Here is a 70981-nt window from a genome sequence, read left to right as displayed (position 1 = left end):
CCTGTAGGTAGGGAGGGGCGAGCTGTGGGGACAGTGGCACCTCTGCCATAATAAGGACAGACTGGCCTCATACCTCCTCCTCTCTTTTCTGCCTCTGGGCTTCTGCCGATGCTTCCTGGACTGCCCTTCTCTTTGCCCTTCCTGGCAAGCAATGACTCTTCTGGATTTTCCTTAATATATAATTCGCTATGTTATTGACTGTGTCAACTGCAAAAGCAGATCACAAAGCCATCTGTGTAAGAATACATGCTGTCCAGTGAGACTCAGGAAACCCACATTGCTAACACACTCCTGCTCAATGTAATGGTGTTTTACCATTTAAAACTAACAAAATGATATTTTCAGGATGGCAGACTATGGGCATTTCTACTCCTTTTCTCTTATTAAAAAATCTCTGCAAAACAAAAAACAGAAACACAAACTCTGTCTTGAGAAAACTTTGGAGACATTGTAACCATGACCTGTAATATACAAGGAAGAGAACTGAGTAGAGAAATGGCCAGTGACTTAGCAGAAGGGAATAAAGTCAAACCGAAATGCCTGGAGTGAGTGGTCTCTGGTGGGTGTATTGCTACAAGGAGAGAAACACACTGATTTTCCATAAAGGCACAAACATTGGAGAGGCCAGGTATCACAGACAGTGCTAGAGAGGCATGCATGAAAGCCAAGAGATGATTTGTAAGTCTGGTACAAGGAATATTGAACCCCTGGGTCTCTGACCCACACCCTTCTCAGCCAGCTGATAGCCCCTCTCCTACTCAGACCAACAAAGGGTGGTTATTACCTAGAGAGAGGGAACTGACTGGTGTGGCTCAGTGGGTTGGGCATCATCCCACAAACCAAAAGGTCACCAGTTTGATTCCCACTGAGGACACATGCCTGGGTTGTGGGCCAGGTCCCCAGTTGGGGGCCTGTGAGAGGCAACTGATCGATGTTTCTCTCCCTCTTTTTCTTCTTCCATTCCCCCCTCTCTAAAAATAAATAAGTAAAATCTTTTTTTTTAAGGAGAGAGAAAGGGAACCAAAGAGCTCTACAAGTGGGGTTACCTGGCCCAGAGAAGACGAGATCCTCAGTTCATTCACCTGTCCAGTTTCAGAATGTCTTTGGGTAGGCTGATGCCCTCCCCTCACCCCAAGGCAGAAAATTGTCTAGGGAACCACTTCTAAGACAAAGACCTAGAGATAGGACAATTTAGGGGACAGGAAGAATGCTCCACAGAACGAGCAGCCACTTGATCACCCAACCTACACAGAAGCCCACCAGTCCACCATCCCCACCCAAAGCTTCCAATCAGATTGTTAGTATGGATGGACAGCCAAGGATCACTATACATGTAAAGGAATTTCCAACATGAAAGAGAGACCAAAGCAACTGAGGGGGAGGGGGTGTAGAAAAAAGACTTAGAGAAAGAGAGAATGCAGAGAACAGGAGAAAACTTCAAAAAAAAATCCTAAAATTAATATCCTTTGAGAGATGGAGATATTGCATCCATACAATATGAACTGGAAGCTTGAACTGGAAGCTACTAGAAAGGCATGGAGAATAAGAAAGTAGAATCAGAAATGTATGTGGTGGATTGACCAAATGGCCAAAGTTCCCCCCGTCCCAGAGCACCTGCTCCTTTTCCCCTTAGGAGTCGGAGTCTGGTTATCTGTTGCTGTGTTGCAAACTATCCCCAAAGTTGGTGGGCTAATTTTGTGGGTTAGAAACGCAGGGAGAGCTGGGCTGGGTGATTATTCTGCTGTTGATGGAGGTCACTCAGTGGTTTTCAGCTGGTGGATGGGCGGGATGGTGGCACTCACATCTGGTACCTTTGGCAGGGGTGGCTGCAGGGCTGAGTTCAGCTGATACTGCTGGCTGGTTCCATGCGGCCTTTACAGCAAGGCAGTCAGGCCTCCTGTGATGGCTGGCCTCCCCAGAGTGAGCATCCTGAGAGAACCAGTGGAGACTGCATGCCCCTTTCTGACCTACGTCAGGGGTTGTATGGCATCACTTTGGTGGCATTAACAAGGCTCGTTCAGACTCAAGTGGGGGAAGAGGTTTATGTCACAAACTTCATATCCTGATTGGACAAATGTCAGAGAATTTGTAGATATATTTCAAAACTGCCATGTTACTAGCGGATATGCTCCATCAAAAGAAAAAAAAAAAGGCACTAAACCAAGGAAGAGGAAAACATGCATCAGTTAGCTCTTCCTGCGTAACAAACTGCCTCAAAATTTAGTGGCTTAAAACAGCCGCCATTGATTTGCTTGTGAACCTATGGTTCAGCAGTACTGGCTGGGTCCCCTCATGTGTCTGCACACATGTGTCTGCTGGGTGATATCAGCTGCCATCACCCGGGGTAATGGAGGTGATTTGGCCACAAGTCTCTTACCTCCAGCAAACCAGCCTGAGTGCCTTAGAGCTGCAGAGGGTAAAGCCCCAAACGCACAAGGACTTTGCAATCCTCTGCTTGTGCCACGTTTACTACTATCCTATTGGTCAGAGCAAGTCACATGACTATGCCCAGCATCAGCGTAGGAGGGGCTTGGACAAAGGCTCAGAACAGAAGGAAACTGTGGGCTTTAGCATTTGGTAAATCTCTTAGACAGCATGAGATATAGAGGATCGTGAGAGAGGGAAAGGAATTCCTTGTGGGTAGCTGCACCTCAGGCCCAGAACAAAACACATCTCAGTGGACACCGAAGGTCAGAGAGAACAGAAAAAAAGATGGCAGCATTACACTGTCCAAGAGATTTGCCTGTGCAGAAATCACATCGAGAGGTGTTTTACAGAGCTATTTTCAGGGCATGGAAAGACTTGGGTCAAATGTTCAAAGAAAAGTCAACAGTTAAAAATGGGCAATTATTAATTCAAGACGAAGGTGCCGAGTTTAAGAGGAAGTCAATGGCATTACAATGCAGTATTTATTCAGCAAGAAACAATTGCCACAATAATGAAAACATTGATATGAGATTAACAAAAATGGATATTATATTGGGAGGAGGAAAGAGGAGAGATGGTTTTTATTTATTTTTATTTTTTAAATTAATTAATTTATTTTTATTCAGCTACAATGAGAAATGGGTTTAATTGAGCTAAAATCCCTCCTCTTTTATAATAAGCAGTTAACATATAATGTCCAAAATGGATACAGCACGAGACAGCTGTAAGATTTAGAAATATGGAAGTCAATACCAGAATACACAGCTAAATGATATTAAAATACATTTTGGATCAGGTGCGGTAATGGTTACGTCCCCCCTAAAAAGGGAGGTAAACTTGGAATCTCACATCCCTGAAGGGCGCTGAAGATGTCAGACTCCTGGTTGTGTGACCTTGTGCAGAAGGGCATGTGTTGACAGGAACTTCTCTGACCACCCCCACCCGCAGGGTCAGGGACATCCTCTGGCTTCCCAATGGCTGCCGCATGGGTTTTCTGAAGGACAATTACATCTTCATCACTGTATTTTGGGGCCCACTTAAACTGAGTTGAATAGAGTCTACCCTTCAATTTTACACAAGGACTGAAGCTTTGAGAAGGGGTTTGATCAAGGGGACAGTGAGGCCTTTGGGGGTAACAGTTGACAGACAGGGCTGCTGGGCCCACCAGCCTTGAGTTCTAGTCCCTGCTTTGCTGCTTCCTTGGCCGTGTGGCCTTGAACGCCTAGGCTATCTGAGACTCAGTTTCGAGATCTGTAACAGGGGGTAACGTATCTGTGCTTTGGGTGATTGTGAGGTTTGAATGATCGTGTGATCAAGTGACTCAGTCGATCTTCAAAGGTTTCGGTCTCTTAATCGTATCAGTGAACGTTCACCTGCAATACATTTTATAGGTTAATAAAGTAAAAACGTAGATCACTATGCCAACATATCATTACCTTATATCATATACATGGAAGTAGAAATTTTAAAAAGCTGAGATTAAAAAAATTACTGATTATTTCTAGGGCTCTTGTTCAAGGTTTGCCCCAGTTTTTAAAATTGGGGTTTTTCATCTATCATTGACATGTTTTATGTGAGTCTTTTGTCAGAGGCTATTTCAAATATCTTCTCCCAGCACGTGGGTTGCATTTTGTTCTCTTAATGGTGTCCTTTGACAAACAGAATTCTTCATTTTAATGTAATCTAATTTATTGATTTTTCTTTCATAATTGTGCTTTTTATGTTCTGTGTAGGATATATCCAATTGCCAAGATTATTAAAATATTTTCTTCTACAAAAGATTCATTAGGCCCAAGAAGATATATTGTTATCACACATCATAAGAAATCTGTGGTCCCAGGGTTAATTCAGAGGGCAATATTATCACTGAAGTCTCAGACTCCTTTGATCCTTCACGTTATCACCCTCAGTGTGTGGTGAGGATGTTCCCTCATGGTCACAATATGGCTGCTGCAGCTCCAAGCATCACATACTCATATGACAATATCCAAATGTAGGAACAAGGGGAGTGAAGGAGATAAGAGCAGATACAGGAAAGAAACCTTCTCAGCTTCACTCCTCCTTTTGTCTCACTGGCCCAAACTGGGTCACATGACCACCCCTAACCACAAGGAGGCTGGAAAGTATGTGCCTCTATCATAAAAGATAAGCTCTACCAACAAGGAAAATGGGGAAGAAGGAGAAGGATGATGTCTGATTAATGAGCAATTACAATATCTGACACAGAGAATCAGTGGCAAACAGAATCAAGATTTTTCACTCAAAGTAGGGTTTGCCCTGGAAATGGGACTTCTAGAGCTAAAACCAACAAAGTCCTGGGCAAATGGGGATACGCTGGTCACCCTATCTCAAGCAGCTTTCCCTTGACCTGAAGTCAGGGGTAGACTGGACCTTTTCTCAAACTGGGTTGGAGAGAGTCATTCCGACAAGGTGCTAGGAAGGGTATGAAGCTTGCCTGCTTTAAATTTCCCCCAACCTCAGGCTCTAGCCCCTGACATTCCACCATCATCTACACTCTAGCCAATCACTCTGGCCAAAAACATTTATGAGTGCCTGTGATACGCCAGGCTCTGTGCTAAGTGCTGGCGATTTTGAGATGAATCAGACATAGTTCCTGCCCAGAGTAACTGCCAGGCCAGCGGGAGAGACTCTCCAATGAAGTCATAAACTAGGGCTGTGTTGGTGGAGGCATGCGGGGAGGACAGTGAAGTCTGGCAGGGTTTTGTGAGGGAGGCACTGTTCCTCCAGGGGGTACAGGAGCCTGCCAGGTAGAGGAGGAACGGAGAGGTCATCCCAGGCATGGGTGCTGTCCTCTCTCTGGTCCTCTTCTAATGATGCTAGGCAGTTCCTTCTTGTGAATTTTATTTTTCCCTTAACAAAAATGTATTTCCCCCTTAAAAAGAATGGCCACGCCACATGCAGAGCTTCCTGCAAAGCCTTTTCACACCCACTCTTATTTGACCTTCGCGATGGCATTATGTGGGAGCAGGGTGGCAAGGGCGACTGCTTTATTGAGGAGGAAACTGGAACCCACCCAGAGAGGAGGAGTCACCTGCCCAAGGCTACTAAGCACCAGTGGAGCATTTCAGCTCAGCTCCACTCCCCTCCAGTTGCTCGCCTCCAGCCAGGGCCAAGCTTGCCCTAGGGCTTGGGAGGAGAAGTCAGGTCTCCTCAGGGCAAATGCCTCCCAGAGCTCTGCAGTGTCCCCCAGTAGGAGCACATTAGAGGACATAGGGGCCGATGTCCAGACATGGACCCAGGACCTTCCCATTAAACACTGGCAGGCCACAGAGAAGGCCTACCCCATCCCCACCCCAGAGCCCAGTTTAACCCTTTTGGAAACAGGAAGTCCTCCTCCCCCTCTCAGAGACATGGCAGGTTTGGAGGTTCAGGAGAGAGAGAGAAAGCGAGAGAGCGCAGTGAAGTCCCTTGGGGCCCAGCAGAGGAGTTGAAGTAATCAGTTATTTTGCTAGACAGCATCAAAATAATCACCCCCCAGGGATGAGGTGGCTTCAGGTGGCCCCACAGTCTCGTGGAAGTGTCTCCAACAACTAGCAGGGTCTGTGGAGTAGGGACAGAGCCAGTTCCCTCTTCCCCACAAATCTAAACGCTAAAAACCCTCTGCGATCCCCAGGCAAATGTGGTGTCACCACCCCAGACCTCACAGGGAACTCGCACGGATTCACCTTTCGTTTACTCATTCCTTCCTTCCTTCTCCTATCCAACAGCATCCCAAGGAGCCTCTTAATTTTAATGTCGGCCCCTGCGTCAATCTTGCATGATAGCGCCCTACCCCCAGAGCTGGGAGACAGGGGAGACCAGGCCGCCCCACAGAGCAGACGGTCAAGGGGGAGAGACCTGAAATAATTAACCCCATCGAGAACATGCAATTGATTGTGGTGCCACTAAAGCGGACAGTGTAGAGGCAGACAAAGCCAGGTGACCCCGATGTGTTTGGGGAGGTGGGGGAGGGTGGCTGGCTGACTGTGGGCCCCTGGAAATCAAATTATATCACATCTTTTGAAATGTACCCACGTGAAATATATTTAACTATAAAATGGTTTGAGTTTAGAGTTTTTACCTTTTCTAAGTACTGGCTATGAGTAATTTATTTAAGGAACCATTGTCAAGACATCTAGACAATTGGCACCCCAGGAAGGCTTGCTAAGGAAAATTACAGGCCCCAAGAAGGGTTTTCAGCTCTCCCTTGAGATGCTGAATGGGCTGCAGTTCTGAGTGGGATTTTATTTGAGCCGAGATCTGTGGCTACAACACTCTGTAGGCTTCCCTCCCCCAGGGCCACCCCAGGCACTGAGATTGCAGGGTTGGGGCTGGGCGGGAATGGAATGGGACAGTCAGAGAGGTAGGGGTGGCACTGGGAGCCTGCGGCAGGCATGACTGGGGGGTGGTACCTGGTTCCGGAGCAAGCTGCCCAATGCAGCAGTTGCAATGGGCAGAGGAGGCTCCCCTAGGCAGCGGATGGGGGCGTAGTTAGGAGGGATAACTGTAGGGTTAGGGCTGGCTCTCTGGGCAGACTGCAATCTCAGCCTGGGCCACCTCCGCCCTGCAGCCTATGACATAGCGACAGTCCCCTAGGAGCAGCAGGAGCATTTCTCTGCCCGTCCCTGCCCTCCCCTGTAGCAAAGAAAGTGGGGGAGGCCTGGGGCTGCCTACAAGTAGGGCAGACCACGCCCCTGCCTGGGCTTGAGACCCAAATGAGCTTTGGAAAGCAATCCTACTTGGAGGCGCTAGAGAAATGAGAATTTTTTGATGTTTTTTATTTTTATGGAGAAATGAGGACTTTTTAAGAATCATTTTTATCACCATGGGTCAAGAGCTATCGGGCTAAGCTTAAATCATTCGGTTGTTTAAAAAAAATAAACGTCCATATTTAAGAAAAGAATATCAAAATTCAATAAAAAGGAAACACAGCGGCCAGTAGACACAGGAGTAAACGCTGCCTGTCGCTCCCAATTAAGAAATTTTAGATGTATAACGAGTTTGTCAAGGACAGACACTTACCAGATACACACAGTAAAGTATGTGTCCCTGAAAATTAATTACGACGGGAAGAGTGGCAGCTGTAGAGTGGAGAAACTGGACACCACTTTAACCAAATGGTGGAAGTGAACACTAGTGAAGGGGCAAGCTGACACCATGTGGCTCCCGAAGCGTTGCATTGGGTAGGCACAGCATCGCTTCAAGGCGTTCCTGCCAAAAAGGCGTAACCTGGGTCTAGTCCCGAGGGACCATTGCACAAACCCAAATCGAAGGATGTGACATTTTATAAAACAACATATTTATATTCTGAGACAAAGCCAGTGTCATGAAATAAAAGCCATGTCGTCGCCTTCAATCAGGAACTGCTCCAGATGAGAGGAGACTAAGGAGACCCAACACCCAGTGCCAGGTGATCCTGGACTGCATCCTGCACTGCAACGAAATTCCATAAAGGGCCTGATTGGAACCGTCGACAACTGGAATGCAGACTGCATTAGAGGAGAAGTAGCGGTGGCTGGCCCGCGGGGAGCAGGCGTTCTGTTGCAATGGCCAGAGACTCAGGCCAGTACCTTCCAGGTTACAGACGCACCCGCCCCCTGCCCGCTGATCCCACTTCCAGGAGTTTCCTCTGCACACACACACGTACTTGCAAAATGACGTCTGCGCAAGGACAGGCCCTGCTACCTTGCGGTGATAGCAGAAGGCAGGAAACAACCTAAACACCCATCGACAGGGCACCGATGCGATTTGACGGCACACCTAAAACGTGGAACTTCTGCAGCTGCACAAAAATAAAGAGGCAGCTCGCTCCCCAAGTGCTGGTGAAGAATGACCAAGTGGTGTTGCAAAAGTGAAGTGCAGAACACTCACTGTGTGCTGAGCTGTCGTTTGGTAAAGAAAACAGGGGGAGAGAGAAAGTCCATGCATATGCTTATAAATGCATGACCATTCTGAGCGAAAACACGGGCAGGAGGCCAGCCATGGGTGCTGCTTCCGGGAAGGGAGGTTGGGGGGCTGTGGGACGGGTGGGAGGGAGAATTGCTTTCCCCAGTGCACATGTTTGTACTGTTTGTGTTTGTACAACATATATTTATTACCTATTCTAATAAGAAGGAAGCAAGGAGAAAGAGAAGGAGGAAGTAAGAAGGGGAGGAAGAGGAGAAGGAAGGGAAGAGAGGAGAAGAAAGGGAAGAGAGGAGAAGAAAGGGAAGAGGGGAGAAGGAAGAGAGGAGAGAGAGGGAGGGAAGAAGAGAGGCAGAAAAAAAGAACTCTTTAAAAATATTTCGAAAATTATTGTCAGCTTATACCTGCTGTCCTGACACACAGTTGGAAATGCGAAAAAAGAATCAGAGACGACAGATGAAGGGGGCAGTTCATTCTGTCTTCCACTGACCAAAGGTGGAGACTGAACCTCTGAGCCCCCAGAGGACGGTGCAGAGAGGCCTGGAAGGTTTGAGAGGAGCACCCAGGCCTGTTGACCCCCCGCTGCCCACCAGAGCCACCCCCCACCGTCTTATTCTCTCCCACATCACACCCCCCCAGGCCTCCCGGGGTATGGATTGCTGTGTAGCCACATGTGTCTTGCTTAGCACGTGTTCCTCGTTTTCTTGGCTGCCCCACCAAACTGCAAAATACTGTTTCAGATGCTAAAGCCGGACAGACCTGAGTTCAGCCTCCCCACATCAAATCATGTCTCCTCTCTGGGTTATCCGAGCCTGAGCTGATGCCTGCAAACGCTTGGCAAGGGGGACTCACACCATGGAAGCTGTGTTATCATGGAAAATGAGCACCATCTGCCAAACCCCCAACTCCCATAAAAGAGTCAGCCAAAGAGCGAAGAAACCCCATAAAACAGGTCCCAGGACTCCAGCCTCCTGCTCGGGGATGAGGGGTGTGAAACAGCAGCCTGCAACCTGCTAGGCAATCCTCGTCCCTCCCCTTACCTTGGGAAACTCCCTGGTGTCCTCGCTGAAGGCAAAGGGTTGGTCTACGCACACTGTCCGTGTTCATTTATCTTAGTAAACTCTAATTATCCAAATCGCATATGTAGAATACAAGGGATACCTTCTCTTCGAAAACAGTTGAAATGTATAGACGTGTATCAATTAAAAAGTAAGAATAATGAAACATAAACAGAACATTGCACAAAAACCAGCCAAACATGAAATTTGTATCCATCTATGATCCCATTTATATAAAGTTTGAAAACTGGCAAAACGAATCTTAGGTTATAAAGGTTCGGTTGCTTAGAAGGAGAGCAATAATTACCCTTGACAGTATAATGAGCAGGACTGCTGGTGGGCTGTTATTAAGAACTTCCTCCATCTGAGTACCAGTTACAGGGGTGCACACAGTTTGTAAAAATGTATCAATTTTTACACTTATCTGTGTGCATTTTAAACGTATACTTTGCCCTGTGACTGGCTATGTTGTTTTATAACATGTTTTACAGATCGAACCACAGCAGTATCATGGATCTGTTCTTGTTCTTTTCAAGAAGTATACAGAGAGTTTTCCGTAGCAAGGATATACAATAACTTTCTCAGTGCAGTACCGTGGGGCTTTTAGGTTATTTGCAACCTCTCGCATTTAAACAATGCAGCAAGGAACATTCTTCTACCCACTTCTCTGAGAATTTGTTTCTATTGAGCAGAGAGCTAGAGGAGGAATTTCTGAATCAGTGGACGCGCATTTAAAATACGAATGGATATTGCCAAATCACCTACCAAAAAACGTCGCACCGTTTTAGGTGCTGTCCATTCATTCATTCATTCACTCACTCGTGCACTTGACGAATATTCACTGCGCGCCTGCTCCGTGCCGAGCGCACTGTTTTAGGTGCTGGGGATTCCACGGTGAGCAGGAGATTGTCCTTGTCCTCATGGAACGCACAGTCTGGCCATGGAAACAGCCCCAAACAAATAAAGACACGAATATACGCCACGTCGGCTGGTGAGAAGTGCTAAGAGAGAATAAAGCATGCTTAGTTCTCTATACCATCACCACCAGTGGCGTCTCCCTTTTTTTTGCTGATTTTTTAGCTCTTTCTTCTGTTGTGAATTCTCATGCGAATTGGGTCTTCATTCCCCATTGCCCATTTTCTCATGAAGTGTTTTTATTTCCTGATTGACATGTATGAGCTCTTGATTTATTATGGACTTTAATCCTCTGACTTCGCATGTTGTAACTATTTTCTCCAGCCCGTTAACTTGTCCGCTCTCTTTACTCACGGTATTTCACCAAGTCCTGTGATGGAGAACCACAGGAAATGTACTTCAGACTTCCATTCCAGGAAAAGTTGGGCTTCTTCTCAGAAACTGGTTTGGGGTTTTCCTCCTATGAATGCGTGTAACTTACTCTCTTTTCTTGCTTTGGCTGTAAGGAAGCTCAGAACAAACCCTTCTCTCCACCCCTTGCAATGGTCCAGAGCTCCCAGCAGGCATCCAGTAACTGATCCTCACTGCTGAGTTCACATTCTTTTCCCTTTTCACAATTTCACTGTCCATTTCTTTTCCTATTCTCTGGTTTTATAACATCTATAAGCTGCCTAATACCATTTTTGCAGCAATGTGGGCATACATGAGTGACTTTATTCCCTGCTCGTAGCAGCCCATTTCACAGATGAGGAAACTAGGCCCATAGAGGGGCAATAGCTTGAGCCAGGGCTGCGGTGAGTGAGTGAGTCAGCAGGGAAGACAGACTCACTCACACTCAGCCAGTTCATGCCTGCTGTGCTCCTTCCCTGCTCTGCCTGTTTCTAAACAGGAAGCCTGTCTCTAATTTGCTGACTGTATTAATCATAATTATTTCAGTTGCCTATGACAAAAATCCTGTTATACAAGCAAAGGGAATTTATTGGTTCACATAAAGGGCAAACCAATGGGCTGAAGTTATGGCCGGATCCAAACCTCCCTCCACATTTAGCTTTGCTTCTCCTCGTCTCTCTGCTTGGTAACATCATTCTTTCCTGCTTTAGACAACTTCACTCCATGTGGCATAAATATGGCACCAGCAGCCCCAAGACTGCATCCTGATAGCCTGAAGAGGGAGACCCTCCTCTATAGCCCCAAAAGAAAGGAACGAGGGGCCGCACCTGGAAAGCCTGTCTCTTGTAGCCAGAGTAACCGGCATCTTGATTGACAGCTCCATCGAGGTTCCTGGAATCGGGGTGGAGTTCTCCAGAGACAGAGGAAGGGGGAAAGAAAGTGAGGTAGGCCAACAAACTCTGTGCGGACCAACGCCAGTTGCCCCGGGGAAACAGAGATCTCCCCTTTGCGGGAGGAAAGAGATGCTCAGCCCAAGAAAAAATCATCCAATGAGTGACTTTGGTCTTCTTTCATGGAAACTCATCTCTTTTCCCCTCTTGCTCTTGAGCCCTTGTGGCTTTGAGGGCCAATCTGCCACCATCACCTCCAACCACAGCATCTTCCAGGACAGCCCTGACTGCCCACCCTGGCTTTTGCTGTCTACCTGCTGAGTGCCCCCTTTCTACTGCCTAACCAAATCCTACCGCTTCTTTTCTAGGTATCTGTCCTTGAAGACCCAAACCCAGGAGCTGTCTTTCTCTCTGAACTTCCCACCCCATCCAAAGACACTTTTCACAGCAACGACGATGTACTTAGCCCAATGAGGAGAGACGAAGACGTGCCAGGGCAAGAAGGTGCCTCAGATTTGACCCGAAATGCCATTTCAGAGAGGTGGCTGGTTTCTGGACAGCTAGAGTTCATGCTGGAGAGAGCAAACAACACTCCACCATGGCCCCTGACGTTGTTTAGGAGGCTAAGGGAGAAGAGAAATGGGTGGAGAAGGCAGCGAATACGTGATGTTTTTTACATGTATCGTCTAGTTTAGGCTCCCCAAATCTCTGCCAGGTGAATGCGAATTTATAGACAAGGAAACAGAGGTAAAGAGCTTCATCCAAGATCACGCGACCAGTGAATGACTTGAAGAACTCAGATTTGAAGTGTCCAACTGTCCTGTCCCCTTCCCTCTACTCGTTCCCTAATAAGTGCCCCCAATTATTAAATGATGACTCACACCACAAAAAGGTCTCCTAATTAAATCTGAAAATAAGAAAAGCATTGGGAATGAACTCTGAGGAGAATTACTTCCACACCAAGAATTTGTTCCCCAGCCATGTAGCAGCTGGGCATTTTCTTTTCTCATTGCTTGACGTTCCCAATGAGTGGAATGTAAGAAGCAAAGACAAGTCTCCACCCTTCCCTTCTCTCCTGGGCCGCCTCAAACCCTTCGTACAATAGGGACATAGAGATCAGTTGATCAATCAAGTAAGAAACCTACTGATGAATTAATAAATTTCCACTCTTACCAGATGTGCTTGTTTGGGGCAGTTACTGACCCAGAGTAGACACAGCGAAGTCCTAGGCTCCACCCCCCAAAACACAGTGGCAACCAGTGGAGACGGGCTTGTTTTACAGCCAGTGGTCCGAGAACACATCTGCTGTCGAGCTCCAAGTCAAGCCGCTTTGAGGGAAAACATGGGCTCTTTCCCTCTCCTACCACGTGGAGCTGGGGTGAAAGAAGCTGGGTTTGAATATCCCAGATGGATCCCCTCCAAGCTGTGTGACCTGAGGACAAACTTCTCAGAGCCTCTGTTTACCCACCAGCAGAATGGCAGGTTGTGCCAGGTGGTTTCAAAGGTCCCTCCAGGACTGGCCATGAATCTGTATGTGTCTCTCATGCTGACTCCAGCACCTAGTAGGAACACAAGCAATTTTTTGAAAGATTTAATTGAGTAGAGTGAAAAGATAGAATATGGGCAAAACTGGTGCCACCTCACGACCTCTCTGAGCCTCGACTCCTCTTCCGTCCAATGGAGCTGATGGAAGTGGCGAAGATGGAACGGGCTAAGGTATGTGAACAGTGCTGGGTAATGGTTGGCCCCTCCCCTTCTTTACCCAGCAAATGACAAACTCATCTCGCATGGAAACCCAGGTACAGATCTCAGACTCCTAAGCCCCTATCCCTGGCACCAGCTTCAGTTGCAGTTGTGAGAGCTGCTGGGCTGGGTGACTGAAAAAGGAGAGATCAGGGAGTTCTGATACTCAGAAATCCGTGGCTCCTTCCCTGGCAGGTGAGAAATCACTACTATTTGGGAGACTGTTGACCACCTGACTTGAAATAAAACCCAGTTACAGTAACTAATAAGGTTTGATCTCACCTAGCCCTAGTTGGCCCCTTTATCTTCTGTTGCTCCTGCCCTCATTCTGCTTTGTCTATACCAGCCTCCTTGCTGATCCTCTGAGCCTTTGTACAGCTGTTCCCTCTGCATGGAATGCTCTTTTCCCAACATTGTCACGGGTCTTGCTTCCTTCCTTTAGGGTTTTGCTCAAGTGTCACCTTGTCAAAGAGGACTTCCCTATTATCTTCCCTTAGCTACTCCTGGCATTGTTCCTCTGCTTTATTTCTCTTTGCAGCATTACGCCTCATGTACAGTGTGTATTTATTTGTCTGTTGTCTGCCTCCTACAAGCAGAATGTGAGTTCTATGAGGTCAGGACTTTGTCCAGCTCGAAGTCACATCTCAGTCCCTGGAAGAGTAATTGATAGGTGGTAGGTTTTCATAGCCATTTATTGAGTAAATGGATATGTCAGTGGCTGGGTGGATAAGTGGATGGGAGGATGGGTAGATGGATCAGAGGATGTATGGCTGGGAGTGTGGAAGGATGGGTGGTTATAGGTTGTGGCTGGGAGGATGGGTCAATGGGTTGATGGGTGGATGGTGGGTGGAAGGATGATGGACGGGAAGATGATGGGTAGGTGGGAGGATGGGTGGATGAGTCAATGGATAGAAGGGAAGATGGGTCCATGGGTCAATGTGTCAATGGGTTGATAGGTCAATGGGTAGAATAGAAAGAGCACTGGATTTGGAATCAGAGAGACCTAGGTTGGCCCTGAGGACAAGCCCTAGCTCTGTCCCTGACTTGGTCAGTTTGCTTCCTCTCTCTGAGCTCTGGTTTCCTCAGCTGAGGAATATAGGTAACAATCACTTCTGTCCCTTAAAGGTGTAGTAAGGATTACAAGAGGCTCTAGATAAAGTGATTAGCATGGTACTCTCACTGAGGAAACCAGCTGCCATTTTGTGAGGAGACTCAAGCAGCCCAGTGGAAAGGCCCATGTGGAAAGGAACTGAGATCCTCAGCCGTCAGCCAGCACCAGCTTGCTGGCCATGTGAGTGAGCTGCCCTGCAGGCATATCCTCCAGTCCCAGCCAAACCTTCGGGTGTGTACAGTCCTGGACAGCTGACACCTACACTGCAACGTCCTGAGAGCCCCCACGCCTCACTATAAGCCAGAACCACCCACCTTTGTCATCCCCAGATTCCTGGCCCTCAGACACTGCATGAAATAATACATAATTATGGGTGTTTTTAGCCTGAGGCCAGTGAACTTTTTCTGTAAAAGTTCTGGTAGTAAACATTGTAGTCTTGGCAGGTCTTGTGGTCTCTGTCACAGTTGCTCTGCCATTGTAGTGGGAATCAGCCAAAGACAATACACAAGTAAAGGTGACTGTGTTCCAGTAAGACTCTTATTTATAACAACAAATGACAGGCCGGATTTGGTCTCTGCTCATAGTTTGCCAACCCCTGTTTTAAGCCACTAAAATAAGTGATTTATGCATTTCTCATTGTGTATAAAAATGGCCCCTTTCTTCATGGAGTTGATGGCCTTACCTGGAATGCTAACTCCATCTCTTGTGCATCTTCCACTGCATGGCTCAGAGCTCAGGGAGGGTTTGAGTGGATGCACCCCCATGCCTCAGCTCTCCCAGCTCTCTCTCAGAGCCACGCATGGAGAAAATGCTAACCTAACTATGTGCCCAAGGAATAAACCAAGTAAAATTCAAGATATTATTTGTGCCCCAAGAGGGGATCAGGTTCTTAGGGCTGTGGGAACACTGAGGATTAATGTGGTCTGAAAGGCTTCCTGGAGGAAATGAACTTGAGCTGAATCTTGAAAGGTAACTGCAATTCAGATGAGCATCAAGCAAAAGTACAGTAATTTCGGACCAGAGGGAACAGCAATGAGCAAAGTGTGGAAGGGCAGATACATGGTGATGGCGTCAACGTGCCGAGGGCCTTGAATGCCAGGTAAGGGGCTTGGACATCACCTTGAGAAACAAGGGCTTCTCAGACAGAGGTAAAGGGGCTTCACAGATGAGCTCTTGGGAGAGAGGTTGTGACTTTCATAAAATTCTGTGACAGAGAAACAATGAAGACACTGGGGCCATTGGCGCCACTGCAGATTTGTGTTTTACTTTAAACAGGAGAGGGAGGGGCTTGTTTTGGGTTCCCCACCAAGTAGACACTGAAATGCAAGGAATCAAGCAAATGGTTGACTTGGAAGTGGATTCCAGGAAACACCGTAAAGACGAGGAAGTGAGGCCTGGAAGGACAGGCTGTCAAATGATGTGTAATCCAGCAAGGTGTTAATGTGGGATAGGAGAGCTCAGTCCCAGCTGGATCTCCACTGGTGACTTCTAGGAGACAGTGGAGGACACACCCCAGAGGTATCACAATTGAGGACAAGGAGCTGGAGATTCATCCACCAACTCCCATCAGTCATTGGCCAAGGAGTGCTTACTTTGTAATTCTCCAGCACCTCCGGCCTCAGGCAGAGGGTTGCAGGTGTTTGGATGGAAAGGTGCTTGAGTTCTGAGGGGACATGGGCAGGACAATGACAATGTGTGCTATCGGTGGGGGTAACACATACAAAGGAGTATGTTAGGGGAGTAATTGAGCAGCTGGGGGGGGGCGGGGATGCAGGATGGACATGGACAGGAGGAAAAGGTCACAGTCTAAGATCCAGGAAAGTGGCTGCTACAGACCTTGAGGCTGGACCCTGTCTGGGCCAGGGGATGGGGAAGCAGTACTGAGGGGCAGCCTGGCTCCACAGACCCAGGGAGTAGGTGGATTGGTCCTTCCCAAGGTCCTTCCCAAGGTTGGAAGCCAGGAGGGGAAGAGGCTGAGTTCGGTTCCAGACACCTGGGTTTGAGATGCCCGCTGTACCTCAGACAGAGCTGCCCAGCCAGGTAGGTGATGAGTCACGTCAGAGCTGGGTAATGATTTTGGAGAGCTGCAGAGACAGAGGAGAACTGAGCAGAAAGCTGACGCGGGAATGCAGCCAGGACTGCAGGAAGGAGAAGGAGGAGCAAGAAGAGCTAGCAAAGAAGGAGAAAATACTGCAAGTGGGGCAGTGGAAGGGGCAGCATTCCAAGCTGATGTGTGTGAACAGCTTAGCACACTCGGTGGCAGTAGTTTTGACTTGTTATCAGCCTTTCAAATGTTTACATGGGTTTATTTCAATGTCTGATATATTGTGACTACAAATAAAAATTTATTGAATGAGTTAGCGGATGTGTTTAAGCCCATTTTACAGATGAGGTCATTGAGGCTCAGAGAGGTGAAGCAACCTTGCTCCTCTCTAGCCTGACTGCAAAGCCCATGTTCTCCGTCTCCAGCGGGTGGTGAAGTGTCACAGAGAATATCAGGAAGCGTGTCCAGCAGGGCAGAGGGCCACAGGGAGGTTGCAGAGAAAAAGTGGGTCTCGTGACAGAGAGGGACTTGTCCCTGGTGAGTAAGCTACACTCAGAGCAGGGAGTGGAGAGGCCAGACCTCCGAGGAGGGGAGAAAGAGAAGGGAGTGAGAAAGCAGCCGTACGTGCAGGCAGAACTTCTCAGATGTTTCACAAGAGGGAGAAATGGACTGGAGACGGGAGCAAAGAAGAGATGAAGAAAATGAAGACTGTAGGCAGATGAAGAGAGGGGACAGGGAAGACCTGGCTGGACACCTGAGAGGGGACCGAGAGAATGAGGGCACTAACAATGGGTGTGGGATCCCAGAGGTGGGATTTAGTCTCATTCTGGGCTGTGAGCAGTCACCCCTCCACCTTACACAAAGAAGGACCAAAAAAATGGACATGCAGAAAACAGGGAAAGTGGGGCCCAGTGGTTTCCCGCTGATGCCTAAGGCGAGGACCACCACGAGCCCCCCATATCCAATCTCCCTTTCTCCTGGATAATATTTCCCTTGGCTTTTAGCTGAGCGGATGGCTGCCCTTTCAAATACTACATTTCCCAGCCTCCTTCACTGACCAATCCCACTGGCTGGAATGTGGATGTGGTGAGAACTGCCTGGGGCAGCCCCCTAGGAGCAGTGGAGCTACCAGATGGAAAGAGTCCTGAACCGTGAAGACATTCCACCAGGCTGCACTGCTCACATCTGGGCTGGCGTGGGAGAGAGCTACACCTGCACTGTATTTAAAGCATTCTTACACTGAACCGAGTCACCCCAGTGAGCAGGACTCCCACTGCCAGCTGGTCACTCTCTCCGAGTCAGTCACTCTCCCAGTTCTTTTCCTTTGTGGCACTTCTTACAACTGGTCCACTGCCTTCCTTCCTCTCCCAGCCCCTGTCCAACCAAATGATCAACTCCAGGAGGGCAGGACATCACCAAACTCACAGTTAAACAGAGGACAGCACAGGGTCTGAGGCAAGAGGCCCAGCATGTGCAGACAAAGTCCGTGCTTTGGGGCACAATCAGCAAGAAAACAAATTAATCAGGCCAGCTGAGATGGTGGGAAATGGTCTAAAGGGGGTGAAGCGGGGGAGGGGGTGGAGTGTAGAGGTGTGGAACAGGGAGGTTAGGGAAGACAAGAATGAGCTCACCGTGGGAGATCCAGAGAGCGCTCCAGGCAGAGGGAACAGCAAGTGCAAAGGCCCTGAGATGGTAATGAGTGGGTGCGTTTGAAGAACAGGAAGGTAACCACGTGGCCTGGTGCAGAGAGGAGGAGAAGAGATTGAGGGCTGTGGGCCTTTCAGGCAGTGATAAGGTAAGGAGAGGACAAGGGAAAGCCATGGGCAGGTTTTAAGCAAGGGAAGGGGATGACCTGGTTTTCTTTATAACAAGAGCCCTTAGGCTTCTGGGCCTGGGGCAAGGGTAGGAAGCAGGGCCAAAACCAAGAATCAACTTGGGAGACTTTTAAAGGCATACAGACAGGAGGTGCTTGGGGCTTGGACCAAGCGGACAGTCACAGGGGTCATGGAGACAAGGGGCTCAGTTTGAGAGCCATTTTGCAGGTGAAATTGACTGGGCATGGTAATTATCTTAGCAGATCTGGAAATAAGAATTCAAGGGCAAACTGGTTACCTGAGAGCTGATCCCAGGACACACCAGAAAGCAAGGAAGGAAAGGAAGACAGGGAAGGGGAAGAAGCAAATATAAGGAGTGGTGAGGATCAAGCTGGACAGCTGGGCTTCCATCCCCCTGGGAACTCTGGAGGCAGAGTCATCCCCCCCAAGGGACAAGATAGCTGGGCGGCTCATCCGCCAGCTCCCAGATTATTGGTTGAGGGCTACTCCTGGGAGGTGTTAACATGGGTTAACACCTCTCTTACATCAGCTGTCCAGGTGCCTGGGGACTGGTTCTGGCTAGCAGGTACCTGAATGGCAAATGCTGAGATGGGTATGGGCAGGGCACCCACTGATGGGGCTGGAGGCGGGGAGACTTGGCACTGAATAAATTTGCCAGCACCTCTTAGGGGCTGAACTGATCAGAAGTCACAATGGATTAAAGGAGGACAGTGACGGGTGGGGGGACGGCACACGCGGGTCCTGGGATTAAGGGGCTGAGAATATCAGAGCGTGGTGCCTGTCACTTTCTCTTCAGCCCAATTTTGGCTCAGCCAGCTGGGAGGAAATGGCTGAGCACTTGGTAGACTTGTAGAGGCTGTGAGTTTTGTGGGTCCTTAGGAGTGGGAGGCAGAGGCCAGAGAAGACAGAGGAGAGTGCAGGGATACCTCCAGAGCTGAAGGCATCCAGATCTGTCTGCATACTCTCTGGGACCTCCACTTCCACACCTGTGAAATGGGCTGTTGTGAGAATTAAGGATCGTGGAAGGACTCAGAACTTCAGTCTAATGCCATAGTCTGATCTTGTCCCTCCCCTGTCAGATGCCACTCAATGGCTTTCAGAGAAGGTTGGACACCTCCCACCTTCCCCCAAGTGAGCAGGAGTCCTGCCCATCTGTTCTGGCCCAGGTCTCTGGCATCAGCCCCGTATCCCTCTGGGGAATTGATTCATTAATTCATTGATGAATGAATCAATTCATTGCCCCTTCCAGCCTCCTGGGGTACTCATTCAGACAAAGCCATGTGTGCCCCAACCCCATGACCCTGTTACTGCTCTGCTCCTCTTCCCATAACCTCCTCTCTCCCTCCTCTCTACCCACTCTACCTCCCTTGCCATGACCCCAAGTTCATTACTACCTCCGGGCCTGTGCATTTGCTGTTCCCTCTGCCTGACATGCTCTTCCTAACTCTCCACATCACTCACTCCCGAGGGTCTCTGTTCAGGTCACCTTCCATAGAGGCCCTCGCTGGCCACCCTCATCATTCTCTGTCTCCTCCCCCAGCCCTAGTTCCCTTCATAGCACTTGCCTTGCTAACGGCATACCCTACGTGTATGGGTTTCTCTGTTGTTCCTTGTCTCCCCTGCTGGGCCGTAAGCCTCAGGAGGACCAGACCTGAACGTGCTGTGTTATTGGTTGAGTCCTCAGCCTGTGGACTGGTGCTCAGTAAATATTTATTGAATGAATGAATGTTCAACTCCTGTGCACCCTTCAGGACTCAGGTCAGACCTCAGCTCCTGTGGGCCTGCCTCTGGCACCAATTCCTCTGAGCCTGAATTTTGGAATTCACCCAACTTTGTTGTGATCTTCTGCTTTCCTCTATCTCCTCAACGGGCTACGAGGCCCTTGTTTCTTTAACTCTCACCGCCCCCCAGTGCACAGCTGGTGATTGGTAAAGAATGAATCAATGAATCAGTTAATCAACTGCTAGTGGCCAGAACTGGGATGGGGGACATGAGGCAAGAAAATCTGGGGGCCTAGGATTTCTTACTGCACCTCATGTGTAGTACTTTTCCTATCCCACAACCTGCACGTAGTAGGGATGCATAAAACATTTTTCAAACAAGTAATAATGCCTAACACTCATTAGGCGCTTACTACATGTAAGGCGCAGTTCTAAGTGCTTTGCATGTATTAATTCATCCAACTGTCACACTAACTCAATACCATCCCCATTTTATGGATAAGGAAACTGAGGCTCAGAGGAGTTAGCAACTTGCCCGAGGTCACAAAAATAGTGAGTGGTAGAACCAGGGCTGAACCCGAGCAGTCCGGCTCTGGCCTCCATATACCAGTAAGCTCTACTGCCTCTCAGCTGACAAACATGGATGCAAGTAGTAACAGTGGCAGCAGCTGCGATTGTGCGCACCTGCACGATGTCAGGCCTTGTGCTTTGTGCTTTGCAGCCCCCTTGTCTTTTTGATCGACAGAGTCCTCCTTTTGATATTGTCTCCATTTGATAGATGAGAAAAAGTAAAGCTGAGTTAAGGACACACAGCAGGTAAGAGGCTGCTGGTCTCAGCTCCTTCCAGAGTGGAAAGTTTCAGAGGCCTGAACCTTGGCTTCTCTCCTCCACCTTCCTGCACTCGATTCTCCTCCTTCTCCCCACCTCCACAGCCACCCTGGTGTAGACCCAGAGCCTGGGCTGGCCCCCACGCCCCTACCCCCAGCCCACCAGAGACCTGCCGTCCCCTCACTATGGAAACCTCTTTTGTCCTTCCCTCTCTCCCCCAGCCAATGACCAAGATCAATGTGTTTGTGAAAATATTTTGGAAATATTTTTACTGCTTAAAAAAATTTTTTTTCCTTTGTTTGAAAGAGTGTTACAACTTCAACCACAGAGGGAAGAAAAACCCTACCCCAGCTGACCAGGGCTGCGAATGTAAAACCAGAAATGGCTCTATTGAATAATCAGAACTGAAAACCATCCAAACAATAGAATTCCTCGGAGTTCTGGCATTGGAAGGACTTGGATCTCTGAGGCTGCCCCGGGGTGGGGTTGCGGACTGTGCAAGCACATGAGAGGAGATGGGGTCTCGCCCCCTGTAACGGGTTGTAAATACTACTCTGATGCCTGGGCCTCTTCGAGTGTGCTGAGAGGCATTTTCTTTTCCACCATTTTCTGGGTGATAAACTGAAGCCTGGGGAAGATGCACAATTGGGTTCGTACAGTAGGCCCAGGAGGGGCCTACAGGTGGAGTTCCAGGTTACAGGCCCCATTACAGGCTCCACCTGAGGCCAGAGCTAAGGCTCAGTATGAAACCAGGGTTGCGAGTCAGTGCGGGACAGGACTCTGACTCTGTAACAGGGGTCAGGGCTCGATCTGCCGCAGGGTCAGGGCTCAGTCTGAGGTTGGAGTCGGGGCCTGGTATGAAACAACATTCAGGGCTCTGACGGAAACCAAGATGGCGCCTTAGCCTGGGGCTCCGTCTACAACCAAGAATGGGCTCAGAGCCCCACCTGGGACCAGGAGTATGATTTGGTCTCAGATCAGGGTCAAGTTTCCGTGTGTGATGAAGGAGCAGGGCTCCGTCTATGATGAGTTCAATCTGTTCCATGGTCAGGATTCACCCTGGATCACCAAATGACCAAAAGGGAGGCTGCCACTTCCTGAGACCATGGGAGAGCGGGTTCAACTGCTAGGCCTCAGTTTCCTCTTCTGGAAACTGGGGATAACTCCTGTCCTGAATCCTTCCATGGTTAAATGTCAGGCCAAAGGCAAGAACAGATGTCAGCAAGCTTTCCAAACTGCAGGATGTTAGACAGATGTTTATATAAACGCTCCACGAAAACCCCAAAGAAGGCTCACTGTGGAAAAGTCCAAATGTCACTAAGCTCCTACTCCATCTTCCACCCTAGTTTCTCATCCACCGTAAAACTAATAATAGCTAACAGTTACACAGCATGGCCTTCTGCCAGGCACTGTTCTAAGAGCTTCATGTAAATTTAATTTAATCCCCAAACAACCTTATGAAGTAGGTACTAATATTATCCCTGTTTTCAAAGGGGGAACTGAGGCACAGATTGGTCCAGTAATTTGCTTAAAGTCACATTCTATAGGTAGGAAATCTCTGATTCAAATCCAGGCAGTTCGGCTCCTGAGTCTGTGTTGAGGGGGCAGGGGATGAGTCTGGGGGATTCTTCAGGGAGCAGGCGAACGGGGCGAGAGGTGCAAGTCAGCCATGGTCCCAGCAGCCTGCCTTTGCCCAGGACTCTGAGTCTCTCAGTGGACCCTGCTCCCGCCTGGGGACCGACATAAAAGGCTGGGGGAGGAGCTGGCGGGTGGCATTAAGGCATCTCTTTAAACTTGTTTGTTTATGGAAAGAAATTTCAGGCCAGCTGCTGAAAACCTGTATTTTATGGGTAATTTTTCAATTTATTTCACACTGGTATTAAAAACAATAACCCAACCCACCATGGAGGCTGTGATTCCACTGTGGTTGGCGAGGGAGGGGATGGCTGGCTTGAAGCAGCTTCTTTGTTTGCCTGTGCACCCCAGGGACAAGGCTGCTTGCCTTCCCTTGGGAAAAACCAGACAAAGCAAGGACTAGAGACAGGGCTGTGGAGGTTGTGATTTAAGAGGAGAATAAGATAAAGCCCAGCGGAGAAAGTGGGGGTGGGCAAGCTCCTTACCTCTCCCTTACAAATGATGAAAGTGCAGCACAGATGATGAAAATCACTCGAGAGAACTTACTCTGGATCAGGTATTGTTTTTTCCCTGCACAACCTCATAGGGGGTCATGAGAACTAATAAAATACTGTCTTGTTTTGGGGTTACCAAGAAGCAGACCCTGAGACAAAGATTCAAGTTCCAGAAGAGTATTTGAGAATTGATCCTGGGAAACATGGGGCTGAGAATATGGAGTGAAAGAGGATGGGAAGGCAGCCCATAAAGGGTGGGTCAGTTCCCTCTGGGGACACCTGGAGCTCAGCCCTGCTGGGAATTCTGGGAGACAGAGTAGACCGCTCCCCGGGCTCTGCCACTGGTTGCAGGAGGGAGTTGGGTTATCTCTGAATGTCTCCACTCTACCACCGAGTCCACCAGCAAGTTGTTCTCTTCATTATTGTATTACTCAGTTTTGTAATTCTATTTGGGTTTTGTGTAACATATATCTTTGCTGAGATTTTCTGCATTTCCACTTGTTTCAAGATAATTTATAATGCCTTGTCAAAGCATTTTTATGATGGCTGCTTTAAAAGCTCTGTCAGATAAGTTCAACACCTGAATCATCTTGATTTTGTATTAGCATTGGTTGATTTTCTTTTTACATTAAAATTATGATTTTCTGGTTCTTGATATGACAGGTAATTTTCTATATATCCTGTAAATTTGGGCTACCTTGTTAGGAAACTCCAGATCCTTTTTAAATCATCTGTTTAGCAGGTAGTTGCACTGTTCGGGTGCAGCGTGTAGGTTCTCACCTACTCTGGGTGGTTGTGGCTGCAATGCCAGTTTAGTTCCCAGAGCACTTGCAATGCTGTGTTGGTCTGCTCTGTTCTTCTGATGCTCCTGGGGCTGTTACTATCCTGCTACCAAAGCCAGACAAGGCAGTACAAAAAATAGAGAGAAACCAATATAATTCAGGAATGAAGATGCAAAATGTTTAACAAAATATTAGCAAGTAGAATTCACAATATATAAAAAGAATTATACACCATGGCCAACTGGGGCTTAATCCGTGGGGGAACTCTGTTTCAATATTTGAAAATCAATCAGTGAAACACATCATATCAACAGTCTAAAGAAGAAAAATCACGATTGTACCAATATTGAATTTTGTCATATGTGCAAAGAAAGCATGACAAAATTCAACACTAATTCATGATTTTAAAAAAACTTCAGAAATATGAATAGAGAGGAACTTCCTCCACTTGATAAAGAGCAAACACCCACAGCTAACATTCTATGTAATGATGAAAGACTGAATGCTTTCCCATTAAGATCAAGAGCAAGGTAGTGATATGTGTTCTCATCACTCTTACCCAGCATAGTGCTGGGAGTTCTAGCCAATGCAATAAGGCAAGAAAAGGAAATAAAACACACATAAATCAGAAAGAAAGAAGACTGTCCTTCTTTTCAGAAGTGATGTGATTTGCTATGTTTTAAAACACTGGAAACCTATAAAAATACTACTTGAACTAATAAGTGAATTCAGCAAGGTGACAGGATATAAGATCAATATATAAAAGTCAGTTATATTCTTATATACCAGGAATAAACATATGGACAGCAAAATTAAAAATACATTTACAATGGCTTAAGAAAAGAAAAGGAATACTTAGGTATAAATCTAATAAAACATATACATGGACTTGTATGCTGAAAATGACAAAACACTGATTTTAAAAAATTTTTAAAAGCTCTAAATAAGTGGAGAGCCATACCATGTTCATTAATTGGAAAGCTCAATATAATTAAGATGTAAATTTTCCCCAAACTGATATACACGTTTAATGTAATTCTGATCAAATTCCCAGTGTGATTTGCTTAGATATAGACAGAATTATTATAAAATTTATATTAAATGGCAAAGAAACTAGAATAGCTGAAACAATTTTGAAAAAAAATAAAATGGGCAGGATCAGTCTACCCAATTTCAAGATTGATTATAAAGCTACAGTAATCTAGATGATGTGGTATGGGCAGACAGAACAATAGCAAGACAGATAACCCAGAAATAGATACACATAAATATGCCCAATTAATATTTGACAAAGGAGCAAAAGCTCCTTTCCATAGAGGTAAGACAGCCTTTTCAACAAATCATACTGAAGCAACTGTCCATCCACAGGCAAAACAAAACAAAACAAAAAAACCCCAAAACAAACAAACAAAAAAATTGACTTGAACCTGAGCCTTTATACAAAAATTAATACCAAAAAAAATGGATCATGGACTTGAATGTAAAGCTATCTAACTTCTAGAGAGAAAAAGAAGAAAATCTTTGAGACTTGGGTCTAGGCAAATATTCTTAGACTTGACACCAAAAATATGATCCATAAAAGGAAAAATTATAGTGGACATCATCAAAATTAAAATCCTTTCCTCTGTGAAAGATGCTGGAAAGAAGCTGAAAGGGCAAATTACAGACTAGGAGAAAATGTTAGAAAATCACATATACAATAAAAGACTTCTGTGTAGAATAAAGAACTCTTAAAATTCAACAGTATGACCAAACAATCCAATTAAAAATGTGCAAAGAGCCCTGACTGGTGTGGCTGAGTGGATTGAGCACTGGCCTGTGAACCAAAGGGTCACTGGTTCAATTCCCAGTCAAGGCACATGTCTGATTGCAGGCCAGGTCCCCAGTATGGGGTGCACAAGAGGCAACCACACATTGATGTTTGTCTCCCTCTCTTTCTCCCTCCTTTCCCCTATGTCTAAAAATAAATAAATAAAAAAAGTCTTTTTAAAAATAGACATACACAGATGCTTTGCTGAACAGAATATACAGAAATTTGTACACAAGTGTCCATAGTAGCTTTATTCTTAACAGCCCAAAACTAGAAGTTATCCAAATGCTTTCAAGGATGAATAGCTAAACAAACTATTATACATCCATACCATGGACTACTTACTCAGGAATGGAAAGCAGCTATTAATACATGCAACAACTTGGATGAATCTCAAGGAAATTATGCTAAGTAAAGAAAGCCAAGACTTCTGGTCAAGATGGAGGCATAGGTAAACATGATTTGCCTCCTTGCACAACCACAAAAAGAATTACAACTAGACCTTAAAACAAATAACACCTAGAACCATCAGAAAATCAAAGTGTATGGAAGTCTGACAATCAAGGATTTAAAGAAGCCACATTCATCCAGATGAGTAGGAGGGGTGGAGATGCAGAGATAGATAGAAGGGACATAGGCGTGGTGTCCTGTGGAGAGGTGGCGGATGTGGAATGGGAAGTCCCACATTCCGATGAGGTAGATAAAAATCAGGAAGGATATCTTGGGAGTGTGCAATCCCAGCCCCAGGCCAGACCACACAGCCCAGGGTTCCAGCACCAGGAGGATAAAGCCCCATAACTTATGGCTATAAAAACCAGAGGGGGTTGGGGCAGCAGAAGAAACTTCTGGATTTTCAGGAAACTCTGCTTAAAGGGACCCATAGACTTAAAACACATGCAGACCCGCCATGTGGTTTGCATGGGATTCAGCACCAGGGCAACAGCCGGGGGAGCACCGGTTATACAGGGTAAGTGCCAGGCAAACTGCCAGAAGCCAAGTAGTGGCAGTGTCCCCTCTCTGAGGCCTCCCCCCACACAGCCACAAAGCAGTAAAGCCTGGCAATTACGTAAGGCTCCACCCCACACAATTTACAGGTACCTTTGTTATAATAGGCCATGCTACTAAGACAGGGAGACAATGCAGCTCTACCTAATATACAGAAACAAACATAGGGAGGCTGCCAAATTTTGGAGACAAAGAAATATGGCCCAAATGAAAGAACAGAACAAAGCCCCAGAAAAAGAACGAAATGAAACAGAGATAACCAACCTTTCAGATGCAGAGTTCAAAACACTGGCCATCAGGATGCCCAGAGAACTCATTGAGTATGGCAACATCATAAAGGAAGAAATGAAGGTTACACTAAGTGAAATAAAGAAAAATCTACAGGGAACCAACAGCGAAGGAGAGGAAGCCGGGATTCAAATAAATGATTTGGAACATAAGGAAGAAATAAGCATTCAACTGGAACACCAAGAAGAAACAAGAACTTAAAAAACAAAAAACAAGGATGGTATAAGGTGCCTCTAGGATATCTCCAAGCACACCAACATCCAAATCGTAGGAATGCCAGAAAGAGAAGAGGAAGAGCAAGAAATTTAAAACTTATTTGAAATAATAACGAAAGAAAACTTCCCTAATTTGGCCAATGAAATAGACATACAAGTCCAGGAAGCACAGAGAGTCCCAGTCCAGTTGGGCCCAAAGAGGACCACACCAAGACACGTCATAATTAAAATACCAGTTTAAAGATAAAGAGGGAATCTCAAAAGCAGCAAGAGAAAAGCAGAGAGTTACCTACAAAGGAGTTCCCATAAGACTGTCAGTTAATTTTTCAAAAGAAACTTTGCAGGCTAGAAGGGACTGGTAAGAAGAATCCAAAGTGATGTAAAACAAGGACCTACAACCTAGATTTCCTTATCTAGCAAAGCTATCATTTAGAAAGACAAATAAAGTGCTTCCCAGACAAGGTAAAGTTAAAAGAGTTCATCATCACCTCGCCATTATTACAAGAAATGTTAAAGGGACTTATTTTTAAAAAAGAAGATCAAAACTATGCACATTAAAATGGCAACAAATTCACAACTGTCGACAACTGAATCCAAAAAAACAAACTAAGCAAACAACTAGAACAGGAACAGAATCATAGGTATAGAGATCATTTGGAGGGTTATCAGCTGGGAGAAGGAAGAAGGAAAATGGGGGAAAAGGTGCAGGGATTAAGAAGCATACTTCATAGGTACAAAATAGACAGGGGGATGTTAAGAATAAGTATAGGAAATGGATCGGAGAACCAAGATGGCGGCGTAGGTAGACAACCTGCGCCTCCTCGCACAACCAGAACTGACAGAAAATCGAACGGCAAGAGGGTCTGACACCAAGGAAATACAAAATAAACATTCATCCAGACCGGTAGGAGGGGCGGAGACGGGCACCTGGGTGGAGAGGACTTGTGTGGCTGTGGTGGGACTGAGACTGGTGGAGTGTGGGACAAACGGCCCAGGCAGTCCGAGCACTAGCAGACCCTGCGACCCTGCGACCCCACATTCGCGCACAGATAAACCGAGAGGGCCGGACTCAGAGTGGCGGAGAGCGGGGCAGGCAGAGCAGTGGGTAGCACCCCGCGGCCCCACATTCGTGCATAGATAAACCAGGCGAAAGGCGGGGAGCGAAGCAGACTGCGCAACCCAGGGCTCCAGCTCGGGGAAATAAAGCCTCAAACCTCTGATTGAAAATGCCCATGGGGGTTGGGGCAGCAGCAAGAGAGACTCCCAGCCTCACAGGAGAGGTCGTTGGAGAGACCCACAGGGGCCTAGAGTGTGCACAAGCCCACCCACTCGGGAACCAGCACCAGAGTGGCCCAGTTTGATTGTGGGTAGCGGAGTGAAAGATTGAAATCCGGAGGAGAGTGAAGTGGGCGCCATTGCTCCCTCTCGGCCCCTCCCCCACATGCAGCGTCACAGCGCAGCCACCAGCGTTACCCCGCCCCGGGGAACACCTAAGGCTCCACCCCTTAAAGTAACAGACGCGCCAAGACAAACAAACAAAAAAAAATGGCCCAAATGACAGAACAGTTCAAAGCTCCAGAAAAAATACAACTAAGCGAGGAAGAGATAGCCAACCTATCGGATGCACAGTTCAAAACACTGGTTATCAAGATGCTCACAGAACTGGTTGAATCTGTTTGAAAACCAGATGAAAAAATGAAGCCTATGCTAAGAGAAACAAAGGAAAATGTACAGGGAACCAATAGTGATGCGAAGGAAACTGGGACTCAAATCAACGGTGTGGACCAGAAGGAAGAAAGAAACATCCAACCAGAAAAGAATGAAGAAACAAGAATTCAGAAAAATGAGGAGAGGCTTAGGAACCTCCAGGACATCTCAAAACGTTCCAACATCCGAATTATAGGGGTGCCAGAAGGAGAAGAGGAAGCACAAAAAATTGAAAACTTATTTGAACAAATAATGAAGGAGAACTTCCCTAATCTGGCAAAGGAAATAGACTTCTGGGACATCCAGGAAGCTCAGAGAGTCCCAAAGAAGCTGGACCCAAGGAACACACCAAGGCACATCATCATTATATTACCCAAGATTAAACGCAAGGACCTACATCCAAGATTACTGTATCCAGAAAAGCTATCATTTAGAATGGAAGGGAAGATAAAGTGCTTCTCAGATAAGGTCAAGTTAAAGAAGTTCATCATCACCAAGCCCTTATTCTGTGAAATGTTAAAGGGAGTTACCTAAGAAAAAGAAGATCAAAAATAGGAACAGTAAAAATGACAGCAAACTCACAGTTATTAACGACCATACCTAAAACAAAAACAAGAGCAAACTAGGCAAACAACTAGAACAGGAACAGAAGCATTGGGATGGAGATCACATGGAGGGGTGTCAATAGGGGAGTGGGAGGGGGAGAGGGGGGGAAAGGTACAGAGAATAAGTAGCATAGATGATAGGTGGAAAATAGACAGGGGGAGGGTAAGAATAGTGTAGGAAATGTAGAAGCCAAAGAACTTATAAGTATGACCAATGGACATGAACTATAGGGGGGAATGTGGGAGGGAGGGGGTGGGCAGGATGGAGTGGAGTGTGTGTGGGGGGAAATGGGACAACTGTAATAGCATAATCAATAAATATATCAAAAAAAAAGAATAAGTATAGGAAATGGAGAAGCCAGAGAACTTATATGCATGACCCAGGGCATGAACTAAGTGAAATTGCTAGAGGGGATGGGGGGTACCAGGTGGAGGGGGCAAAGGAGGAAAAACTGGGACAATTGTAATAGCATAATCAATAAAATATATTAAAAAAGAAAGCCAATCTCAAAACGATACATACTGCATTATTCCATTGTATAATGTCTGTGTAGCGACATAATTATAGAGCTGCAGAACAGATTAGTGCTTGCCAGGGGTAAAGGTGGACAGGAGGGTGTGGGTGGAATCACCAAGGGGCAGCATGAGGGAGTGTTGCGATGGTCCAGTTTTAGTGTGGCATTGGTTGCACAGTTACACATGAGGTACAAATTGCATTCCAGAAAACTCTTCAATCGCTGGCAAACCAGGACAGTTGGTCACTCTAGCAGGGGCCATCCTGCAACCCTTGCAACTCTGAGGAGTTAGGCTTCACCTAGAAAAAATTTAGGTCCTCTGGTTGCTTAGAGAGAAGAGCTTGTAGGAGCTACTACAGAGCCAGCAGAGGTAGGAGCTGCTGCATGATTGGGGCAAGAATGAGTGGCCTGATGTGGCAGACTGGCCAGAAGTTCCTCCAGAGCACATGGCTAGACTATATTTCTCAGCAACCCTTGCAGATAGGTGTGGCCACATGACTGCATTCTGACCAATGGGATGTTGGGAAACAAGCTTTGTCCCTTCTATAGGTGGTCCTCTGTGCCCTAACCCTTCCACAGTGAGCTTTAATTCATGTACTGAAGAACACTGGGTACAAGCTACAAGGGACCTGAGTCCCCACTATCCAGCAAAGGAAAAGGATTTGCTGATCAGGAACACACAGTATGGGCATCTTTCAGCCATCATACCCATCTTGATCTACTTATAACAGGTTCCGGTGGTTCCTTAGCTGCTGTTCCTGGTGTGCACACCTCCTGGCAATGTCATTAGTATCAATGGCCTCGATGTCCTCCCTGGGTGCTTCTACAGGGGGAGGGAGAGTGGAACAAACTGGAACTCCCCCTAAAAGCTACAGAGAACCCAAGACCCTCCGAGCACCTCAAGATGACATGGGCCCTGAGTTCTTGATATTGGAACCCTAGAAATTTCAAATTCTGAGAGGTCTGGAAGGGCTCTCAGAGAACACAAAATTCCAGCTGTGCCATTGAACAAATGGGGAAACTGAGCCCATGAGAGCAGGAGGTACTTGAGGTGCCTCCAAGAATCAAGGAATAAGTGAGTGCTCATTCATTCATTCATTTATTCATTCCACAAGTATTTATTAAGCACTTTATATGTCAGGCACAGGGATAAAATAGAAGATTTCTGCCATCGTGAAACTCACACAAAGCAAGTTACAAACATGAACGGGCCAGGTGGTGCTTGGTACTAGGAGAATAGGCAGGATAGGGGCACACAGGAAATGGGTGTTCTGTTTTATCTGGAGTGGTCAGAAAGGGCACTCTGACAAGGTGACCTTGCGTGGAGACAGGCCCTGAAGCTATCTGAGGAAGAATTTGCCAGGCAGGAGAACAGCAAAAGCCCTGATAAGGACACCTGACAGGTAGAGTTTGAGAAATAGGAGGAAGGCTGGGGAGCTTGAGCAGAGGCAATGGGAGGCGAAGGGGTAAGAGGCTGCCGCCTGCAGAAATGGAGACTGTTGAGTAGCCCTGGCCTCTGCACATTGCTCCTCCCTGGCCCTGCTTACCTGGGGGCTGTCCTGTTCCGGACCTGAGGGACTTCAGGACTGGGGGTGGTTGGGTAGAAGCTGACTTTCCAACTTTCTAAAGTTTGATCTTCCGGGGTCACCTCATTTCTCCAGATACCTGAATTTCATATATAAGCTGGGAAACTCCTGCATCTGACAAAATTCATTCATTCACTTAACAAACATGCTGAGCACCTGTGTCTGGCATGTGCTGGGCTCCAGAGACCCATATAGGACCTCCTCTCTGGTCTCAGAGAGTTGACAATTGAGAGGAAAGCACAGACACACCCCTAGTTACCAACCGGTGTGATAAAAACCGTGATGAAGAGGCACTGAGCCTGAATGGAGAATCAGGGAAAGCTTCCTGGATGAGGGCATATCCAGGACTGAGTCCTTAATGAGTCAGTGGAGAAGGGCACTGAGATGCAGACTGGCATTCCATGGAGAGGCCACACAGGAAAGGCTCAGAGGAATGAGAGGCCAGGAGAGGTTCGTGCAATACTGCAAGAGTTGGGATCTCTGGGATTAAAGGGGTAAGGGGTGAGGGGTGGGGAGGGGGGGAGACGGAGATCAGAGAAGTCAGCACCTGAGGGCCTTGTAGGGCGTGGTGGAGGGGACCATGCTAGGATACCGGCTCACATATCCCAGCTCTGCCCTAGAATCGCCGGACTGCCTGGGCTAGGCACCCCCCATCCAGAGGCTCAGTGGCACCATCTGTGAAATGGAGCCGTTTGGCTGGGATAGCTCTGCCAGTCCACTAAAATCCTTAGGGTGTTGTCTGCCAGTGTTCATGGAGGCCCACAGGATGGCCAGGCCAGAGCTGCCTCAGTCTCTGTGTTTCCCTCCCCCTGACATGTCCTCAAATGTCCTCGTTGCACCGGGGACCACCTCAGGGTAGAGAAGAAATCAGCATTTACTTTTCTTTTCTTTCTGATCAAACGACACACGTAAGAAAGAAGAATGTTAATTGTTCGGTAGGTTCTTCTGTGTCCCAAGCAGTGGCTAAGGAGGCAGGCACTGAACCCAGATAGCCAGCCCTCTGGCCTGCTGTGTGGCTGAAGGCAAGTCACTGGGCCTCTCTGAACTTCCCTTTCCTCCCCCATGAAGTGGGCTAATCAGAATAGAACCCGACTGGCTGTTTCAAAGATTATAGTGAATGTAAAGTTCTTAACACAGCACCAAGCACATAGGCCTCAAAAAATAGCATTATTATTATTGTTACTGTTTTTAGCGGGAAGGCGTGTGCTGTTTGTTGGGTGGGAACAGGGATTTGGCTCTGAAAGGGTTAACGTAGGACCAGCTGCTCCCAGTGCCACAGATAAGGTTGGAGGGAACACAGTCCCCAGCCCCTTCACTGTAGAATTTATGAGGTGCTGGTTACTTTGAGTCAAAGATTAGGGGCTTCCAGCAGGCTGTGCAGGAAAGCTTCACGGTCAGTGGCCAGAAAGGACTTAGGACTCTTTTGAAAGAGCCAGAGCAGAAAGAAACGGAGCCAGACAGCAGGGCTTAAGCATATAGCCCACCCTGCAGGTGGAGAGCAGAGAGATGGGCACCAGGAAGGAGAAAATGGAGCGCCAGAGGGCCAGCCGGGTGCAGACACAGAGACAGTGAGCACCCGTGAGAAGGAGAACGTTCAGCGAGAGAGAAATTGAGAAGGCTACAGTGGGGTTGAGGGAAGAGGTAGCAGAGGAGGAGAACCAGCGACAGAAAGAGAAAAACAGAGGAAAGCGCGGGAAGAAGAAACAGAAAATCAGAAATCAGAGGCGGGGTTGAGGCAGCGGGAGGTGGTGAGAAAGGAGGGATGGGGGTCACAGGGCACCAGGGAGTCTGCATCTGTGTGTGTGTGTGTGTGTGTGTGTGTGTGTGTGTGTGTACCTGCGTCTAGCGGACAGCAGATACGTGAGTAGGACAATGTAGGGGTTGGAAGGACACCAAACCACGGACTGCGGGACAGACCGGCCACCTGGCTCCTGGCCGGGCGCCCCCACCCTGCTCCGACTCCAACGATGGGCGCCGCCCAGGGTGGGTTAACGCGCCGCCCCACCACCGGCTCCTCCCCGCTGGGGCAGTGTCCCTGCTCTGCCAACGCCCTCACTCGACCTGGCGGCTGGCCCCTGGGCGGACCGCGGGTGCGGAGAGCCTGCAGCAGCCCCCGCGCTCGCAGCGCCGTCGGGTTCCCGCCGGGCTGTTAGGCCTCCCCGGGAGTCCCCACGGACGCCACCTGGGTGCCAGGAGCCCCGCGCACCCGCTGGGACCAGGCTGCCCAGATGCGGGTGCCACTCTGCCTGTTGCTGCTCGTCGCCCACGCCGCGGACATGCTCCCCCTGAACCGAAGGAAAAAGCAAGGTAGGAGGGGCAGCTGGGCAGGGTGGCTAGGCAGGTACAGCAGGGCGGGCAGGAGGATGACCCTTGGGGCATCTGCCCAGTGCCCTTGAGCTATTGACTCCTCCAGGGAGGTGTCAGTCCCACTTTACAGATGGGGAGACTGAGGCCCCAGGGCACGGGTTCACAAGCTGGACCAAGGCGGCTCTCCGAGGAGGGAAGGGATGGCAGGGTGCTCTGTCTCTTTCTGCCCCCACTCCTCATAGTAGTAGCATCATCGCTGGGAAGGAGGGGGTGGCTGTGTGCAAAGACAGCAAGCCTCAGCGCTGGGCTGGAGGGCACTGGGACTAGGGGACGGAGTTAGTGGCTTAGAAACCATCTTAAACATCCATGATAAGCCAGGAGGTGGCATGAAGATCGTGGGCTGGCGCAGGGTGGGATTCCCCAATCCCACCACCTACCCTGACTCCCTGTGTCACCTCCGCCAAGTCAGTGATCTTTGGTGCCCCCCTCCCCTCCCCCCGTCCCCCCCCCCAACGCCGGGGGAGGATGTGAGCTGCATGACCTCTGGGAGACCTGAGACCTGGGTCTGAGCCTGTTCGTTATTCTGGGAGTGACCTGAAAGATGTCTCTCCCCTCCAAGAGCCTCTGTTTTGTCATCTTGACCCCCTAGGGCCACTAGAAAGATGGACCAAGGTTCAGACTAAGCATGTACCTGGGGCACAAAACCAGGGCCCCTTGCACCCTTACCTCAGGGTCCCATGCCACTGCCCCCTCGCTGTGAGAGGCAGAACATCCTCAGGAGGTGGGCTTGAGGCTGTCCCTACAGAACTGGGGTTGGCAGAGCCCACTAGTGGAGGAGGGCGAGCAAGTGTGCCCCTGAGCCAGGTGGCCCTTTGACCTCTGCGCGTGGGTCTGACACTAAGGGGACCCCCACTACATCCTCAGGGCATGGCAGTCATCTTATTTTATAAAGCTGCATGCCAAGTTTCAGGCAGGTTGAGTAACTTCGCTAAGCTGCCCAGCAGGTGAACGGGAGACAGCTGTCTTCTTTCTCTCCAGCTCTGGCGTTAGGTCTGGGAATGAGAACCGAGGGTCTGCCCTCTGGGGTCTTCTAGTCCATTTAAGTGAACAGCCCTACATGTGGACACAGGCTCTTCTGGAGTGGAGCAGGAAGCAGAAAGGGGCTGTGGGAAAATGGGAGGTGGGGCTGAGTGAGGCAGGGAAACTGTGGCCTGAGGGCTCCGACCCCTGGTGACTGAACACAGGGCCTCAGGGAGTAGGGAGGTGGGTGGCTTCTAGTGAGGGGAGGAGTTAGGGCCCCCCCTGGGGCACTCCTCAGTGAATGGCCCTGTTATGGTGGTTAAGTGTGTGGGCTCTGGAGTCAGCCTGCCTGGGACCAAACCCTTGCATCCCCAGTTACTAGCTGGGTGACCTTGGGGAAGTCACTTTGCCTCTCTGAGCTTTGGTTTACCCTTTTAAGGATCTTTTAGATCTCTAAGATCTTTACTGGTTCTAGAAAAGACCAAAACAATAAAAATAAAAATGCATTGACTCCTCTATAAAATAGGAATAATAATCTTGCGTAGGCAACTCACAGGGCAGAAGTGGATAAACTGAATGAGTTAATGGGTTTGTCAAGTGAGTAGCGGAGTGCACAGGCTCCTAATATTAGTCATTCTCATTTCCTGTCCATTGTGTTCTTGGCTACTCACAACAGCCTAGCAGGGGGAGGGGGGGATACTTATTTTCTGCGTGAGGAAACTGAGTCTCAGAGAGGGAAACTGACGGTCCAAGGTTGCACAGCAGGTAAGTAGCAAAGCAGGCTGGAATCCCAGTCGGTCTGACAGGACTCAGGTGTCTCCTGAGCTGTGCTGGCCTTCCCTTCTCAGAGCTTCAGGGTTCCCATCTGAAGAGGAGCTGGTTTAGAAACTGTTTAAGATGTTTCTAAGTTCTAAACACACACACACACACACACACAGAAGAATAAGAGAAAAAATTCCAGTCCCTCTCCCCATTCCCATTGCTCAGTGAGGAAGTCGGGCACGGCCCCAGCTTGGTGAGGGGTCCTCCACAACCCTCCCCATGGCAGTTGATCTTTTGCGTCTGGGACACACGCACGCCCAGCCCAGCCCCTTCAGAGAGAGGCTGTGGCTCCCCTCACCTCCAGGTGCAATGGAGATATCCTTGGACTTCAGTCCCACCCAAACCCCTTTGTCCTGGGTCCTTTGGGTGAGTGGATTTGCATTTGTCCTCTCCACAGCCTCAGTTTCCCAGTTAGCACTGGCATGGGCGTGGAGGTAGGAAAGCTCTTCCTATAGCATATTCTGCAAGGTGGTCATAGGACCCCTGGCCAAGTAGGTTTGGGAAAGGCTGGGTTTAGCTTTCTTGACTGCGTGACTTACCAGGGCATTCACGGGGAAGAGGTGAGGATAATGAGTGGGGCCTTCCCCAAACGCGTTTCACCTCAGTGACCATTTCTTTCATTAGACAGCTGCTTGGCAAATTCCACACGAGATCCCTGAGGGTCTTACCAGCTTTGGCCTTCTGATCTAGCTTTGGCAGGAAGATGTGTCCTGAAGGCACCTAGGTATTGGCAGTGCTTCATTCATTCATTCACTCATTCATTCGCATGTTCACTCAGCACATGTTACAGGGTAGTTGCCATGCCAGGCTCTGTGTTTGGAGCCTTGGGGATGCCAAGGTGAACAGACCTGGGGCCTGCCCCTGAGGAGCTGCCAGTGCGAAGGGATGCTGCTTGCCTGCCCTCCCCCAGCCTGCCCTCCAAGCCCACTCCTTGGCCCCAGCCTTCGGCCTACCCTGCAACATCAGGAGGAACAAGTTGCCAGGCCCAGCGGCCGCCCAGTCTGAGCCATCACCCCTGGGCCCTGGCTCCCACAGACCCACGCTTCCGCGGGCTCCAGCGTCACTGTTCCTTGATGAAACCCAATTTTTCTGTTCCTAAGACAAGAAAGAATGAAAGAAAAGACTTGAGAAAGGTTCTTGGATCTCAAGTGTCTATTACAAAACAACATTTTGATTAATTAAATATAAACAAATCAGAACCAGATGGGGACATTTCTCTTAAAACATGCCGGGATGCCCTGGCTATGGGACACTTGGACAGACTGAGGGGCTCTGATCTGCAACCCCCACCCCGACACAGAGATTCACTAGTCAATGAGCAGAAGACAGACTGAAGTTGGCTTTCCCTGACATCCCAGGCCTGGGGAGGGGGCGTGGTGGAGGCAAGAGTTCCTCACATTCCTATGGTGCTTTTAGATCCTTCTGGACCTGAGGCAGTGAGGCGCAGAGGGAGGAGCTCTGGAATTCAGATAGCCCTGGGTTCAAATCCGAAGCCTTCTCCTGCACTAATGTGACTTCCTGGGCAGGCCACGTGACTTCTCTGACCCAGAGCTTCACATCTGTGAAATGGGAACCTACCTCTTTGGCGGAGGCGAAGATTCCCCACAGTCCCAGAGGGTAGGTGCCCAAAGGCATAGAGCAGGTGCTTCATAAGAATCCAACCATTTCCCCCTCCCATTTCCCAGCAGAGTTGAATGCTCCCAGGACCGCGGGGAGGGGAGACTCACGTCGGGTGAATCTCAGCTCTGTCCCTTCCCCTCTCGGAGCCTCTTTCCTTTATTTATGAAAGGACTGTGCCAGCGCGCACTCCAAAGCCTCGTTACGTGGACTGAATATAACAATTCTGTATAAACAGTGAAGTCCTGTGTGGACAGGCAGGCAGCACTGTCCCCTGTGCACAGACGAAGCTGAGACCGGGCAAGCAGGTGCCGAGGCAGTGGCAGTGAAGGGGATAACCAGATTTCTTGTCTCCTGATCGAAGCCATGGCTAAGCACAGAACGAGGTGCATCCCCCTAAGCGCTGGCATCCAGGTGAAACCAGCTGAAGATGCCCGTCGGGGGCAGCGCTGGGAGGGGAAACAGGACTCCTAAAGGGCAGAGCGAGGGGCAGCCCCTGCACGGGGAGCGCTCGGGGAACGGCGCTGTGTGACAGTAGAAGGCTATCTTGGACGAGTCCCTCCACCCCTCTGGGCGTGCTTCTCTTCATAAAATAGAGGCTGGTGGAAAAAAGGGAAGCAGGGTACTTGGCACATAATAGGTGCTCAATAAACTAAGCTCTGTTCACCTGCCCTCTCCTTCTGCAGCCAGTTCAAAGTTAATGCTGTTCTTACTTCACATGGCTCCCACCCCCCACTTCCCTCTGCCATGGGTGGAAACCATCCAACCCTCACCTGGCCTCCAGAGGAGACCCTCGAGACCCCTTAGCAAGGGCCGGCCACGTGTGGGAGCTCTGCATACGGGCTGTGCGTCCTCACCCATGTCTCAGACAAGGGAGCTGAGGCTCAGAAAGGGAAAGTGATCTGTCTAGAAAGTTCCAGCAGCTGAGCTGGGATGCAGACCCAGAGTTTTGGAGGCTCCAAAGCCTGTGCATAGAAATAGCAGTGAATTCTGTCGGTGACTTGCCAAGGACTGAAACTCATACGCATCTGGGAGGAGCCCCATCAGAGGGGTAGGATTTTGTCAGGTGGAGGTGGCAGCAGAGTAAAGGCTGGGGACTCTGGCAAGAAGAGGGGAGGCTGTGTCTAGGTGGAAAGGGTCCAGGGAGCCGTGTGGCCAGAGGAAGTGAAGGTCAGATTGTAGCCAGGGCCGGAGTCAGTCATGGAGAGCCTGGGATGCCACTCGCCTGTCACCATAGTCACAAAGAAATATTTACTGAGCCCTTCCTCTGGTCCAAACCCTGGACTAGGTGTTGACAAGGACAACAGGGATGCGCGCTACTGTCTCTGCTGTCCGAGGGCCCAGCGTCTCCTTGAGAAGCTAGATCCATCGGAAGGGATGACAGAGGCAGGATCCCACCCCTCCTCAGCTCAGCCTAGCCTTGAGAGGCAGGTCCGCGGCGGTCCCAGTCTCAGCTGAGGAATCTGAGACTCACAGATGGGGCATTGCTTGCCTTCGACGCCACATGGATTAGGTGACCTAAGATATTTTGTTCCTCTCCCTCTTTTTGTTTATCAGTCCACTGTTTATTCATCCATCTTTTCATCCTTACATTTAGTGAAAAACTGAAGGTTTTTTCACACTGAGGCTTGCGACTCATCAGGAAATCAGGCGAATAAATTTGGTAAAGCACAGCTAGCATTTTTTATGCAGTGGAGTGGAATGGAGCAAAACAGCAAAAGGGAAAAGAATAGAATAAAGTCGAACGGGGTTGGCAGACACGTTTGTAAGGAGCGAGATACTCAATACTGTAGGCTTTGCGACCATGTGTGGTCTGTCCCATTCTCTTCTTTGTCGTTTTGTTGTTGTTGTTCTTACAGTGCTTTAAAAATATTGAACTATCCTTAGCTCACAGTCCAGACGGAAAACAGGCTGGAGGCCAGATTTGGCGTGTAGTTTGCCAACCTCCGTTTCAGGAAGTATCAGAGTGCATCGCAAGTATGAAGATGAATTATTATTTTGAGAATGTGTTAGAGTTCTCGCATACACGTGAGTGTGTGTGCCAGTGGATGAGTGTGCACGTGCATGCGTGTGCAAGTGTGGATGTGTGTACACGGGGTGTGGGTGTGTGTGAATGAGTGTGTATGTGCTCTGTGTACTGTGTGAACCGATATAAAAGTGCTGATTTTCAGCATCGTCAGAAAGCATGGCTCAGCTGAGTCCACGAGCTCCTGGTGACGTCTCTGGGAGGCAGGAAGATCCCGGCATTGCAGGTGGGAGACTAAGGCCGGTGGGTCACACAGCAATAGGCATGTGAGCCCAGGGGTCCAGCTCCGGCGCTCCAAACATGACACTGAGTTGCCGTAATAATCAGTGACCGCCCCTGACACATTTTGCAGGCCCGCAGTTTCTAATGGCCTGGGATCTGGCAGCCACATCCTTCCCAAGGTATGCAGCTTTTAGCCTTGGAAGGCGGAGTGACTGCTCAGGGCCCCAAACGTCCTTCTGTGTCAGACATCCCTGCGTGGCCAGTGAGTGCCAGCCACGTGTGCACCTTTCACACGGGTGTTCGCACCGACCCTGCCGGGTGGACTTTGCTTCTCCTCTTCCCATATGAAGAGGAAGGCTGGTTCAGAGAGGGGAACTGGCTTGTGCAAGGTCGTCTAGCGCATGGGAGTGTGACCTGGGTCTTCCTGATTCCAGAACCCCAGGAGCAAATCCTGCCTTCTCCAGAAAACGCTTATAATGCTGCTTCTCTCCACCCCCTCACTTATGCAACCCTTCACAGCCAGCAGAGTGGTTCAACTTTCGTTTTCTCTGCAGTTCTGGAGAATGTGCCGGATAATGGAATGCTGGGGCCGAAAAGGCCAATTGCGACCTTTGAGACCAGCACATGTAAAAATGGAAACTCAGGCGAGGATGCTGCCCAGCCAAGGTCCCCAGGCTGCGGTGAAAGTGAGGGTCCAGGAGGGACCAGGGTGAGGGCAGCTTCGGTGAGGGAGAGGAAGGCAGCTTTTCCCGGGACTGGGAAGTCTGACCTGGAGCTTCCCAAAGCTTCGGTTTCCCTCTGTGAGACTTGGGCATGCTCCATCCGCTTTGCCTTTTTCCCAGGTCTAAGGATAAACCTCAGATGAGGGGGTGGGACCCAGAGGCCGTTCCCAGGTGAAAGGCTGTCTGCAGAGGTTCCCTACCCACCAGAGGCCCGTCTGGGGTCTGGAGCCTTGTAAGGGTCTCTAGATTTACCTGAGTGCCACATCGAGTCTGTGGCTTGAAAGGGACCTGGCGGAAGTCTGGGCCAGACAGAGCCGCCATGGCCTCAGGACCTTGGGCTGTGGACATTGTCGGGATGCCGAATGGCCCTGGGGTCGCTGGACACCCAGAAGCACACTTCTTACTTACATATCTGCACCCATGTATGTTTCTTAAAACATTCTTTTTCTTTAAAAATACTTAATTTTCAATGGCATCAAAGGTTTAGAAAAGTCTCTTTTCGATTGGGGTTTATGGTTGAGCATTTACTCTATGCTAGATGTTACCTGTGGTTTTATTCAACCATGTCAGGCACTGTTCTGAGTACTTTATACCTGTGAACTGATTAAATTCCCCTAATAAACCCATGAAGTCGGTCCTGTTATCCCTATTTTACCGATGACAAAACTGAGACACAGAGAGGTTAAGTAACTTGCCCAAGGTCACACAGCCAAGGTCCCAGACCCCAGTCTCTAACTACTGAGCTCGGTTGACCCCCAGCCTTATTGAATCCTCGCAGCAACTTGTGAGAGGACTGTTGTCATCCACATCTTACAGAGGATGAAGCTGTATTAAACGAGAGGAGCATTAGTTGAAGTACATGAAATTGCCATTTTTGTTGGTAGAAAACAGCCACGTATTAGCAATTTCCTGTGGTTGACTCTAATAGCTTGGCCAGTGAATTTGGCAAAGCCAGGATTTGAACCTAGCTAATTGATTCCAAAGCTTGGGTGCATGGCCGCCTGCTAGGCCTTCTCCCTGACCATCCGTACAATAGCCCGTGAGTCCGTTTGACCTTATTATTCTACAGCGGAAGCCCACCAAGCTCAGAGAGGGCAATCAACTTGTCAAGGGCACACAGCCAGGATGCGGACGGGTTGGGATGTGGTCTCCATGGCCGGAGCCTCCTTTCTTAGCCTCGTGCCACAGTCAGTGCCATGGAGGACACACACGCCTTCAGCGCCCCCACCCCCTTGGGAATTCTTCCAGGTCCCACAGGGAATGGTCTGATTACCAGGGATGGGTGAAGCTAACTCGTCCCGGGCACTGCTGCCTCAGGCCGGACCACCATCTCCATATCCGGCATCACGACTTCTTTCAGTAATGCCACAAGATTCATAGGGCCTGCTCCATGGCCCATGGTGGGGGCCCCCACTGTGCCGTTGCGGGAGGGGGTTCTATTTCACCAGCTCAAACGAAAGGCATTCCCAAGCCTGGGGGACCCAGACCACATGGGGACACCACTCCCTTTCGCCAGAAGCCTCCACTTTCCCTGAATCCTGACAGCGGTGCCCACATCCGCAGGGGCGGAGGCGCACAGAGAAGGAATGTCACACTGCCCTTCTGGAGCCTGCTCTGGGGTTGGCAAGTGGGCACAGCTGTCTCTAGCAAGTCCCAGATGAGCAGCAGCAGCCGGCAGGCTGTCAGGAAGGCCGAGGGCTCTGCCGCTCACTACCTGAGTGGCGTGGGCAGGTCATCTCCCTTCCCTGTTCCTCTGCTGGCTAGTTAGAAAAAGGGAGCATAAAATGCATTCCTTGCCCATAAGGAGTGCTCAGTTAGTGACTGTGGAGAGTGTCCAGCGCCAGGCGTGGCGGGTGGGTTTGGGGCTTGACAGGCCTCGGCTCAGCTCCCAGCTCTGCACTGCTGTGCTTGGGTGGAAATATTTCCCTCCGGAGTCTCAGTGTCCCTCTCGGTGCAATGGAAACTATAAGAGCATCTACCAGGTGTGAGGATTCCTCATACGGCTGTCTCAGAGATGGAGAAGATGGTGCATGTAGCCCACCTGGGAGACAGTCAGTGCCCCACAGATGGTGGTGATGCTCATGATTCATGGGAGCGTGGCTCTTTCTGGTGTTCCGAATGGTCCAGCCTGATGTCAGACATGCCTCTGCCTCCCCGGCAGAGTCCTTGGCAGACCTAACTCACCACGGGAAGGTTACTTCGAGGAGCTCAGGTTCAGAGGATAGCGTGGTCCTAAGAGCTAGGTGTCTATGGCTTAGTGACTTGCCCTCTCCGAGTTTCTGTTCGCTCCTCTGGGAAATCGGACCTCTGAGGACAACAGTGCGGATGGAAGGGTGTGTGTGGTGCTGGCACATTACAAATGTATAAATGATGTGATGGCTATTTGTGGATGAGGCCACGGCGGGGCCCATCAGCCTACCCCCTGCCCACAGCAGGCTGGAAAAAGCCAGTCAGATGCTGCCTTGCAGACGTGGTTCTCTCCCTCCTCCCTGCGTGCCCCTCCCGGCAGGCACTGGAGTCCATCAGACTCCTTAATTCATAGCACATTATCGACTTCAGTCATGCAAGACCCCGCTTTGGTTTTGTATTTTATGTGCCTTTTATTTTTTCAGTCATTACAAATTGCCGATTTTCCATTTTACTCTTAAAATGTATTTCATTTCTTTTTAGAGTTATTTTTAATGTTCATGTAATTTATTTAAATGTACAAGGTGTATTTTATTCTTACATGTCATTTTTGGTTTTAATTTTATCATTTGATTATTTCTAAAATGCTATTTTATTTAAAAAATTTTAAATTAAATTATTGTATTCAATTTTATCCCTCTAATTTTAAATTTTTTATTTTACTTGTTAGTTTTTGTTATTTTTAAGTTATTTTGTATTTTTATTTTTCCCAATTTTTTATTGGGTTTCCTGGGTTTTTCTTGTCAATTCATAGGACTTCTTGCATTGCCTACATTAATATCCCCTGTTGATTTTGACGTGGAAGGAATCTTTCTTCAGTCTGACACTTACTGTTAACTTTGTACCTCTGCTGGAGAATGGAAATCGTTTATGATACTGTTTATGCCGTCAAATCTCTTGAAGGAGGCGGGCTTCCTTCTGCCTTCTGGTCTGGCCTTTTTGCTTTTACAAAAAGTCCTCTACGAAGGTCTCAAAAGAAGGGCGTGGGCCCCCAGTTCTCTATCCTGGTGTGTACCACCTTGCCACCACCTTCCCGTGAGCGATTCTTCCTCGACAAGTGTTGGTAGTCCCGTGGCAGCTCTGGGCCCTCCCCGAGGACATTCCTGGAACTCCCAAGGGCAGGTGACACTTCTGTTCCCTCTCGTTCCCGAAGGTCCTGAGTCACTGCCTTGCGGTCAGCACACATCTGCTGAACACTTGCCGTCCGCTGGGCCCTGTCCTCGGGGGCCCCAGCCTGGCGGAGGAGGCTGTCCCAGCAGAGCGAGTCTTAAAGTAGGGGGAGGAGAGATGTCAGCCAGAGCCCCGGCCCCTGGGGACAGGTGAGGTTGGCTTAAAGTTCCCCCAGCGCTGAGCATCCCCTGCCAGCAGCAGGCATTTTGCCAGGGCTGCTTTGGCTGAACGGCTTCACTTTGTGGGTCATCTTCTCCTGCAGCAACAATCCCCTTCCCCCCAAGAAAAGGCAAGCAGACACTGGGACATTTGTGCATAAAGCAGCCTTTATTGACGGTCTGGCGGTAGGGGGCGGGGGGCTGCTAAGGGCTCATCCCACAGTGCAGACTGTTTCAGACAGAAAGTGACTGAATCATCCCACAGCCCTCTCTCCTCCTGTCTGGAGTAGCTCCTTCTGCTTCTGTCTGTCCCCACAAACCACTCGAGAACCCCCTCTGGCGGGCCTTGGTCCTGAGAGACATATGGCTTTCGATGGCATTTCTCTGCTTTTGAAGAGACACTGGGCAGGAGTCAGCAGAAGAGGCTGACAGGCCACGAGGGGGCGAGGCCCCCAGCAGTTAGGAGCCGGGGCTCTGGTTGTCTCCCACCTGACTCCTCGCTCTGAGTTCTTAGGTCAATTACTTCACCTCTCTGAGCCCCAGTTTCCTCGTCCATGAAATCGGAGGTAGCTGTAGCCCCAGGTCTGTAGGGTTGTGGTGGACGTGAAATGATGTCACACAAGGACCCACGTAGCACAGGGTCCTGTGTGTGGCAGACGCTCAGCCAGCAGCAGCCCGGGTCTGCCCATTTGCAGCCCTGGTCCCCCTGAGGAGCTGCCAGAACTCAGAGACCCATGTTTCCAGCCATGGCAGCCCATCTTGGTTCCAGCCCTCCATCTTGGTTTTCACTGGGCAAGAAGGATACAGTTCCTATTCTGCAGATGAGGCCCACGGGCACGGCTACGCTCCACATCTCACTGCAGAACACAGCTGAGTGGGAGCCTCGCCTGTGTGGGGAAGGGGTGATAATAGGAGACATGTCACCCGGAACAGCAAGGCACCAGCCATCCTCAACCCCAGAGCAGACGTAGCAACAGGTAGAGCGGGCCCAGCCTCCCCCGCAGTCAGGGGCCAGGCAGGCTGTGCGCAAGGCCAGACGGGAAGGACCAAAGGCACCCACGCAGAGGCCCGGGTTCCAGCCCTCAGGGACCCACTGTGTGGCTCTAAACAAGTGCCGGCCCTTCTCAGAGCTTCAGGCCACCATCTCCAAAACAGGGTCACTACAGATTGTAAATTTCAAGAGATGCTGCCCAAACCCCTTTCCCGAAAGGAATTACAGTTTGCCTATCTGCTAGGTCCCAAGTAATTATTCATTCTTGTCTTAATCATCATTTTGAAAAATTATTAGTGAGGGGGAAAAGCTCTTCATGTGGTTACTGGCCCATTTGTCTTTCTTCTTCAAATTATTTCTTTGAGTAGGACCTTTGCCCATTTTCTCACCTTGGACTGTTCCTGTTTTTCTTATTGATTTCTAGGAGCTCTTCGTATGTTAAAGATGCTAATCCTTGGCCTACTGTGTGTGGGACTGGCTTGATGACTGGACTGAGCGTGTAACAGGAGATTACAGACATGACATGCGTACTTTATTCCCCTCTAATTCTCTATTATGTTTCTTTAAACCTTAGTAAGTTTGGGCAGATCTCAGAGCTTTCTGGTACTGAAAATCCCAGTCAGGTGCTACATTTTAAAAACATGTCTCCAATTCAAAGCTCTCTCCTTCCCCGCCACTGACTTGGCTCCCGACTCCATTTATCTGCTCTGTAGGAAGGTGTGCCATGCTCCCTCCCTCCCTCCCTCCCTCCCTCTCTCCCCTACACGTTGGGAGCAGAGGAAAAGATGGGACAGGGACAGCTGTCTTAGTTCTCTGGTATGACTGTGACCTCACAGTTCCAAGCACAGAGAAAACTCAGGGCCCCCCCCCCAACCAGTGGGCAGCAGGGTCGGGTCTAAATGCCCCTCTGCCTCCCTCCACGCCCTCCGTGTGTGGCAGGGGCCTTAACTATGGCACGGGTGTGATTTTCTGGGCAAGAGCATGGGCCTGACCTCTTCTGACCTTTCTAGCTCCCTCACTACGGTCCCTCCCCCACAGCCTTTTGCAACCCTTTGGGTTGGGGTTCTGCTCAGGTCAAGCTCAGCTGCCTCCTTCAGAGTCCACTTGACCCAGACAGAGAACTGGCCAAAGGGTGGCCGTGCAGGTTTCCCTAGGACTGCCCCGCCCCCTGCATCTCTCATTTATTCTCCCCTCTCCCAGTAGACATGCGGAGGGTCAGCAAGTGTGTGTCCGATCGGGGATGAAATGCCCATCTCCACGGCTGTCAGGTTCCCTCCAAACTATGAGTGATTCTCTTGCCACCCCACCTGGGTTTAGGGAGGTAAGGAAGTTCTGCCCCAGCCCCTGCGGGAGGGCACAAGCCTTCTTGGATTTTCTTCAGAAATCTGTTTACCCAGGCTGGGCAGGCCAGGGGGGCTGCGGAGGGGGCAGCGTGGGAGAGCACAAAGACAGTCGACCCCACTCACAAAGCCCTAGAGGGGCTATCTGGCCCCAGTTCCACACTCGTGAGTCAGCTGTCTTTAGAAAACATGTGGCGGGTCGCAGGGAGGACACAGACTTTGTTTCCACCCTTAGTCGCAAGTGCTGGAGCAGCGAGGTGAGTCCTGTTGGTTCGTGCAGTCGGTAAGCTTCTATGGAGCAGCCGGTGTGGCCTGACGCTGCGCACAGCAGCACAGCGAGAGTGCCCGGGAGATCCGCCTTCACGGTGGAGCATCGTCTCGTGCGTGCTGCTAAAATGTTTCTACAGCTCTGGGATTTGTCTTGAGCTTGGTTTCATGAATAAAAGCAAGGAATAGAGGTTTTTTATATATTCTTTTCACTCTTGGATTCTTGGAGTCTAGAAAAGGGTCTGGTACATTGTAGGCATTCAAGAAATAACTGCCAGATGGGTGGATGGATGGGTGGATGGATGGGTGGACAGGTGGACAGATGGACAAATGGATGGATGAGTTAGTTGCACCCTTACAAACACTGTGTGTAACCATCCACTTGACAGACAGAAAAACTGAGGCCCAGAGACAGAGAGCCTCGCTGAAGACTCACAGTACCGCAGTGAGTTCACATCTGGGCTCTTTCCCCTGCTCTAGCATTGGAGGAGGGGGAGCCAGTGGGGGAGGCCGGGCCCAGAAAGGGGTCCCTGAAGGTGCACACTTGCCCTGTGCCTGGTGTAGCCGGAGGCCCAAACTGGGCTCTCGACTCTCTTTCACCCCTGAGAACCTCCAGGTCCCTCGGGTGCTGACTGGGAGGGGCTTGGGCTGTCATTGGAATGCCAGCAGGGTCTGTTACGAGGGCCAGATTCAGGCCTGCCTCAGCCAGCCCTGACTTTAGACCCAGCCCCCTTCCGCGATGCTAACTGGCAGTATGAGCTCAGGTGTTCTCTGCTCTGCGAGCTGATCACATACCTAAAGCTTCCTTAGGGCTTAGTTTTACGAGGTGAGGGGAGTGTTTGTGTTGGACCTATTTTGAGGGCTGGGTGCTCTCTGATACATACTAATAACTAACTGTTAATAATTGCCTGGCTTTAAATCCCAGCTTGCCACTTACCAGCTGTGGGATCCTGGGCAACTTGCTTACCTTCCCTGTGCCTTAACTTCCTCGTCTGTAAGAGGAGATAAGAAAACCTTATAGGATTTTCGTAACCGAGTCTGCCCTTTACCAAGACGAAGGCTTTGTCTTTCTGCTGGGGAAACTGAGGCACGGGGCAATGGAGTACTCTGCCAAGGTCACACAATGAGTCTAAGTCCAAGCCAAGGCGGGAACCATGGTCCTTTCTGGTTCCCAGCCCCGAGGACTTCAACGTGACCAAGTGGAGGAGGTTGTTTGCAGAGCAGACCGCAAAGCCTGGATACTTTCTCTAATTAATCCTAGGAATCACGGGCTTTCCAGTTCTTCTTAGAAAGTTCCCCCACTTCCCTGAAATCCTGGCATTCTCTGCAGGGCTTGTGGGGGCCTCCTGCTTGGGACCCTGGCCATTGCCCCTGCCTCCCCAGGTGTGGCACTGGGTCTCCAGATAGGCCGGATGTGTCCCTCCCTGGTCCTAACTGCTGCAGATGTCCTCCCACTCAGCCGAGGCTGATGTGTTTACAGTCTCCCAGAGAGCCATGAGAGGCCAGGAAACCCTACCAAGGACTTACGACCCGGGAGGGAAGGGGTTAGCAGCCGGCGTCTGTTCGCCCCAGTCTTGGCGGGCACTCGACGATACACAGCTCTCAGGGCATTTCACGGCAACCAAGGGAGGCTCAGAGAGGACCAGAGGGGCAAGAGACCTGCCCAAGGCCAAACAGCCAGACCATCCCACCACACTGGGGACAGAGCCAGGACTGGAGGGAGCAAGAACCTGTATGAGTCCATTCCACAAGCCCACTAGTTCTCATTGAGCACCTACTGTGTGCCAGGCATTTACTTACTTCACCAGGTACTGGGACCCCAGCCGTGAGCAAACAGAAAGAGGCCTGCCTCAGGGAGATTCCATTTGTGGGGGTGGGATATGTAGTGAGATCTCTTGAGCAACTACTAGGTGCCAGGCACTGTTTTGAGCATAATGCATTTGATCCTTGGTACAGAGGAAGAAACTGAGGCACAAAGGATTTCAAGGCCACACACACAGCAAACATCCCTATAAAATGAAGAGAAAAGAAACCATCCTCTCAATACTTTTTCTTTTAAATTGATTCCAGAGAGAGAGGAAGGGAGAAAGAGAGAAAGAAAGAAACATTGATCGTTTGCCTCTTGCATGCACCCCGACTGGGGACCAAACCCACAACCCAGGCAAGTGCCCTGACCGGGAATTGAACTTGCAATCTTTTGGTTTTTGAGACAATGCCCAACTAACTGAGCCACACCAGTCAGGGCCTCTCAATATTTTTTCAAAAGAATGGCAGCTGCATATACCCCACTATTTCGTGACAATTTCACATGTAGGACAATTGCAAGGCAATTTCTTACACAATGTCCCGCACTTGAAAACCTCATGACACTTTCAGACACAAGACAGTTTTGTGACATTTCCAAGACATACTGACTTTCTGACAGTTTCACACTCAGGGCAGCTGTGTGAAAATTCTGTGTTTGTGGATAACAGAGCGCTGAGCTCCGGGGAGACGGGTCCTGGCGAAGCCTCCTGGAGGCTGTGACTGCCCTCCCCTGGCCCCAGCCTCAGCCAGCTGCTCCTGCCCCCAGTGATGGGGGACCCAGCAACAATCCTTTAGAAAAAAAGCTATGCTTTTCCGAAGGTCGCTGGTGGCCGTTCTGGGCTGTTCAGTGGCCCCCAGGGCTCCCACCAGGAACGCAGGTGTGACTGCTCTTAATGACCGGCTAATGGGGGGCAGAACGCATCTCATGGGTCCAAGGCGGGGCATTAAGGGACAACAGGGAAGCAGAGGTTTATTGTGGTGGGGGGGAGGATACCTTCTCTGGACTATGTACAGCGCCCCCCGCCCTGCCACCCCCCCCCAACCCTCCCCAACACACACACACCCAGCAGCAGGCCAGGCCAGGACAGAACAGGGCTGGGCCTTCCCCATCCTTCAACCTCGGGCACTAGAATCCTTTGGATGTGGGTCTCAACTGTCAGCACACACCCACCAGTGTCCCAGAGGCACCCACCTGCTCAGGCACACAGGAACCCAACCTCTCCCCTCCCTCCCATGCTGAGTTTGGAAGGGACTGTCCTCAACTTGAGCCACTTGGCAAAAAGCCCCTCCCATGAGCGGTCAGTGGAGTCGGCTGCCCCTTCCAAACGTTAACCCCACTTCTCGTCATCATCAGGCAGCCAGGGCAGGGCACTGTGACTCAGGAGAGATTGGTGACCCTGTCTAGCTCTGCCACTTACAGTCATTGGCCCTTGAACCTTAGTTTCCTCACCTCCTTGCTTTTTAAAATGAAACCTGGGGACCAGCACCTTCGGCATCAAAGCTCGGGGGGCTTTGTGGAAAAGCAAAACCTCAGGCCCCACCGAGACTTTAGCATCACAATCTACGTTTGAACCCAGGATCCCTGGGCGCTCTGTGTGCGCACGACAGTCTAGGAAGCCCCAGCTGACCTCGCAGGGTGGTTTGGAAGATCACTCAACACTGGGCACACCACCATAAGCATTAACCCAACGGCCTATACTGAGAGGTGGCCAGCACCTCTGCTTTTCATAAGCAGCCCCAGGTGATTCTGACGTGGGCTTAACTCTGAGGATCACCACTGGCTGGGAAGCGGTAGATGTAGGTGTGCACGCTGGCCCCGCCAGCACTTCCATCTCCCCAGCCTGAGCAAGGCTGTGTGCCTGAGAGGCTGCACTGTGGATTTCAGCAGTGGCTGGGGTGGGGCCGGCACTTCCCACTCCCCAGTCCCAGGTGGGGGTGTCCAGAGAATCACTCATACAGTGTTTTAGGGGGAGCTGACAGACAGAGAGACAGACATTTCACCCCCTGCTTGAACACACCGGCACTGATCTGCTCTGTCTGTTGGGGGTGAGGGGAGAAGGAATGAGACCCGGAAGGAGCGATAGCTTTGGAACAACCTGAGCTGGCGCTGTTTGGGCAGTTTCCTGTCTCCCTCAAGGTCCAATGGACACTGATGGGGCAGTGGCCCTGGCGCCGTGGGGAACTTGGCAAGGCCTTCATAAACGGGCCTGGTACTCTGCATGGGGGACCGAGGGAGGCAGGGGGTGCACCGGCAGCCAGGGCGTGGTGTGGCCTGGAGACTGAGCATCAGGTCCTGCAGTTCCACTGCTGGGTCTGACTGTCCGCTGCTCCTCTTACCGAGGGGCCTCAGAGAGCAGCATCACTGCCCTGGGACTCAGTTCCCCCCCCCCCGAAATGGGTATGATAATAGCACCTAAATAAATTTTGCCGCATCTCTACATGGGATGGTAAGCAGCTATCACAAAGAATGAGGCCACGAGGTGCAACATTTGCCAGGAAAACTTAAAGGAGCAGAGCCAGGTGGCGAATAGTCTGTGTGGGGTGCTTGGTTTATCCGTTCTTGGAGCTCACCTGCAGTGGTGGGAAGGAGACACCAGAAACTCAAACAAATAAATACGCCACGTGTCGGGTGGGAATGTGTGAGGAACAAAGCAGGTGTTCCTCAGGGTGAGGGGTGGCGCTACTTCAGGTACAGTGCTCAGGGCGGCTTCACAGGGAAGGGGACACTCCAGCAGAGACCCGAGGGGGGGGGCTGTGGATGAATGTGGGAAGGGCGTTCCAAGCATTGGGAAGAACAGGTGCAAAGGCCCCGAGGTAAGAGTGGCCTCCGTGTGTCTGAGGAACAGCAAGGACGAGACCGGCATGGCTTGGACGGGGGGAGGGCCACGGCACCAGACGTGGAGAGAAGTGGTCGGATGCTGGGCACATTCTAGAGGTGGAACTGACCGATTCCGGACGGACTGCATGAAGGACGTGAGGGCAAGAGAAGAGACAGGAGGACTCCAAGGTGTTTGGCCGAGTAGAGTAACCATTGACTAAGACAGACGGAGATGCAGGTTTGGAGGACGCAGGATGAAGAGTCTCCATCGCGGGTGTGTGCCTAGGATTGTTACATTCCGAGGGTCTTATCCATTCACCCCTTAGGGGTCGTGTGTGGACATCTTAGCAGGGGTCGCTATCTGCACCTTTGCCCGTGCTCCCTCCCTGCCTGCCTGGAACCCACTCACATACCGTCTTGTGTTCACCTCTCCTGGAAACCTTTCCTCCTCTGACACAAACTAGTCCCGCTTCTGTCGCCACCTCTGCCTGCAAAGCCACCCCTGCTGACTCCAGCCTCTGAGCCCAGCCCAGCCCGCCGGGTCCTTCGCTCTGGGCAACGCCGGGCAGACATCACTCTTTGCACTGTGCGATCTTGGTCCTCCCGACTGGACTGCAGGCTCCCTTGGAACAGTTGTTGAGAACGTTTATTAAGCCATCGCTTATTCATTCATTTAGGAAATAGTTAGTAGGTGCAAGGCTATGGCTATTTGAAGGAGAGCAAGCCAAGCTGGGCCCCAGCCCTCGAGGGAGCACCTTGGGGTGCCTCCCACTTATGTCCTGTGAATCAAGTCATAAAATAGTGCTTGTTCACCTGCCATCTGCCGTGCAAAGCACTTTGCCTGGATGAGTTCACATCAACCTCACAAGTTCCTGGGAGGGGGTTGCTACTATTGTCCCCATTTTGCAGAAGGTGAGACTGAGGTTGAGTGGTGAGGCATTTGCCTTAGATCACCCAGCCTGGAAATGGTGGTTTGTCAAGCCCCGAAGTCAAGATCACTTCAACATTCTGCTAATTGCGAGACCCTCCCGGTTCCCTCCTGAGTACTCAGAAGAGTACGGTGGGCTGGGCACTTCTAGCCCCGAGTCCCCCAGGAGTCTCCAGGCCAGGCGTCATCTCTGGGACCCATCCCTTGCTGCAGATGGCGCAATCTACCCCCTAGGCAGGGAAGCGCCGGGCTCCTCTGAGCCATCCTAGTGAGCAGTGGTAGTGACCGCCTCCCATATGTGGCAGCCAAGCAGGCAGGGGGGGCCCAGATGGTGTTTATTTCCTCTGGTCATTGGCGATAGCGTCCCCCCACTGCCAGGCTGAGATGAGAGGATGCACTGCCCAGCACTCCCTGCGCATGGCCCCCCTGCACAGTTCTGGGTCCTCCCCAAGGACAGAGCAGGCCTGTCCCTCCCCAGGTTGCATGACCTGGGGGCAGGAGGCAGTGGTGTCTCTCTTTCCCCATCCTTCTCATCCCCCAGGGGGTCCTTCAGGACAGCTGTGTTAAATCCTCGGTCCACAGTGACACATGCTGTTCTCATGCAAGACACACTTCTCTGGGCACACCCCAATTATGAAGAAACTCTATCCCCAAAATGCGGACATCAAAATAAAAAGTTCTGTGCTGGCTGCCAAAGCAAGTCCAGATTTGCGAACACCCACAGGGACACAGCAGGTGGCAGCAGTAATACTGCTGGGACCCTCGTAAGTGTCAGGCTCCCTCAGGTCCCCACAGCGTATCTGCTGGGTCAGCCAATAGGATTCTTGTTTTATAGAGGGGGCAACTGAAGCACAAAGAGGTTAAGGGACTAGTTCAAGGTCACATGGGCAAGGATAAGGGGCAGAGCTGGGATTTGAACCCAAGCAGTCTGACCCTTAACCCTTCTCTACTCTTAAAGTATGTCCCTGGGGGAGGAGGGGGGGGCAGCTGTCTCTGTGTTAACAAGCTCTCCAGGTGAGCCTGACGCATGCCCTGGTGTGACAAACCCTGTTCTCCGTGGTCTTCTAACTCAAGGGACTGAAGTGGGTGTACGAGAAACAGCAGCTCGAGGATGATAATACCTAGCAGCCCTCCTTGCCCTCGGTGTCCGGGACAATAGGGAGCAGTGGGGACTGCAGCAAACTGCAGCGCACACGCCCGTCTGTGTAACTCCGGCCAGTTCTTGCCTTGCAGGAATGCAGGCCCGCTGTTGGCAGATGTTCTGACTTTTTCCAGAGAAGCCCAAACTCCGACTTTTTATATGAAATTTGATTTTTTTTAAATGCTGGCAATCTATCCAAATTATTGGGTGGGAGCTGTTTTTTGTTTTGTTTTGTTTTCAAGTGTGGGGCCGACGTCCTTCACTTGGGCATTGAGGCTTTTTCGGCGACAGGCTCGCTGTGGGCTGCCGAGGAGATGAACCTGACTGGGAGAACGTATACTTTTCAATCTTGGATGTCACCCTGTGCCTTTGACCTCCCTCAAAGAGAGCTCTCACAGTAAAGGTGGGTGGGAGGCATGGCACTGCAGAGGTGACCCTAAATCTACTCCGAACCCCCAAATGGAAAAAATACAGAGATTGCTTGCAAATGTTGAGCCATCGGCTCCTGGCATCCGGGATGTGGGTCGCCCCAAGGGTGGGAACAGTCAATTGAAGAGCGCAGGTCATTCCCAGATCCCAGCAGAAAGGATGACCTGCCTTTCACACAAGAGATAAGTTCCCCCTCGTGTCTCTGCCCTGAGATCTTCACCATCCCGAGGATGACGGACCATCTGCCTGGAGATGGTAGTTGGTAGCTGCTGTCTGCCGATGTCTCTGGCTTCTCTTTGAAATAACTGTGAAAGGGGAGGAGGGTCCGAATGTGGGCTTACAATCCCACCATGTGTCATGGCAGGGCGGGAGCAGAAAAGGAACTCACACTTATGCAGAAGCACCTACTGTGTGCCAGGCACTTGCTGGTTCATTTGCACACACCTCATAACAAGGCCCATGAGGGTAGGAATTGCTGCCACAGTTTTACAGACGAGGAAAATGAGGCCCACAGAGATTAGGGCACTTGTTCAAAGTCACTCAGTGAGTGGGGGAGCCTGGATTTGAACCTGGGCACCATAACGCATGCCCTTAGATGTTTGAAGGCAGAAAACATGTCATCTGCTTCAATATAATAATGATAGCTCCAATTTATCAAGGGTCTGCTGTGTGCAAGGCTATAAGCTAAAAGTTTTCCATGCACTGTCTCCTTTAATCCCCAAAGCCCTCTAAGGTAAGCATTATCACCCCTTTTAACAGCTAGAATAACTGAGGCTCAGAAAGTTAAAGTCCTTTGCCCCTGGTCACACTGCTGCCCCCTGGATCTGACACAGAGTAGGGGCTCAGTAACTACTTGTTGGATGGATGGATAGATGGATGGATGGATGGATGGATGCACTGAATGAATGAATCATTCATTCCTGGGCTAATGTATGCATTGAGAGTTGTTTTAAGCCTCTATCCCTTTGTAAATTGCCCAGCCTGAGCAAGTTTTAACTCAACCCCTGGGTAGCCATAAAGGCAAAGTGACTCATATGTCATTTCCAGTCCCTTGCCATCCCCTGCCAGCTGCTGGAGTAACACAGGGCCACGTTTTTTGGTTCAACTGGCATTTTGGCTGGGGAAGGGTGGCCTTGATTATGGCAGACAGTTGTTAAGGGAAATCACAATTGGCGCCATCCCCTCTGGTGCCCCGAGAAAACTCCAGGAGGTTGCCCTTAGAATTCCAATGCTTTCGTTTAGAAACATGCATCTGAGCTGGGAGCAGGCAGCGATGAAGGCCGGGATCCAGAGGAGGTGTAGAAGGACCAGGGGCTTTCAAAGTGTGCTCCCGAGAACCCAGAGCCCCTTGGGATGCCGCGGTGGTGGGGCTGCAGGCCCCTTGTCCTCGCTGAAACACAGCTGCTCCACCGCAATCTGTTGGGTCTATGGGGTGAGCCGAGCCACGGGGGGACTGGAACCTGAGTGCGGAAGATGGTCAGGAACTCAGTCTTTTGGGGCGCATGAAGTTTCCCACTGCTGTTCTCTCTCTGCCTCTGATTTGTTTCATTTTCTCTCTCTGCGTCTGTATGGGTCAGGAGTCTGTTGGTTGAAAGTGACAGAAACCCTAACTCAAAGTAGCCTGAGAAAAGAAGAGAATTTATGGACCCCACCCCCACCCCCAGGGGTAAATCGAGGTGCACAATCTCGTGGCTCTGCTGCTGCTCTGTGGCCTCCATTCTCGGGACACCCTCCCCTCTTCTGGTGCCCACCAGCTCTGGTCTGCATCCCCCCAAATCCAATAGAGTGGAAAAGAACACACACACACACACACTCATTGACTCAAAAAAATAAATCCTAAGACCAGCTCTTGCTGAGATACATGCCTATGTCGGAATCCACCTTGTAGTCGAGGGGACCTGACGCTCTGTCGGCCAAGCCGGGGTTAGCGCATCTGGGCGGAAATGGCTCCACGTAACCCCAGACTCAGGGAGTGCAGAGGGATGGGGCCTCTGTTAGCAAAGAGAGGGGCCACAGATGCCAGTGCCCACCAAATCCTGTCACACACATGCAGCAGAATAGGCCACCCTGCCCTCCTGCTCCTGTTCGTAGGTCAGGAGGCCGGCCCAGAGCATGGTCTGCCAATCCAGAGTCAGAGTTCTCGAGACACGCAGCCTATTGGCCCAGCCTGCACAGGGGTTGGTCCCGCGTTCAGTCGTATCCCTCCTGGGCCGCCGCCCCCCCACCGCCCCAACACCCCTCCTCCTGCCCCCAGCACAGGCTCATGCAGCACAAAGGTGGCTGCCGGGGCCAGTTCTCAGGGAAAAGGGATTGTGACAAGAACGACACTTCAAAAATGCCTATTACATTTACTTTGGACTTGCTAAAATGTACCTTCCTGGGTCCACACCAAACACTTTACAAGCCTCCCTGGGAATTCTTACGCAGTCAAATTTAAGAACCATCAAGTTTGGATATTTCTAAAGCAGCATTATACAAACTCTAGTTGTCATCACTTATTATCTATAAAATCGGTACTCGGCTCTCCACATTCGTGACCTTGGGGATGGAGGAAAAGAGCGTTGCTGTTTTTAACTGGTCATAGAGATGTGAGGAATCCTAGGGTGAGACTATCAAAACTTGGAAGTCAGAGGTGCCATTACACTATAGAGGCACTAGAGGGCACCCTAGCCAACCGCCAGGACCGAGGCAGAACCACGACTCTTCAAAGACCTGGGGTTGAAAGATGCTAGCTGAGATCCGTGGTGTGCTCTTGAACACATATGCACGCACGTACACACACACTCTGACACTGTCTGAGGTCAAGCGAAGGGTCCTTGTCGGGTACGTTTGTCTGCAGAATGTGGAAATAGCACTTCAAATGTCAATGCTGTAGCTCCAGTTGGGGCTTCCTTGCTCTTGGCTGCCTGACTTTGGGGAAGGTCCCACCCCTCTGGCCTCGGGGTCCTCACTGAAACTGCAGGGGTTCCGCCGAGTGATTCCCAAGCTTTTCTGAGCGACAGTGCTTGTTTAGAGTTTCGCTTTGTCCCCAGCGGCGTCGCTGTCAGCCACTTCTGCAGGCTTCAGTTCTCCCATGAGGTCCGGTAAAGGCAGGGCTCTGTGTGGTTCGCCCCGGGGCCCCAGGCTCTGCCCGCACACTGCGGGCCCGAAGCGAGTGCTCCAAGGGGCAGTGCGGGGCCTGCTGGCCTAGTCCCTGCCCCAGCCGATTCTGCGGAACCCGGGCACACCGTTTCACCTCTCTATGCCTCTGTTTTCTCGGCTGCAAAGTGGGCGACAACACCCCTGTCAGAGACGAATCTCAGTCCGCAAACTCAGTTTGCAGGAAAGACCATTTGTTTTTCTGTAACTGAACCTAATTTCTAATCTGAACTCCTTTCCTGCCAAATGACAGAGATCACTTCAAGCCAATCGAGGGTCCCTTTGCCCTTTGTTGGTGGGGTGGTATCTCAGGTCAGGGGGGCTTACACCATGCTGAGGCACTGAGGAGAGGCGCTCTGGTCTCCGCTGCCATCACTCTGTGCCCACCTTCGAGAATGAAGACGACATCATCAGTCATTGTCATGTAGTCCTCAGTATGTCAGAAAGGCCCAGTGGCCTAAACAGGAGAAACAACACCTTCCTCCCTCCCCTATAAAAGCATCTGAGATAGACAGTCCTGGGTTGGTATGGCTGTGCCATCACGTCTCTCTGTCAGGTCCCTCTGTCACCTGCCGTGGTCCCAGCTACCTAGTCCTCAGCCTTGCAGGTAGAAGGAAGAAGGGGAAGAGAATAGCCCTGCCCTTCCTTTGAAGGGCATTTCCTTGGTGTGGCACAGGACACTCCCACTTAAAGTCCATTGGCCACAGCTTAGATGCATGACCACACCCAGCTGCAAAGAAGCCTGGGAAATGTAGTCTTTATTCTTGCCAGACATCAATTCTACTAAAAATCAGGGTTCCTTTGCTGAGGAGGGGAGGGTGAATGGACTTGGGGACGGCCAGCTCAGGGCTGTGCTGATAGTGCTCAGGGGTGAGGGTCTCCACTGCTCTCAGGATTTCTGTAGTCTTCCCCTGCTGGAGATCTCAGCTTCAGGATGGGCCAGAGCTTGAGAGCTGGGAGGAGGAAGAGCAGAAAGAACGTAGTTCTTCACCCCACCCCCACCCCCACCCCCAGGACACAATGGAGTCTAAACTCTTTTTAAAAAAATATATACTTTATGATGAAACATTTCCAACCTACAGTCAAGAATAAAAAATAATATGATGAAGATTTGTGTACTGGGCAGCCACTTGTACCAAATCTTGCCATTGTCATATTTGGTTTAGCTTTTAAGATATTAAATATTACATATATGAGTGAAGTCCCTGGTTTTCTTCCCCAACTTCTTTCCCCACTTCTCACCTCAGAGATGTTCAATCCTGAATTTAGTGTTTATCAGTCCCTTATGTCTTTTACTCTTAATACAAATGTATATATAATGTTACAAAATACTCTTGCAGATTTTTGAACTTCATACAAGTGGCTTCTTGCTGTTCGATTCATTGTACAACTTGCTTTTCTGCTCTCAGCACCTCTCTGAGATGTAGCCATGAGGACAACAGTAACTCTCCCTCCACCACTTGCCGTGGCTGGGCCATGTGTGTGGTTCGCAGCTGTGGTATATGACTGTACCACAGTGTGTTTACCTGTTTTGATAGATGGTTATTGGATTTTTCCAATTGTTAACATTGCAATAAGCATCGTTGTACACGTCTCTTTGTGCACACACATGAGTCACTGGTTTTGAGAGTGTGTTCCTGGACCAGCAGCATTAGCATCACCTGGGTATCCGTAGAAATGCAGGTTCTCAGGCCCCACCTCAGACTTACAGAATTGGACCCTCCAGGGCAGGGCCCAGTGATCTGCATTGTAACAAGCCCTCCTGGAGGTGCTGGTGCCTGCTAGAGTTTGAGAACCACTTCTCTAGGTTTTGTAACAGAAGCACATCCTCAAATTTATTACTAGATTCTGCTAGATTTTTCTCCAAAGTTTACACTCCTGTCAGGATGGAAGTTTCCTTTCATCCTTGCCAGCCCTTAGTGTCATCAGAACTTAAGATCTTGGCCAATGGGGTGGGAAGCCTGGGCTCTGTTCACTTCTCGGTCGATGTCCTCTCAGTGGCCCTGGAAATCCCTCTTACAACATCACACTTTCTCTCTGGCTGCAGGTCCTGCCAGGTCTACAGCTTTGGAAACACACAAACTTTTACTCCACTGCCTGTGGCAATTTCTCTTCCCGAGGCATCAGTTACGCCCACATGAGTCAGCTGGGTCAGTCAGGGATCCCAAATGTAAGCAACAGCATTGGCAGATATGTGGGGTTCCCAGAGTCGGAAGGGCTGCTTTGGGTCACATGACCTTTCCTAGTTGCAAGGGAAGCTGGGAAATGTAGTCATTTGTCTAGGGGCTATGTGATCAGTTAATATCCCAGTGTAACAATCTGACTTGCTCACACATATGGGTTGACCATCTCTCTCTCCCTTTCCCCCACCCTCCACCCTGGTCTGGCTGGCAGTGGGCACTGGTCTGGGGGGCAACTGCACAGGCTGCGTCATCTGCTCAGAGGAGAATGGCTGCTCCACCTGCCAGCAGAGGCTCTTCCTGTTCATCCGCCGAGAAGGTATCCGCCAGTACGGCAAGTGTGTGCATGACTGTCCCCCCGGCTATTTCGGCGTCCGTGGCCAGGAAGTCAACAGGTGCAAAAGTACGTGGCTCTTCCCTTGTCCTGTGCTAGTGCTGGGCTCCTGGGCACCTCTGGCCCATGTCCCAACTCTTACCCTGACACAGCCACAGGGGAAGTGGGTGAATGCCTGAATCCAGACGCAGATCTTGCTGGGTTTCTGGCTGGCTCTAAAGGCCGAGGACAGTCAATGCCTTCTCTGGCGTAAGCAGGGAAACTTCACCTCTCCCCTAGTTTGCTGTGTGGACTTGGGACTATCACCCTTCTGAGCCGAGCTCAAATGAGAAAAGGAGCCCCAACTCCAACTCTGATTTTTGCTGGGACTTGCAACAAATCATGACCATCTCTGAGCTCTGATGGAAATGAAGCAGGGATTCCTCCCTCCTAGCGCAGATTTGCTGTGTGACTTTCGGCAAGTCACTTGCCCTTTCTGAGCCTCAGCTTTAAATACAAATAACTATGCTACCTGAACAGGTTCCCTGTCCCTGCTGGGCCTCAGTTTAAATGAGATAGGGGGGAGTTCTCCTTGAAGGCAACCCAGTTTGACCTTGGGCAAGTGTGGGCTTCAAAGGAGACACTGAATCCTGACCCCAGTGCTACAGGGCCTGGGGCTGCTCAGAGGCCCTCCCACCTCGGGCAGTCCCAGAACGCCCTATTCCCGGGCAGCCCTGTCCTCACCAGGGGTGGTCCTGGGTCTGTTACAGGATGTGGGGCCACGTGTGAGAGCTGCTTCAGCCAGGACTTCTGCATCCAGTGCAAGAGGCGGTTTTACCTGTACAAGGGAAAGTGTCTGCCCACCTGCCCACTGGGCACTGCGGCCCGGCAGAGTACATGGGAGTGCCAGGGTGAGTGGCGTCCCTTGTCCTTTCCCCTCCCTCCCTAGGGCAGGAGCTGGTGAGGGTGTTGGGAGACCTGGAAGAAATCATGGTAGAATTCACGAGGACGGCAGGCCCAACACCACCACGCCAGGTATACCTAGGAATCCTTCCGTATGCTAAAACCATCGTTACGGTTACCGTCACTACAGACGTGGGCATCACTGTGACCACCAAGGGAGGCAGCTGAGTACAGAAGAGCACTGATTTTGCAACAAGACAGACCTGCGTTTAAACCCTAGCTCTAACATTAGTGACCTCAAGCAAGTTACTTAGGCTCCCTGTCCCTCAGTTTCTCCAAACATTAAAAAAAAAATTACCAGGGAACATGGAACCTACTTCATGGGGGAGGGTTGTCATGAGGATTAAATTAATTAATAAAACCTGAAGTTCTTAGTACAGGGACTGGTGTGCAGGAAGTGCTCGGTACATGTCATTGTTACGAGTCACATCAGCTGTACTCATTACCCCTGCTCGCTTCCCCCACTACTCCTTTTCAGGCTCCTGTCGGAGCTCCTCTGCGCCCGGTCCTTACAGAAAGCTGTTCTCACCCACGTCCTCACCTGAATCTCGTGTCTCTGCCCGCGCGCTCCCTCTGGGCTCACGTTCACAGCCATCCCAACAGCTGGTGGCTCCTAACTCACTATCCCCCTCCGCGTGCCTCCCCTCGAGCATCAGCCCACACCCTCACCTGCAGTCTCCTTCCCTCCCTCCCCATCCCCAGCCCAGTGCTTCTTCCCTCCATAGCCACCAGCTCCATGGCCCGTGCTGGCCATGCTGGACTTAGGAGCATCCTTCATGACTCTCCTCTTTCATCCTACATCCAATCCAACCTGCTCATTCGTTTGCCAAGAAATATTTGCTAGAGCATCTGCTATGTGCCAGGCACTTTCTGAGGGGCTGGGGACATATTAGTGAATGAAACAGACAAAGCCTCTGCCCTTGTGACTGTAACATTTTGCTGAGGACACAAAAGAGACACACAGAATAAATATGGGTGTCAGGTGGCTCAAGAACAGTGTGTGTGTGTGTGTTGGGGGGGTGAACCAGAATATAGCTCCCAAACCCACCCTGTCCCTACCCACCCCCTCTCCCTATTCTGCCCCTTCACATCTCTTTCTCCCCACATTCTGCCCATCGCTGGGACCCTGGCCGCAGCCTCCCGCCTGTCTACCTGCCTCAGGTCTCAGTGCCTCCAGCCCATGCTGGCTCTCATCCGAGCAGCCGGAGGGATTACTTCAAAACGACAATATGATCCAGTTTCTCTTTGGCTCAAGGCCCGTCAGTGGCTCCCACTGTCCTCAGGGAGAGCCTTCCCAGGCCCTGCGCAATCTGGCCCCCATCTGCCAGCCTCTCTATCCCATTATTTTTTCTCTTCATTTGAGCTTATACTCTAGCTCCTCCCATTCTAGGCCAGTGTCAAGACCAAGTCCTCCAGGAGACTTTGAAGGGGTTATTCCTTCCGCCTGGGGCACTTCTTTTTCCTGCCCCTCCCCGAACCTGGCTAACCTCCCCACCCCCACTTCAAGACTTAGGTCAGGAGTCTCCTCCTCCAGGAAGCCTTCCCAGTCCCCCAGGCTGGGACCTGCACTGCCTCTGGGCTCCCACAGCTGCCTGTGCTTCTCCCATTACTGCATGAGCATCCTGCACTCCAGCCTGACCTCTCCGGACAGTGAACTCGGGAAGCAGACCCAGCTGTGCCTTGTTCCGGCCGCACCTGAGCACCCAGCACAGCACCTGGCACGCAGTAGGGCTCAGTCTCTGCTTGTCAAATGAAAACATCTAGCAGAAGGATATTGTGCTAAGGCCTGGAGACCCAGTTCTGGACCCTATGGGATCTTAAACCTGCTGTGTTGTGTTGCGTAAGCCCCTTCTCTGTTCCCTAAACCAGCCCGTCCCCAGCCCCTCCCCTGCTCTAAGCCTTGATGTCATAATCTGCCAAATGGGGATGTTAATGGCTCCCCCATCCTCTGCTGTCTCTCAGGGACCTGTAAAAGCATCAAATGTGAAAGAATATACATACTTACATATTTTTTTAAATTACTCCCTACTAAGAACTTTAACGTCCATACCTCATTTTTCCTCACAACAGCACTGCGTAGATTCTGCCTTCTACAGCTGATCAGTGACACATGGTCAAGTTCAAAGCCCATGTCCTGGCCCTGAGGGCCATTCAGCCAACCTTCTGGTCTCTTCTCCTGTCCCCACCTTCCCAGACCCTCACTCCGCCCCCACTCTGTCCCTCAAACACGGGTTTCCAGGCCCCAGGGCTGTGCCTGCCTGCCTGGGGTGTGCTCCCTTCTGTCTCCACGCAGCAGCAAACTACTCTGTCTTCCCTTAGCTTCTGTGTCACCTCCTCCGGGAAGCCTTCCCCTTTAACACCAGCCGACAACAGCCTGTGCATGCTTTCGAATAGCCCTCATCCCAGGCTCTCATAAGTAGCGATTTAAATGTCTCCCCTCTGCCCCTGGTACAGCCTGAGTCCCTTGCATTGTAGAGAGGCCAGCAAGGAAACTGAACCCCTCAGACCCTGCCCTTGGATCTGAAGGACACTCCCTCCCAGCTGACTCCATCTGTCTGTCCGTCTGTCTTTCCCTCCACCCCACAGAGGAGTGTGAGCCGAGCCCCTGGGGGAGCTGGAGCCCCTGCACACACAACGGGAAGACCTGCGGCTCGGCCTGGGGTCTGGAGACCCGGGTACGAGAGGCCGGCCGCACCGGGCAGGAGGAAGCAGCAACCTGCCAGGTGCTGTCCGAGTCCAGGAAGTGTCCCATCCGGAGGCCTTGCCCAGGAGGTGAGCCCCAGGCCAGGCATGCAGGGCCACCTTGGGAAGGGCCCAGGGGTTACTGGGAGTGGCCTCGGGACACTGGTCTCACAAAGAGCACGCATAAGGCTGCCTGAAAGTCTATTAGCTGTCACTTCATGTGGTTTAAGCACTGCCTTCCCAGTGTCCTTTCAAAGGAGGGTGTTCCTTGCTGGGTCAGCCCCAGACCGTTAGGAAGATCGAGCTTGTCCCTTATATCAGGGGTTCTCAGCACTTTCAGACTGACCACATGACTTTTAATCACAAGGATTTTGAAACACTGTCTTTCCTGCTCTGAAAGAAAATTCACGGGTAATGTTACCCACTTGCACAGGTCATTAAAAAACGTCATAGTGCTCTCACCACAATATAAAAGAAACAAAAGAAACTTCATTGTGGCTGTGTGCAGGCCCAGCACACCAGAGAGCAGAGAATGCACAGTGAGCTGCAGTCTGGCAAGGGCGATGGCCAAGGTCAGGGTCCAAGTGCAGGTTTGTGAGATGCAGTTTCCCTAATGGGGACCGGCCCTTAATAAAGTCAACAAAACTGCCTGACCTCTTGACCGACACCGGGCTGGCAGACCTGGACCAGTCAGCGAATGGGGCGAGTGCTCAGACACCCTTGGCATTCCCACGCAAGGTGGAGCTCGGCTCTGAGCAAGCAGATTTCTCAGCTGGATGGGGTAGGGATGGTTCTTCTTTGTGAGGGACTGTCCCACATGGCACCCCTGATCCCTGTCTGCTGAATGCCTCTGGGAACCCCTTCTTTGTCACAATTAAGATCACCACACAGACATCCAAGTTATCCCCTGGGGGCTCTTAAGGACCACCGATGTAAAAAAGAGGGGCTGCAGAGTATGGTAGGCAGGATGGAATGGTGAGTAGTAATAATACGGAATTAGCTAACGTTAACTGCGCACCTACTATGTGCCGGGCACCATGCTAATTCTTTATACTCATTAAGCCATTTAATCTGTACAATGATGCTATGAGGGAGGTATTGTTACTATTTCCACTGTACGGATGAGGAGATGGAGGCCCAGAGAGGTTAAGTCATTTGCCCAAGGCTCACACAGCTGGGGAGGCACGGACCTGGAATTCGAACACAGGTCTGTGTGCAAAGAGGAATCTAAAGTCGTGCTTGAGGACGTGTTCCCTGGGCACACATCTCGGCTGAGGTGGAGCCGGGAGTTGAACCCAGAGACACCCCTGGGTTCAGAAGGACTTGTGGTGTCTGGGTCGGGAGTGCAGATAACAGAAACGGGGCCTTTGGGAGTCGCAGTGGGCAGCTGGGACCAGAGAAACTGAGAGCCCCAGGCCAGAGAAGCACCCAGACAGGCAGTCTGTAGCACTCGTTACTGTGACCACGCCTCTCGTGGCATCTGACAGCTGGTGGCTGATGTGAGGGCTGGAAAGAGGAAAGCTCTTCCCCCACACGATGATGAGGATGAGGATGAGGATGATGATGATGACAGCAGCAGCCGCTGCTGCAAACATTCATAGGCACTGACCGTGTGTTGGGCACTGTGAGTGTTTTGTAAATATCACTCCTTTAGTCTTTACAACAACCCTACTGTGGGCTCCTTGCATCGCCCAGGTGCCGGCTCAGAGAGGCCACGCCACAGCACCTGTGTCTCCCCGCAGTGATGGCACTGTTCTCGTGTTTGTTCCGTGTCCGTGATCCCCTGTCAGGGCCAGCTGTTTGTCTGCCCTGTTCACGGCTGCCTCTCAAGTGCCCGGGACAGGCCCTGGCACAGAGTAGGTGCTCAGTTAACTTTTGTTGGATGAGTGGATGGGAGGCCAGGTGGGTAGGTGGTGGGCGGATGGGCAGGCACCAGGCAGGTGCAGGGAAGAGGTGGAGACCCACAGCTGCTCACCCCTCCTCTCACCTTCAAAGCCAGCAAGGGCCATCAGGCAGCCCCTCACCCTGTCCCCAGATGCTGTCCCACCTGTGGCCTAGAGCTTAGAGTGGGGGCCTAGCTTCAGTGCCCCCGGAGGGCTCAGGAGTGGGCATAGGGAGCACCAGAAGTGGGCAGCCTGGTCAGGACCCTGAATCTGCCTGAGGAGGGAGCAGCCCCATCTCCTGGGGACACAGGCACACAGACGACGCTCAAGAAATCAAATCGCCTTCCCTCGCCTCTCCCAGCTGTTTCATCCCTTGCTGAGTGACCTTGGGAGGCGACTCCCTGAGCCTCAGTTTCTTCATGTTTACGTGGGTGCACAGCTCCCTCCAGAGAAGTGTGGGGACCAAACAGTATATGAAAATGGCCTGGGTATGGAGACACTCTGCGAACCAAAACCAAGGGGCCCGGCCTTGCTCTCCCACCCATGCCTCTCTGTCTTCCTACCTGTTGATTGATCATAATAATGGTGAACAACAGCTGGGAGGAGCCTTCAGGTGTAGGTACAGACAGTGGCAGGTGTGGAGCTGGTGAGGACTGGCTGGGTTGCTGGAACAGCGAGGAGGCCAGCACCTTAGGCCAAGTGAACTAGGAGGAGGGAAGGAGGGACAGCCAGGAAGCGGATTTGGTCTTTTCCTCCAGGTGAGCTGGGAACCACTTGAAAATGACACCAGGAGCTGCAGCCCAGGCTGCGCCACTGAGCAAGTGAGGCCCTCGTGGGTCTCAGGCATCTCATCTGAGAGATGGGACTCATCGGATGCTTGTGTCAGAGACTCACCCCAGCTCCACAGCAGGCGGGGCACAGTGGGGTCAAGGTTCTGAGTTAGGTCTGGGGTTTGCACCCAAGCCCAGCCCTCCCGCAGAGGGAACTGGGTGCGGTACAGATGCCGAGACGCCTGTCCTAGGGCCTGCCTCCCACAGCTGGCACGAGCTTAACAGACAGACGGCGTTTGAAGCACGCTGCCACGTGGCGCCACTAGCTAAATGCTCCTGTTATTGTTGTTGTTGTTTTGATTGTCATTATTTTCAAGGGGCAGACCTGGGGCCCAGAGGTGGGAGGGGAGGTTTCTGTGGAGTCCTGGGTAAAATGTGTTGTCTCCGGCCAAGATCCCTGTAAACCATGGAGTGTACGTGGGAGGGTCATGGGCACCCCCTGGAGGCCACGCTAAGTCCTGGGGGGGCCCCATGTGAATCTCCAGGCCTAGGGAGGCCCTCAGCAAGTTAGTTTAGCAGCCCTCCTCGCCCCCTAAGGAATGGATAGAAGTGTTCAGTCTGGGGTAAGTTATCCTAGATAACAGGAGTGTTTGCCAGGTCAGCACCCAAATATTACTCTGGACCCTGCTGTCTGGAGGGAGTGGGAGACACCCTCATCTTTCAGGACTGAGGGGCCTCCCAGGGCCCAAATGGCCTCAGAAACTACGCCCTGTGCCCTCACTGCAGAGAGAAACCCCAGCCAGAAGAAGGGCCGGAGGGACCGGCGCCTGCGCAAAGACAGGAAGATGGACCGCAAGCTGGATGTGAGGCCCCGCCCACCACAGGCCTGACCTGCCCCCTCTGACCTGCCCCCGCGACCGCCCTCCAGCGAGCCCGCCGGTTGCTTTCCTCACCCTTCCGCTCTCCAGCTGCTGCTGTAGCTTTTCTTCTTTCCTTTTATCCTTCTTTTCCCCCCATCCCCCCTCTCCTTTTTCTATGTCAAGCTACCTTTTTTTCTCCTTTATTTCCTGTATTTCTTACATATATTTCCCTCTCCTTCGTCCTTTCTTCCTGCCCCCTGTCCCTTTTCTTCTTTCTCACTTTACTTTTTCCTGTCTGCCTTTCTTTCCCTTTCCTCCATTTTCCTTCCTGTCCTCTTCATTCTCTCTCTCTCTCTCTCCATCTCTCTCTCTCTCTCTCTCTCTCTCTCACGCACACACACACACACACACACACACATGCTGAGAGACCAAATGCCTGTGCCCTGGCCCCAGCTACTCTTTCTATCTGCTCTTTAAAGAAAGTAAATATCTTTCTCCAGGCCTTTCCCTGACCTTGTCCTGACCCCACCTTTGCAGAAAAGGGGTTCCCAAGGGCGGCGCCAGGGCCACGACACAAGCAGGCCCCTTGAGTGCTGACCCCAGGGCTACCCCTGCCTTCTGTTCTGGCCAGTCCTGGAGGTTTCCACAGCCCTCAGCCACAGCTCCCCTCAGAAGCCTCCCGAAGAGGCCCTGGGGCCTCCCAATGCCCAGCTGGCCATGGAGGAGCCACGATGGGGCCTCTGGCTGGACAACCAGCCCTGCACCCACCTGTGGCAACAGAGTCCACCCTCCTGCAGCTGCTTCAGTGCCTTCCCTCCTCCCATGGGACTGTCCTCCCATGTCCTTCAGGAATCCAAGCGCTGCATCAGGTGGGCGGTCATGCCTGGGGGACCCGGCTCAGCCCACAAGAGGCCATCAGAGCTGAAAGGAACTTGGAGAATATCCAGGCCACTCTGCTCCCCGCCCTGAAGCCTCCTGCCATTGTATCCATGGGGAAACTGATGCCTGAGAAGGAAGGGACATACCTAAGATCACACGGGGAAGCCAGGTGCTGTGCCTTCCACCTGTTGGTTGCCCTGCTCAGCACATCCACAGCTGAGAAGAGACTTTGTTCAGGGCCTTGGCGAGGGATGGGGGTGGTGGCAATACGGAAGTTGTTGGGTCAGGAGCAGGAGAAGATTCCCCACCACCCACACCACCAGGGGCATTTGTGTTTCGCTGTGAAACCCCTAGTGCCGCCAGGAAGAACAGTGGGAGGAGTCTCAGGCTAGACCCAGCTTAGAAGTAGGTTTGTTCTCACTGCCTGTCTCCACTGCCACAGTACCCCTTCCACCTTTTTTCCTCAAATCCCCAGGAAGGGCGCTCTCGATTTGCACCGGCATCACTGGTTGGTCTGAACTCAGAGGGTTCGGCAGCTAACAGAAGAAGAATCTGAGAACTGGGAGGCCCTAGGGGGCCTGGGAGAGAAGGGTAGCAGCAGGCTAAGGGTGATAAAATATCACTCCCCCACCCCAAGAGAGTGCCCAGCCTCAGGCCTCCCTCCACTTGGTACATGGGGAACCCCTGACCCCCAAGGCTCACCCTCACTCTCACTTCCCCTCTGGCCTCCTTGAAGACAGCTAGGGCCCACCCTTCTCACCTGGCCAAACCACCAGCTTCTGTTGTGCAAAAGTCTGCGCCTCTGAAATGCTCTGTTGTTGTTTCAAGATCCCAACATTTTTTTTAATAAAGGGAAAAGGAAAAAGAAACTTGCAAATGTTTCTTGGGCATCCTGCTGATGAGTCTGGAGTGGCCGAGTCTAAACCACATGGGTTGTTTGCACTGGAATGCTCAGGGCCTGGAGCGGGGCTTTGGCTCTCAAACCCTCCACACCCCCCGCTCAAGAAGGGGACTCAGCCAGAGATGGTAGGGAGCCACACTGTGCTCCTCCCACCCCCAGTGCCTTTTATCCCCATGGTCAGAGGTGGCCCCAGGAACACATCTGTCCTCTGTATGACATGTCTGAGGGGCCAAGGGACACTTAAGTGGTGAGATAATCTCAGAGTCATCTAAACACCCTGCAGTGCTGGTGAAGGTGGCCTCCGCTTTGGGAGACACAGGTTCGAGTCCCACCCTGTCATCAGCAGTCTGTGGGGTCAAGGCTAAATCATTTCCCCTTTCTGGGCCTCAGTTTCCCCACTTGGTAGATGAAGAGAAGGTATGACTGCATTTAATCCATTGCCCAAATCTGGGTGGCCCGACAGCATCCTCTGGGGTGCTTTTTAAAAATTCAGACTTCAGGATGCCACCCCAGACTTACTAAACATGAACAAGTTCAGGGGCAGACAGTGAGAGCAAGGTATTCTGGAACGAATATTGCAGGACAAGCTCAGCAGACAGGGTGGCTCTTGGGTGACCTCCAGCCCCAGAGGACTGGGGCCTAAACACAGATTTTTTCTGATAAATTTCAAATGCGGAAGTTTCTAAAACCCACCATTCTAAGAGATCTAGATAGGAGTGGAAGCTTCCCTTCCTGCAATCCCCTGGCAATCCCCAGACAATCCCTCAGGGAAATTGGTTGTCTGTCCCTAGCTGGGATCTGTGGTCAAGGTTTTTTTTTATGTTTCAAATTGGGAGACAGTTTGTTCCCGGCCTAATCCCCTCCTATAATCTTTGGACCTCAGATATTCCCTCTCCTCCAACTCCTAATCCTTTCCAACCCCACCCTCTCTCACATTCTCCTGAAGATTGACGCGTTTTATTGGGAAGGACAGCTTCCCAAGGAACTCTTATAGGTGAGTTCCCCACGTGCCTCTTATAGGTGAGGCTCAGAGGTAACTTCAGAAACTTGCCGAGCAAACAGCGAGAGGGCAGTGGGCGGAGCCCAGAAGGAAGTGCCAGCTGCCTGCTCCTCCAGTGCTATTCCAGTGGGAGAGAACAAAAGCTTGGTCCAAGCTGAGGGGTTCCTCCGGCCCCCACTCCGGCGGGGCCACACCAGGGCCCTCTCTGCAGCCCACTCCCCCGGCGACACCCTCGCGTTCACTTGGTCCCCATCCCTGCCCTACGCACCCCGCCTCTCATTTCCACCTTCTGTCACTAGAGGGCGCCATCCAACCAGAAAAGAGGCAATAGCCACGTTTGCGAGGGCAATTTTCTGGAATAGAGAGGGTGTGTCGGTTTTCTCTTCTAACAAGAGTTGGGAAAAAGAGGGGAGGCTGCCTCCTGCCTCAGGCTGAACGACAAGAGTTGCATTCAGAGGAGGACCCGAGCCCAACATCCCACAGCCAGTAATCCTGACTGTTCTGGCCTCCTGCTACGACATCCCGGGGGCCGGAACAGCGCTGTTTCTCTGTTTTCGCGCACAGGAAAATTTCAGACTATCCTAAGTGGTCCTTCTGACTCAGGAAATGTGCATTCTTATAATAACGAAAATAATGGTAGTCATAATAATAATGATTAATGATAACAATGTCTTATGAGCACCTACTACGTGCCAGACAGTGCAAAGTGCTTAGGGGTCAGTGTTTCATTTCCTCTGCTTTCCTCTCCCCGGTAAAGACCATAATAACTCCCATTTGGCTGGCTTGTTTAAATGCGTGGGCACTTCCAAATCCTCATCTCCTGCCGCCCTCACAGAAACCCTGCCAGCTAACTTACAGAAGAGGAAACTGAGGCTCACGTTAAAGTCATTCAGCGTTCACCAATCTCAATTATCCACCCACTCGATGCATGTACAAAAGTGCCTGCTGCGTGCCTGGCGCCGTGCTGCGTGCTGAGGGTGACGACCCAGGCCTCGTCGCTGGAGCTTTCAGTCTGTGGACAAGTCGATGACAACGGTGTGACAAGGCCTTCCACAGGGGGCAGGATCTAGGAGGAGCAGCAGCAAACCCATCTGCAGCTTCCGGGTGCCCAGGGAGCTCCTCCTCTGGGACGGATGGCCAGGCTGAGAACTGAGGGATGAGAAGGCATTAATGAGTTGGGGGTAGGGGTTGGTTCCCAGCTACAGGACACAGCATGTGCAAAGGCCTGGAGACGGAGCTACTCATGGGGGTGCCAGCCCCAGCATTTCGCAGCCTCCTGGGCTGTCAGACCCTGGAACGCAGGGACTCAGCCCTGGGGAATGCTGGTCCTCCACCCCCACCCCCCTCCATGGCTTCCAGACTCACCTCTATAGTCTTTCATGAAACCTGCCAGCTACAAGGGAAATAGGTCACGCAGCCAGACCTGCGACTGAAGAAGGTGGACCTCCAGTCCCTGCTGCTCCGGCCCGCAGGTGTAGTCTTTGTAGCCGAGGCTCCAGCAGAGGGAAGATGGCTCCACTCTGTCCTGTCGGAACTCCTGAGCCTCAGAACCCGGGAGCGTAATAAAATGGTTATTGCTTCATGCCTCTAAGGGTGTGGGGGGCGGGGATTGTTTCACAGCAATGGACGACTGGAACAGGGGTTAGTAGTGGCACCGCTCTTAGGGCGGAGAGGCAGGGCAGTGAGGCAGGTCAGAGCCAGTGGGCAAGGCTACAGGCCCCACCTCCACACTGGCCAGCTCTGAGCCCTTAGGTACTTCTCTCTGTGCCTCAGTTCCCTCATCTGTGAAAGGGGACAGTAAGAGGACCCCTCATGGTGTCACTGTGAGGTTTAAAGAAGTGAGTGAATCATGGGGACGGGTTTAGATACACAGTGAGTGCTCAATACAAGTTTTTCGTATCACATATATTTTATTTATCCACTTGACAAACAT

General features: G+C 50.8%; 1 protein-coding gene across 1 annotated transcript; it reads left to right on the top strand.

The window, feature by feature from the left end:
- The first annotated feature begins 33736 nt into the window (after nucleotides 1-33736).
- On the top strand, nucleotides 33737-66298 carry RSPO4 (R-spondin 4). The gene is made up of 5 exons (XM_053927407.1): nucleotides 33737-33815; nucleotides 59012-59200; nucleotides 59881-60021; nucleotides 62660-62845; nucleotides 66195-66298. Exons 1-5 carry the CDS (start codon nucleotides 33737-33739, stop codon nucleotides 66296-66298), a joined length of 699 nt encoding a protein of 232 aa, XP_053783382.1.
- The last annotated feature ends 4683 nt before the right edge of the window (nucleotides 66299-70981 follow it).

Source organism: Desmodus rotundus, chromosome 6 (genome assembly GCF_022682495.2).
Source record: "Desmodus rotundus isolate HL8 chromosome 6, HLdesRot8A.1, whole genome shotgun sequence".
NCBI classification, from domain to species: Eukaryota; Metazoa; Chordata; class Mammalia; order Chiroptera; family Phyllostomidae; genus Desmodus; species Desmodus rotundus.
The sequence above is the reverse complement of the archived record's forward strand: the minus strand, read 5'-3'. Positions and strand labels throughout refer to the sequence as shown.

What these genes read in the sequence shown, in the direction of transcription:
- RSPO4 (XM_053927407.1), top strand. Translation starts at nt 33,737, where the DNA reads ATGCGGGTGCCACTCTGCCTGTTGCTGCTCGTCGCCCACGCCGCGGAC. An exon ending in GGAAGTCAACAGGTGCAAAA is followed by an intron (nt 59,201 to 59,880) that starts GTACGTGGCTCT and finishes GGTCTGTTACAG; the next exon opens with GATGTGGGGCCACGTGTGAG. An exon ending in CCGGAGGCCTTGCCCAGGAG is followed by an intron (nt 62,846 to 66,194) that starts GTGAGCCCCAGG and finishes CCCTCACTGCAG; the next exon opens with AGAGAAACCCCAGCCAGAAG.